The sequence below is a fragment of the Lytechinus variegatus genome, chromosome 15 (assembly GCF_018143015.1).
Source record: "Lytechinus variegatus isolate NC3 chromosome 15, Lvar_3.0, whole genome shotgun sequence".
Lineage (NCBI taxonomy): Eukaryota > Metazoa > Echinodermata > Echinoidea > Temnopleuroida > Toxopneustidae > Lytechinus > Lytechinus variegatus.
Window position 1 is genome coordinate 19,026,403 of NC_054754.1, and position 72,089 is coordinate 19,098,491.

General features: G+C 36.2%; 1 long non-coding RNA gene across 1 annotated transcript; it reads left to right on the top strand.

The window, feature by feature from the left end:
- The first annotated feature begins 25,414 nt into the window (after window positions 1-25,414).
- On the top strand, window positions 25,415-45,750 carry LOC121429157. The gene is made up of 3 exons (XR_005971875.1): window positions 25,415-25,533; window positions 34,172-34,704; window positions 45,587-45,750. It is a non-coding gene; the product is annotated as an uncharacterized LOC121429157 (long non-coding RNA).
- Window positions 45,751-72,089: the final 26,339 nt, after the last annotated feature.

Sequence of the window (72,089 nt, forward strand, 5' to 3'; positions counted from 1 at the left end):
ACAGACATGATCAGTGGTGTACTGTTCAGTGTTGAAAATATAAAGCCGATTATTTGTCGATCATCTTTAAATTTTATGCTTTCGTTAGCGCAGCTTTATTGTGTAGATTGACCATTCAAAAGAAAGGTCAGACCTTGCACCTGCTTGTGTACTGTACGCTTCCACTGCGAGAGCAAATAAAAAGATGTTTCAAAACTTACCTGTGTTCGATGTCACATTCACGATGCAAAAGGTCGTAAAATTTGAGCTGATTGCATTTCTATATCTTTTTTTGGTGTGTAAATATTCTTCTCAATCGCAATCTTAAAGGCGTTTACTTTTACGACCGGGAATGGGGAACATTGAACACACCCTTTGTTGTCTCACCCACCAGAGGTGAAGGCGAGACTTAGGGATCCAAATGTTGTCCGTCCGTTGTCCGTCACAAATCTAATGACACATAACTCCACAACCGTAAGGTGCTTTTCAACCAAACTTGGATAGTAGATGGACTTGGGGGACCTGCATGTTATGCTGCAGTTGGCGGTCGCATGGTAAGGTCAAAGGTCATTTTCAGGTCAACGTTAAAGTTTACATGACACCTAACTCCACAACCGTAGGTCACTTTTCAACCAAAATTGGATGGTAGATGGACTTAGGGGACCTGCATGATATGCTGCAATCGGAGGTCATATGGTAAGGTCAAAGGTCATTTTCAGGTCAACGTTAAAGTTTACATGCAAGACTCTCGTATGACACCTAACTCCGCAACCGTAAGTCGCTTTTTAACCAAACTTGGATGGTAAATGGACTTGAGGGCCCTGCATGTTTGGCTGCAGTCGGGGTCACATGGTTAGGTCAAAGGTCATTTTCGGGTCAATGTTAAAGTTTACATGTAAGACTCTTATGACACCTAACTCCGCAACCGTGAGACGCTTTTCAACCAAACTTGGATGGTAGATGGACTTGGGGGACCTGCATGTTATGCTGCAGTCAGAGGTCACATGATAAGGTCAAAGGTCATATTCAGGTCAACATTAAAGTTTACGTGCAAGGCTCTTAAGGCAAGTGTTATTCCATCCCGGTCATATTACAATGAAGTTTTGATACAATTCTGTTGCATGCCCTCGCGAATCATGATATTTCTGGTTATTTTTATACGTGGGTGAGACACAAAATTGCTTTTGCCTTGTTTCTCATATCCACGTTCAGAAATAGCGTTTTCAATCATGATTCATTTTGTTCATTTGAATATTAAAATTGACATTGAACACATCCCTATCCTCTGTAATGCTGCAGTGAAATTTTCCCTACAGCGGCCGTATGGCGATTCGAAAACCGCTCTTCATTTTTATTCAAATCACTGATATGTAGCTGGTACAAAAAATGTTTAATGGCTGTTTTCAACTCGCCGTATGGCCGCCGTAAGGGAAATGTGACTGCGCCATTATCAGTAGAATTATTGATACTCTACTAGTGTACACATTCCTGAATGCATCATTAAGCTTTTTTATACCAACATATTTTTGAAAGAAGTTGGTGAGCTATTTTCCCGAATGGGTGATTAATGCTATTGTGTATTTTGTAAAGGTTTTTAGCATCATTAGAATTGTGGGGACTTTTTTTTTGTTCACTTGGATGGAAATTCATCAGACAAAATATTCAATGTCTTTACTCTTAGTTAGATGATTAAAACTCATGGGAAATACTGATTAGAATATGAAGGCTCTGTCACATACCACCATCCAAACTACGTTGAAAAAAATGAGGTGCTAACACTACCATATCAAACTTGCACCTTTATCTAAACATTTATCCGTCCTATTTGAAACTTTTATAAGGTTCTGAACATTTATTTGAGCATTAAGTTGAAATGGATGTTTTCAAGAATTATTGTTGGCATGCTTGTTAAAGTGACCCATGCAGAGTTTGAGTATATCACTTTATTAAAGGGAAAGTTCACCCTGACAAAAAGTTTATTGTAAAAATAGCAGAAAAAATAATAGAAAATATTGCCGAAGGTTTGAGAAAAATTCATAAAGTAATTAAAAAGTTATTAGAATTTCAATTTTTTGATTTGTGACGTCATATGTGAGCAGCATTTATACATAGCGAATGGTAAAAAATCAAAGAAATGTCATTTTCTCAGAAAATTGAAAATAGTTTTCATTGTTCCTTTTGTGTATCAACAGACAAATCATTTCACAGTCAATCATGAATAGAAAACAAAATTAAGTCATTAGAAACCATTAAAAATTTGAAATTCATGCATTTTATATTACATAACACATGGGGCAGCTGCTCGTTTGTGACGTCACAAATCCAAAACTTTGAATTCTAATAACTTTCTTACTTTTTAACGGATTTTTCTCAAACCTTCACCAATATTTTTTTCTATTTTTTCTGCTATTTTTACAACAAAGTTTTCTTCAGGGTGAACTTCCCCTTTAACCCTCTGCATGCGTTTACTGGATATGGATTTTTTTTTCAAAGACAATTGTATTTGGTCGGGTTTGGTTTAGTGTGGAATGAGAAGAAATCTTTACAGAAGTAATTTACTCAATAATCCCAACCCTTATATTTTGTCATTATAATCTGTCTGTTTAACATCCTATTTAATATAAGACATTGTTCAAAACCACAATGGAATGCATCATAGAGCCAATGGAAAATGAATTACAAATTGAAATGGCTATTTTTAAGAATTATTGATGGCACATTGACTTACTGGTTAAGAACGTAGTCCATGCATAGTTGATTATATCACTCAACTCTCTGCATGCGTCTCCTGGAAATTGATTTTTTGTTTCAATTGTGAGTGTTTGGTCGGGTTTGTTTATAGTGTGGAATGAGAAGAAATCTTTACAGAAGTAATTTACTCAATAATCCCAACCCTTATACTTTGTCATAATCTGTCTGTTTAACATCATATTTAACATAAGACATTGTTTAAAACCACAATGGTGTGGATAATAGAGCCAATGGAAAATTACGTATGAGATTTGCAAAATAAAATGGGAAAGAGAATTGGGTTACACTTCGTAATTCCAAAACACGTATATTGCCTATACCTCGATGTTCATTAATCAGAAAACGTAAAAGGGTTCATTAATCCGAACATTTGTGGCGTTATCCCGAAGGTTCGGTAATCCAAAAACGAAATAAGGTTTGTTGTTCCGAAGGTTCGTTAGTCCGAAAACGAAATAAGGTTCGTTAATCATTACGTTTTCGGACTAACGAGCCTTTGGAATTACGAACCTCATTTCGTTTTCGGATTAACGAACCTCACTTTTATTTGGAATTACGAACCTTCGGAATATCCAAACCTTCTGAATTACGATGCTTTGGAATTACGAATGTATGCGAGAGAATTGCTATTCTTGAATTTAATGTGAAATGTGTTGAATTATGAAGAAACAGCCCAGTGTACACTCTAAAAACAATCCACTCAAATTCAAATAGATACCTTATTGTTATACAAGAGGGGCACAAAACAAATAACAATGACATGCCAATGGAAATAGAATAATAACTGTGGCATGTCTGGGTTCTGTTGCAGAAAAGTCACCATTATGATATTTTTTGCCATTCAGTGGTAACAGCATGGTAACATGGCTCAACAGCCAATCAGAATCAAGGATTCCATGAAGCATCCCATTGAAAGGCACATTTACTTTAAAAGTAACATTTATATGTCACTTAGATAGATCCTTGTGATTTGATTGGTTGCTTGTTATTGTTTATTCATCCCATTATGCAACGACGTCATCAACCGTGCAATTTTGGATCCATACGATTTTGTCCATTGCACTCGCGCGCTGAGCCTGCAGCTCATGCACAAGCAGCGCGCATGTTGTAATGACGTAACAATCAACAGACCGAATTCCCACTGCGTGAGCATGTTTTGCATCAAAATTTCATGAATTTCATATTGGAAAAAGAAAAATATTTTTTTAGGTGTCATATAAACTAAATAATGAATGTTTTTTCATTTGTGCAATCGACAGAATACTTAATTCAGTGAAAGATAAAATAAAGATCCATTCAACTCTGCTACACCTCGTTGAATGGATCATTTTATCTTTCACCTCATGAAGTATTCTGTCCATTGCACGAATGAAAAAACATTCATTATTTGCATATTATGCATAGGGGCCCAGGAGAAGGACTCTTTGGTGTTACTGTGGTAGGGCTCAAATTCATAATTCAAGGGGACAAGACCATTTTTGTTGTTGGTAAAGGGCACTTAAAGGAGAGTTATGGTAGTGCTCACTTTAAGGCATCCAAACCCAGGGTATCAATAGTAAACTGAAATTTTCAAAGGGACACATGCTCTGAGTTATCGCATGGCACCGAGGCTACATGCAAAAAGTGCATCTTATTTTGGAGATTTCAAGGTCAAGATTCGACAAGTCCACCCCAGAAGAAATGTTGATTGGAATAAAAAGAGAAAAATCAAACTAGCATAACGTTGAAAATTTCATCAAAATTGGATGTAAAATTAGAAAGTTATGACATTGTAAAGTTTTGCTTATTTTTCACAAAACAGAATTATGCATAACTCAGTGATATGCGTATGAGAGAGTTGATGATGTCCATCATTATTTCTTTTGTTTTTTATTGTTTGAATTATACAATATTTCAATTCTTACAGAATGGACAGAACTACATAATGTTAAAGAAAAGTGAATTCCACACGTTCAGGGAGGAATAAAACTTGATTTTACATGACAAGGGGGAGAAAATAAGTATATTTCATATAATAGAATGCCAAAGAAATAGTGAGTGGGTGATGTCATCAGTCACCTCATTTACCTACCGACCAGGATGTGCATATAATTTTTTTGTGAAATTAGGCGAAACTTGAAAATGTCATAACTTTCTTATTTTACATCCGATTTTGACAAAATTTTCAGTGTTATCCTTGTTGGATCTCTGTTCATTCCAATCAATTTTTTGTTGTGGTGGACTTGTCCTTTAAGTTGGAAGGGCATCAGAGGACGTGGATGGTGTTAAATTTATTCCAGCCCTGCTGGTGCCTACCTCTGGCTAATGAGAACAGGTCCATTGACAACTGACCGTCTTTGTTTGTCGTGTGAATGACACCTGGACTGAACGCACAGCTGCAATGCTAAAATTGTCGCATCTCAGTCAAAACTGAATTGGGTCACTTGCGCTGACAGCTTCAAGTTGTCCTCATTGTGATATACAGTGGGTCTATATATTCTTGTTGAATATATTAATGCAGACAAGCAGATTGAATTGTGCCCTACATGATTATTGTTATCATTATTATTATACATGTTCTGGCTCCCACTGAAGAACAGCGTTTTTTTAAACTAACAAAACTGAGCGGGTTTATCCAACCATTTCACTATAATTTTTGATTTACTCTGAGCTTGCATTGTTTTAATATTGTGATATGGAAAATAAATACCAATACCAATTAAGACCTATACATGGATATATTACATATGTATAGGTAGATTGACTGATTGATTGACAGATTGCTTGGATAGATAAACCAAACTTTTATTTATAAAAGTTTGTGTTAAAGTCAACATTTATATTAAAGCCACAGAGAGACTGATTGAAAGGGAGAGAGATAGAAGGAGAGAAATGAAGAGAGCAGTGCGAGGGGAAGGCAATTCTAAAGCATGCAGTGTAAAGATGGCATGGAGGAACTCAGTATCAACAAATTTATGAAAAAGAGATGGAAAATGATTAAACTAAACTAAAAACATAGTGATGTTGAATTAGTCAAATTATGGTATGAAATGAAAATTTATTAGCTCATACAGTGAAATGCTTACATAAAAGAGTTCATTGCTGGGTGGGACTCACATAATTCTGTGAATATTTGGTCTACTATACCACAGTCTATGTGATATAGTATTATGGTTTGAGATAATAATGAAAATAATACATTGCATTTATGTAGCGCTATTATACACGTGTTTCTAAGCACTTTGCATACTACATAAAATCATAACAAATTAGAGAACATATTCATTTCAGAATACAATGATACTGTTAGTCACTGGCGGATGGGGGGGGGGGTGGCACAGCCGGCCCGACTCCCCCCCCTCCCTTTTGAGAGGCACAATGAAAAATGCTGTTAAAAATAGAAATGTGCCCCTCCCCTTTCAAAAGTGAAGCCCTTTTTTTTTCACTTGTCAAATATTTTCTTGGACAAATCCCCTATTTTGGAGTTTAAGTCCTTTTTTTCGCTTGTCAAATTTTACCTTAGGGAAAATGTGGCCCCCCCTTGAAAAATCCTGGATTTGCCCCTGCTGGTAGTGTTATTGCATTCTATGTAGCAGAACCTAAAATCTGTTTCTCTCCATTTTTTAAGGAGAAATTCAAGCATTGAGTGGCTTAATTGAACAAGACATGTGATCCTAGTCGAATGTTTGCTTATCATATCTGCTCTTGTGTCATTCTGCCAAAAAAAATGTCAAATTTAAGAGGAGACCAAACAAAAATCAAGACTATCAGTGTCGGAAGTGTTATGTAAAATATATGAACCACGCTTTGTGGGAGTGACACCATAGTCCAGACCATGTGCGCTCCACGTGCTCATCTTTCGTCACATCAGACGTTTGTATTTCCTATCCTCTTTCATCCATCCGTTCCGTCCATTTCATCCGACGACAAGCCTTCCGCACTGCCGCGACATAATTTCTTAAAGTCTCTGTAGGACAAGAAGGTGTTAAGTAATTAAAAAACCACTCCCCGTAGAGCGAGAGTCCTTCTGCGACTTTACAGATTCAGTGCCTTTTCTACCGCTTTGTGTCGAGAAACCTCCGTCTCCTCTTGTTTGAGCACATCTGATGTCTTGTTCATTGTTTTCATCATTCACTTTAAAGGGGGAGGGTGTTTCATAAAAGCTGTTAATAAGTTATGAATGACTTTATGAGTAAGTGGTGAAACCTTCATTGGTGTATAATCTGTTTCTTATTCATTTATGTAGCGGGAGAAAGTATCACTAGTCAACCACATGTAGTCATGCATAAAGTCGTTCGCAACTTACAAATGTCTTTTTGAAACACCCACCAGAGCCCCGTTCCATAAAAGCTACTATTATGGTAACTTTGCCATCCGATGGTAACTTCCCTGAAATCCTTGATTCTGATTGACTGATTACCATTGGATTGCAAAGTTACTATGATAGTGACCTTTATGCAATGGGGCCCCAGGTGTATTGCTCCCTGTCTATGTAATCTCAGTGTGGGAAAAAAGGGGCTGCGCACCACCAACTGTCAGAAAACTCAAGAAACATTTACAACAGTGGGGAGGACTCTAAGAGCATTTCCTAGTCGTGAACAAACATTTTGGAGAAGGCAGCCAAATATTAGCTAGATGTCGGAATTCCACTTGGTCATGAAGTGAGAGAGCCCTCGTCACGGTTCCACCCATTTCCCATGTCCACCTTCAATCCCAGGGTTCCTTGCTTTCCATCAAGTTGAATGTAGAGGAATTAGTCTTAATGTTCAGACTTTTGTTTTCTTGCTTTCCATCAAACGAAAGATAGGGTAGTAGTCTATGCTCAGACTTGGGTAGGACATTTGAAAATTATAATTTTCTTGCATTTTCAATTTTTTATGTACAAATCAGTATTGATAAAAATACAAATCAAGGTCATAAATATCTCCTTTTTAATGAAAACTGATACAACTGCAAACAATACCAATTGTAAAAAAAAAAAACGATCCATACTAGATACCTTACGTACAATCGTTATGAAAAGAATCTTTTGAGGGTACTCAAGTTTCAATGTAAATGAAAATTGGGAATGGTATTTAGTTTGTAGCAATCCATTGCACATCTGACAATGAACCTATTTTCAGATACTAATGCATGAAACGACTCTCTCACGGGGGGGGGGGCTCAGTATATAATGCATAGTGGGTATGTGACGCGGAGGGGACCCCCATTTTTACACCCAAATTTCCGTTCCAAGGCATAGCATTTTTGTCTTATTGAGAAAAAACAAAGAAACCCGCTCCAAGGCATAGTAGCATTTTGTTCTTATCGAGAAAAAAGAAGAAAGAAATCTGCTCCAAAGCTTCGCATATTTTTCGTTACGCCGTTCCGGTCACATTGATCTGCTGCAATTTTGGTGAAAAGTGGCCGCCGAGTGCTGTCCGACCATCGTCTCTGCGTGAGTGCACCCGGTGGAGGCCGCTGGCGATCCGTTCCAAGGACCCCCGTTTTCACAACATTGTAGTTCCGAAACCCATTCCGAGGACCCTCCTTTTTACAATAAGCCCGCTCCAAGGCCCCCGTTTTTTGTCTTGCCCGCGGCACACCCCTACCACTTTTTTGGTTGAGTGCCCCCCCCCGGGCTCTCTCATTGACAAAGAGATGAACAGAATGTAAGAATATTCAAAATCAATATAGAATGGCATTTAAGCCATTGTTAATAACATGTTGCGGGAAACTTATATTTTGCATAAATGCATTACAGCATTACATGTATATTTGAAAGAGACAAATATGACACTCAACTTGCGTTTTGCATAAAATCATATGCATTACAGCATTATGTTTGAAAGAGACAAAGATATGACGCATGTGTTAATGTGTTATGATTAATAGCTTTTGTTAGCATAGTGTGACTATTGAAATTAGCCATAGTAGGTCTAACTTTGTGAAATTATGGGGCATTGCAAGAAACTTGCAATCAATTGCAAGTCTATTGTAATCAATTGTAACTTAGTGATTGATTGCTGAACTGCTCCTTGCAATAAGTAGTGTAATCTGACTTGCTACAGCGAAAATTCACTTAGGGTGTGTTTATGCTTCCATTGCGAGGACAGAATCAGCGATTTCAAACGTTAATTCAAAACACCGATCGTAAACGTGGTTCTGGGAGTGCCGTTTATGCTTAACTTTTCAGAGCAAATCATGATCTCCAGCTGGCTTCGCATCGTAAAGCGAGGTCGAATTGAGCGCGCCTTTTTTTTCCGATTGTTATTACGTGGAGATAACATGGAGCAATACGACTGTATTTGCCCGCGGATTTTCATCTCACCGGAAGCATGTACCAAATGACGTCATTTAAACACGTTTTGACGTCATGTAAACACGTTTACGATCGTAGTTCTGTTTATACTTCCCCAGAAAGCCTGATTCTGGTCAAACGACGTTTACAAACGCAACCTTTTTGTGAGTTTACGATCGGCGTTTTGAAACAGCGTTTAAATGAAAGTAAGCATGGACGCAACCATGTTTTGGACTAATCACGTTTGGAAGTGCTGATTCTGGCCTGAAAAGTGGAAGCATAAACACGGCCAAATTCATTGTAAAATTGCAACAGGATATTTGTGATTGATTGCAAATATTTTCTTGCAACACCCCATAAGTCAAGTTATCACATCTTGAGAAATTTTACTGTAGGGGAAGGCAGGGTAAGTTGAGCATAGGGGCAAGTTGAGCCACCACCCCCAGGCCAATAATGAATGAGTCAGACATTGTGGTAGTGTCATGTGCTATTGATGACCAATTGCATACAGGTCAATTTGCATAACCCTTAACCCCAACACTTTGTTTTCAAATTTGAAACAAAATTTTTTGAAATTACTTTTTAGAGGGAAAAATACAAACTTCAGCCAAAAAAGTAGGAAAAAAAGTGTGTAATAGATAAGTGTTTTTACACACACACATACACACGTCTTTAAATATAATAAAGACATAAGAACAACATTGTTAGCCCAGGTATGATGTTGGACGCATAAGAAATGTGTGGATGTAAAATTATCGCATTAAGTTCGGACTGGGGTAAGTTGTGCCAGCCAACATGGGACAAGTTGAGCCATGGTAATTCTTATGGTAATGTATTTTAAAAAAGAAACTTTAAAAAGCCATTGATATGCAGGCAGAAAGGAGCAAATTTAAATGACTGTTCTCTATTCCTTTTATGTTAGTATTTGTAGAGAATTAGCAAGTCAAAAGACTTTAGATAAGAAAAAATGACCTGCTAGGTCTACCCCCATACATTTTGTACATAGTTTTTGTAGCTCAACTTACCCCACAGATGGGGCAAGTTGAGGCATTTGACATCTCTTTTTTCACAGGTGACAATGACTTTCAGTGTGGGGGTAGAAAGTTATATGTAGGTGAAAAATATTTCAAAACTATCAAATTTTAAGGCAAGATACTTATTTCTAAAGGATTATTAATAAGATCAATTCTGACATGAAAAAAGCAAAAAGTGTAGCAACTTCTCTCACCATCCCCTATTTAATTAAATTTAAAGGACCCCCCTCCTTCAAATAATTAGAAACTGTAAGCTGTATTTTGAATAATTTATTGACAATTCAGGAAAATTTTCCAAGTTATATGATAAAAATCCCTTAATGAGAGAGAGAAACAAGCAATAACCTAATGCCATGCGGATCTGCAGCTGAGAGGTGTACATGCCTATGGGGATAGAAAGATTGTTCTAATCAATCAAATTTATTTTGATAAATCCCTAATTTGGAATTGTGGCGGCAATTATTGATCATACTCCCTGAGTGGGTTCATTTAGATCTAAATAAATGCCTCCAGGATTGATATATTGATATACTAAAGCATTGTTGCATGTTTGATTGAAAGCCAGTGAGTGGTAGAAGGTTGTTAAACTCTGTGTTGTATGAGAGTCGAGTCGGTATTGGCTTTATTAATCCCATATGTATTTATGTCTTTATGGATGGCATAATGTAAATGGCTAAAAAATAATATGGTATTGAATTAATTTAATCTCGATCTTCTCCTGAGTTAATATCATTTCAAGGGTTGATGGTGGGGAATTCGAATAATATGCTTGGTTTATTACATTCTTGTGCTGATCTAGTACAGAGAAAGAAAGAAAGAAAAGAAGGGAGGGAGGAAATGAATAAGTAAATAAATAAGTGAATAAATGAATGAATGAATGAATAAGTAAATAAATAAATGAATAAGTAAATAAATAAGTAAATAAAAAGGAAGGAATGAAGAATGAAAGCAAAATTAAGAGAAAGAAAGTAAGAAAGAAAGAAAGAAAAAGAAAGAGACAGACAGACGGACATAAAGGAAGGAGAAAGAATGGAAGAAAATGGAGGCATATGAATTCATTGGTTTTTTTTCTTGGGGGCCTTTCATCGTGAACTTTGACCTCCCCTAAAAAAACATGAATAAAAAATGGAAGTGTACCAAGACGTATAAGATATATAGTCATATACCAATACACCCTGAATGTATGATTGAAGTTTGTAGTTATGTTTGTAATAACTTATACAACCTGTTATTGTTTATTGATTTATTGGGATATGTGAAAAAGTAGGTTTTCAGCAGAAACTTAATTTGTCTGTCGCTACTTTTCTTCAAAAGGGCTAAGCATTGAACAATGCAATTAATGAATAATTCAATTTTCTCATGTAAACCAAATGTCAGATTCCATCGCTTTCTGCTCCATCCTCCCACGTACAGTGTGTGACCACATAGGGCTCTTTTTAATTACCGATGCTGAATGGTGGTCAATTAAATGGCTTTAAAATGTCATTAAACATTTGATTTTATCACTTCTTTTGTCTGACCAGACTATACCTGTGACCTTTAAGCTGAGATTGGAAACTCACAAAATTCTCTTGCTGTATAAATCAGATTGGTTGGTTTCCACTTGGTCTACTAGCAGATGGTCTAATCCTCAGATCCCCTTACACCATTATGGCTAAAGGCCCGGTCACACCGCCCGAGCGTTGTCGGAGCGGTCGTGGAGCGGAGATAAAAAAAATCATCACTGCTCGCTACCGTTCACCATTTTTTTATTTTGATTTTTTTTCCTCAATTTTTTCCCTAATTTTGTGAGCGAAATTCGATCCTCTCTCCCTACCGCGCCAACAACGCTCGGGTGGTGTGACCAGGCCTTAAATCTTATAACCGTTTGGTCCAACTTTCACTTGGTCTAACTGTCATTTAGTTTTGATAATAGTAATATGCAACATTTATATAGTGCTTAATACAACTGTACCTAAGCACTGCATACATTGTGGAAGTGTCATGGTGTAGCGATTCTGACTCTCGCCTTGTAATCAGAGAGTCGTGTGTTCGAATCCCATCATGGTCTAGTGTCATTTGTCAAGGTGTCAATCCACAATTTGCCACTCTCCACCCAAGTGTTAAATGGGTACGCGTAAGGATGTGAAAGCCTATGTAGTATGCCTAGCAGTTGAGTCTTGGAACTCATGTTGGAATGCTCCCCAGGGAGTGGAGAAGGTGCATACATTGTGGGAGTTCAAAATCACAACCTTGCAATTATGAGTCCAATGCTCTAACCGCTGGACCACATGACCCTTATTTCCCTTCTCCCTCTTTCAAATTTTTAGGTTTCTCTGACGTAAATTATCAGTTGATGAAACCCTGTGTACAGTTTTGTATGTTTTCATAAGTGACAGCTACATAACTGATATTGTAGCCTGCCCTCGCTGGAATATTTATCACACAAACATCGCCCAAGTCTAATCATCCGTTATCTATGGCTGCGTTGATGAGCTCTGGTTTAGCTGGAAAGTACCAGTGCTCTGCTGGAGAGCATTGCCCGCAAAACCCTTCCTGCATTCAGACCGTTATTGGAGGGGAGGGGAGCTATCCCCCCACAAATCTTTGGGAGCAGACTTATTTGTTTAGATGACTTTGAATCAGGCAGCAAATATGCATTTGATTTCAAAATATGTTAGTGTGTAAGCTTCAATATTAAACAGGAGAGAAAAGAAAATCTCCAAACCTAATGCAAGTCCATAGTGCATTTTGAACCCACTCCACTCATTTGTCGATGAAAGCGCATGGACGTGTGGAATGAATCTTTATAACCTCCGTTATAGCGCTATTCTCATACAGTCATTTTCACTGTATCATAAAAGGTTCAGAACGAAAAATTGAGGGAGGGGAAGGAACTTCCCTGCTCCTTGAAGCATCCTCTAATCCTGTAATCTGAGCAGATATTGAGAACCCTATTCTCTCCACTTTCAATGTAGGGATTAGGAGACAAAATTTGGAGAAGAAATCATTCTGAGGTGTGACATGAAAGGGTACAGCTGTTTTTATTGAAGCTTTGCATGGAGGGATGGCATGCTACTCACAGCTATTACAGTGTATCATGACACTTGTAAGATCCAAAGCACTTGGGTGTATCGTGGTCTACTCTAGTGGTTCTGACTATCACCTTTGAAACAGAGGGTCGTGGGTTCGAATCCTAGCCATGGCGTGTTTTCCTTCAGCAAGAAATTTATCCACACTATGCTGCACTCGACCCAGGTGAGGTGAATGGGTACCCGGCAGGAGTAATTCCTTGCATGCACTGAGCGCCGGTGATGGTAGCTCGAGCTAAAGCTGGGATAATAATAGCAGCGCTTTGTATCCTCAGGCAAAAAGCGCTATATAAATCCAGCTATTATTATTAGTAGTATTTTTATCATTATCAATATTATTATTTTTATTATGTACAGCCAAAGGCACGGGTGAACAGTTGGTTATGGAAAAAATGTAGGATTGCTTCCCTCCCCTTGAACAATAGTCTGAACACAGCATCTTATCAGCCTTACACTTCGAGAACACTGAACCGAAAGCTGATACGGAAAGAATGAATTTGAGAAGTTCATTGTTAGCCCTTTTGCTTGATAACCAATCTGATTTTCTCCCCTCTTTTTTCTCCAATCCATCCTCGTATTCGATCCATCTGTATCTTTACTTGAGCCTCTCCAGTTCTAGCGCTCTCATCCCCTCTTAACCAGGCAATTCTAAACCCCTATATTGCTTACACTTGAAGAGCACCCACACGCAAATGCACATATGGGACGACTTGTGCTATTGATAAACTTGTCCAGCTGGATGTTCTGGTATTTTAGCTCACTGCAAAAACTTTTTTATTCATTTTTTTACTGTTTCTTTATAGATATCATCTCTATAAATGAAGCAAATCAATACAATTCATAGTCCTCATTTCTAAAGACGATTCTAGAAGCTTTCAATCTTGTCTTAGTGTCCTCTGATAAAGTTAACTAGGTAATATCCAAGATCTTGTATAATTTTCTCTGTCCTCATCAATTTGCCTTGATAATGAAAGAATTACTTAAATGGGGATGCAAAGAAGAGAGAAAAACACAACTTATTCTCTTCATTTGCCACCAGGTTCAATTCTATCATAATATCCCTATTCAACTCTCTGTGCCTATCTTTCACCTCACTGGCATCCTCCTCGGCATTTCCTCTTGGCTATCACCACATCCATTCTTCATCAATTTCTACTTACGTTCACCTCCAGAGTGATAATAGCACTACCGTCCACTTCTCCAATTCTCATCACTTGATCTCTACTTCTTTATTTCCTCTTGCCCTTGACTCAGTGCTATCCTTAGATCGTTTTTGTGTCTTCCTCCTATTTTCATCATCGGAATTGAGATAAATTCCAAAAGGTCCTTTGTCAACATTTGATGAAACTGGGTTGTTGATAATAGTTGATTATCTGGAAGTAGGGATCTCACTTTAAAACTAGAATTAAATTTCAATTTTGAGAGCAATATTTGCTTGTCTAAAGTGACACATGAAATTTCGAGGATTTAGAATAAATCCAGATTGGCTGTAAATATTCAGCAGTGGCTACTATTCACAGGAATATATCCCAAATCCTTGAATTTTATTTAACCTAGAAACATGGTTTTCAAGCATGCTCATTCAAGTATGTAGTTGTGTTTGATCAATTATTCCTTGGTCATGTAAAGAAATACTAGTATCTTACAAAATTCAAACATGAAATACTGAAAATCATGTTATAAAGGATGATTTTGCAGAACCATGGACATTAAAAATCAACTGAATGCAATGTAAACTTCAATTTTGATTTGATTGCTTGTCTTCTACAACTTCAGAGATTTATTTTATTCATCCAAGGATGACCTTTACTTCCATTTTCAAACAAAGGTTGACCTTTACTTCCTGGGTCAAACAAAGGTTGACCTTTACTTCCTGGGTCAAAGGTTGACCTTTACTTCCTGGGTCAAACAAAGGTTGACCCTTACTTCCTGGGTCAAACAAAGCTGACATTCCTTGGTCAAAGAAAGGGTGAACTTTGCTTCCTGTGTCAAACAAATGTTGACCTTTACTTGTTCAAACAAAGGTTGACCTTTACTTCCTGGGTCAAACAAAAGTTGAACTTTCCTTCCTGGGTCAAACAAATGTGGGCATTTACTTCCAGGGTCACACAAAATGCACATTTACTTCCAGGGTCAAACAAAGGTTGACCTTTACTTCCTAGGTCAAACAAAGTCATTGATCAGTGATACATATTGGGTGGGTGTAATAAGAAAGGAAAATGTGAAAATGTACGGTTTTCCCAAATACAGGTAGCCATGTTGCTTTGTGCTTGCGTTTTCATTATTCTTGCTTGTGAATCTAGTCAACAAATTCAATGAATTCACCCTGAACTTTACCATAGCTCATTATGTAGTGTAATAAATCCAATTATTTGGAGGAAGCCAGATATTGCTAATGGGGCAAAATTTATAAGAAGCTGCGAGAGAGCAAAGCAGGTAAAAATTTAAACTTTTTATTACCAAACTCTAATCTTTGAAATAGATTTTGTTATATCCCCAAAATAGTTTCAAGTTTCACCATTTTTTTCCTTCCATTGTATTTTTTTCCAGTTTTATTAGTTGCCAGTGCTGTAGATATCATTTCTATATATGGTAAACAAATGCATCTTTATCCTGCAAAATGACAAAGATGGATTTAATACCTTTTGAAACCAAGGCATCCCAATACAGGTCAATTGGCAGTCAATCGGGCTTGTATGTGCCTCTTTATTAAGCCTCTAGAGTCGAGAAAAGGGCTGAATCTTTAGATTGGAATGTATTGAAAATTGTTTGAGGTGGAGGTGATTAATTCGGCAATGAAGGAATTTTTAGGATAAAACATGAAAGTAGTTTACCATTAGACGTATTCATATCTGTTTGGTCAGGAAATAACCTGAGAAATTACCGGAAATTCTCCAGGCCTCAAAATACCGGTCAACTTGTCATTGATTTTACAAACTATCTGAAACCCAAAGCATAAATTCTAGTCTTTGATAATATGCAAACATGTTGTGCCCATTTTTAATTCATTATTGCAATATTTGAAAAGGAAGGCAGGTTGGCATTTCAGAAACTGTTGCTTAATGTATTTTGAATGATAAAATAGGATGTGAAGTAAAGAATCCACAGCTCTGCACACATCAAAATTTTTCATAAATAATCTTCTTTCACAGTGCAGATATCCCCACTATCTTGGGATAAATACATATAAACTTTTGTGTAAGATTTCTAATATATATTCCAGGCAGAAAACTTGGTACTATGTTTTGCCATTTTCTGAATGATATGCATGTTTTGCTACAATTACAGGAAATAAAAGTCCGGTAATTGTTTTAAATTAAAAACAAAAAACATCTTCTTGAGGGCTTTTGGGATATGAAGTGATTGTGGTCGTGCCCAAAACAATTGAACTCATCTCCGAGTCTTTCAGAAGCAATTTACATAATCATGAACATCAGTGAATAGTCAAATATACAAAAGTCACCACAGAGGGCAGTATATAGAATTTGGTTTCTGTCTGAATGTTATTTGTATAGTGACTTCTGAATGAGCTTTTTTGAGCAATTGAAAAGATATGTGTAGTCCGTGGAATATCCCCTCCTAATGAGGAATTGCAAAGTGCAAGAGGTAAAAGGTCATTCCCATCCTGACATTAGTTCAAATTGATATAAAATTAGATATGAATGTTAAGATTTAGAATACCATTTATCCAATGTTGAGATGGGAAACTGACAATTTTCAGAAAAAAATTTTGGTGAGGTTTTTATTTTGGTGTTTGTATATTTATTCGTAAAAGGCATCTTTGAAAAAAAAAAGAATAAACAGGTCCATACCCTGGTTGTAGAAATAATTGAAATGGAGTACAAAAATATGGTATTTTTCAGATTTTCATACTTACATAAGCAGTGTTTGATGTGAAGTGTCTACATATGACTGTGCCTGTTTTATCTAGCTTACATTCTTTTATGTATTTTCTCTTGTATTCAATTTTCTGCTTTCAGATGATACATGCTTGTAGTTTTCATGAAATATTTATTACAAGAAATCGATTCCATATTTCATTCGAAGTAGGTCTTTTTGTCTGGCTATTCTGCTCTAACTTTTGAAAGATTTGTCTACTTCATTATTCATGATTCATTATTCTTTAATATTTCCTGGACTCCTGGATGGATTGGTGTTTGGATTAGCGTTGATGCTTTGTTGATGTTTGTTGAAGTTGATTACACAATGAATAATTGATGAATGATCTACATTCTGATTGCATTTCAACCAAGCTTTTTTTTCACATGACCAGAGTGCAACGAACTGCAGATATCTGACTGTGTTCAGATGGGGAACAATTGATACGTTTCCATATCATTGAAGTTCAGTTCATTTATTCATTTCTTCTTTAAAAAACGAGTACAATTTATTAATAAATCACACAAAAACAAGTTGATAGGCAATTGACATTTGAGTATAATTCAGCCTGTATAATAATATTACAAATGAAATAGGTTCCTGTATGTACTTTGCCTAACAATTGAGTCTTGGAACTCAATGCTCCCCAGGGAGTGGAAAAAGTGTGTACATTGTGTGCAGGCATACCAGGGTCAGATGACGTTAATAATAAGTACACTTTCATCGTTTAAAAAAATTAAGTATTAATTACTTTAAGGTAATTGCTATCAGGTAATGTTCACACAAATATTATGAGTATAAAAAATTTTGATCATGAAGCTATCTTATTTAGATGTGAACAGAGTGTATAAACTATTTGTATAAAATGGGATACTGTTCACACAATCATGTTAGCATTATGTGATCATGATACAATCTTGGGCATATGTGGTTGATTAGAGTGTGACATACCATATGTAGAGTGAAATGGGGTCATGTTCACACAATTAGAATTATGTGATGATGAAGCAAATCTTAGGCAGATGTGAACAGAGTTTGATAAACTGCAACAATAATATGGGGGTAATGTTCATGTGATCATGAAGGGGTATGAAGGGTTCTGTGGTCATGTAACAATCTTAGGCAGATGTGAACAGAGTTTGATAAACTGCAATAAGAATATTGGGGATGTTCACACGACCATGAAGGGGGTAGTTGATCTTGAAGCAATCTCAGGCAGATGTGAACAGACTGTAGTAATATCTGTGTGAAAAATGGGGTACTGTTTACATGATCATGTTAGAATTATTTTGGTAATGAAACATTCTGAGGCAGATATTAACAGAGTGTGATATACTGTAGAAAGAACTCAGAAATTGGATAATGTTCACGCAATAATGTAAGAAGTATGTGATTATGAAACTGTCTTAGGCAGATATGTGAACGAAAAATGTGATTAACTGTATGTGTATGTAATGGCATAATTTTCACATGATCATAAAACAATCTTATGCAGATGTGAACAGAGTGTGATAAACAGCATTGAAGAATGTGGAGTAATGTTCAGAAGATTATACTAGTATTATTTGACCATGAAACTGTCTTAGGCAGAATGTGAACGAACAGAGTGATAAAATGTATGTGTGAAGAAAATGAGGTTATGTTCTCATGATCATGAAGGGGATGTGATCATAAAACAATCTTAGAAAGATGTTAACAGAGTGCGGCTTGTGTGAACTGCATGTAGAAAGTAATGAATTTGTGTAATCATGTGGTTATTATGTGGTCATGAAACTGTCTTAGGTAGATGTGAACAGAGTGTGATACACTGCAATAAGAATACAGGGTGATGTTCACATGAATATCATCATGAATCTGTGTCAGGTAGATGTGAATGAATAGTGTGATTAGTTGTATTGTGTCAAAATGGGACATTATCACAAAGGGGTTGTGTAATCATGAAACAATCCTATCCAGATATGACTATAGTGTGATAATCTGTAGTAAGATCTAAAAAACGTAAACTGCTGTCTTCAGAGTGCAATGCACTGTATGTGGAAGAAAGTGGGAAAATGTTTACATGATCATGTATGAGGCAAATTTGAACAGATTGCGATAAACTATTATGAATTTGGGTAATGTTCACATGAATATGTCATCATGAAACTGTGTCAAGCGGATATGTGGATGAATAGTGTGATTGAATGTATGTTTAAAAGATGGGGTAATGTTCACACAGTGATTTTCTGGTTAAGTGATCATGAAACTGTCATTGACACATGGTAACAGAGTGTGATAAACTGAAATAAGAAATGGGTAACGTTCACATGAATATTTGAGGATTATTTGATCATGAAAGTATAAATAATGGGGTGTTGCAAGAAACTTGCGATCAATTGCAAGTTTATTTTCGTTCCCAAAATCAAGCATATGCCGTGCAATTAATTGCAAATTTGCGATTGATTGCTAATCTGCTCCATGAAACAAGGAGTGTAATCTGATTTGCTATAGTTAGAAGTGATTAATCAATTTTAAAATTGCAACAGAATAGTTGCGATTGATTTCAAATACTTTCTTGCAACACCCCCTATGTCAGATGTGAAGGAACAGAGTGTGATGAATTGTAAGTGTAAAGAAAAATGGGGTAATGTTCACATGGTCATCTAGTATTCCTGTGATGATGAAGCAATCTTAGGCAGATGTGAACAGAGTGATAAACTGCAATAAGAATATGGGGTAATGTTCACATGATTATGTTTGATCATGAAACTGTCTTAGGCAGATGTGAACAGAGTGTGATAAACAGTATTAAAGAAAACAAGGTAATGTTCACATGAATATGTTTGATCATGAAACTGTCTTAGGCAGATGTGAACAGAGTGTGTATGAACTGCAATAGGAATATGGGGGTAATGTTTGTGTCATTATGCATGGATAATGTCTTGATTGTTTCTTTCTGAAGTGATATCAAGGCCCCGTTTTACAAAGAGTTGCGATTGATCCAATCAATTGCAACTATGGAAAGCCAGCAAAGTCAACATACAAAATGCATGTTTGTTTAAAAGAAATTCTATACATGCATGTATATCCATAAATTCGTGGATTTCTCGACAAATTGGTGTGTTCTCCTTTGTTTACAAAGGATATTTTGCAAATTTTGTGTAGAAAAAATTATGACACTATTTGATTTCAATAGAGTTACAATTGATTGGATTAATCTTAACTCTTTGTGAGACGGGGCCCAGGTGAATGATCTTGATGATACAACCAGCATTGGACATGCAGTGTCCATAATTGAAAGAATTGTTAATATACAGTTCATTGAACTGAATCTAAGGAAAAAAGATTGTTATCTCACAGCGAGGGGGGGGGGTGTATTTAGCTGTGTGTCGAGTTTCTTATGACAATTTAAATTATCTAAATGCGTGGAAAGCCATGTGGGCTTCTTGCAGACCTGCCATTAGTATGTTTTTGCAACCAAGTAGGGCAGTATGTTTTCTCTTAAAAAAATGTTCTTGTGAAAAAAAATTTATTGAGAAAAAAATCATCGTTAAATATGTCTATTTCATAAAACTTACACTAATATGGTTATTAGATCAATGTAATTTCAGGTAACTTTTTTTCGAATCATTTTGTTAAAACCAGGGTGAGATATACAGATGTTTTTTTTTTATCTGCAAGAGCAGTGCACATTTTATCTTGCATGCAGCTTGAGCGCCGCGATGAGTGTGCCACGTATTTTATTATGAAATACACTTTTTGGGGACTCACAGAATACGCTGTCTAGTGGTTAATACCCTCTCGTCTTTCAACCTCAGGGATGTGGGTTTTCCTTCAGCAAGATAATTTAATCACATTGTGCTGCACTCAACCCAGGTGAGATGAATGGGTACTTGGTTAGAAGAAATTCCTTGAATGCTTGAGCACCTATACAGGCAGCACAGCTAAAGCAGGGGTAATAATAGCAGCGCTTTGTATCCTCGGGCAAAAAGCACTATATCCATCTATTAGTTGTTCTGAATGGCAGAATTAAACCTGATTTAGATGTGAATTGACATTTATGGTCTAAAATTCCCATTATTTTTAAGCTCTCACTGAATATCTTCTGCATTCAAATCAAGTGCTTGTGTGGAATATTATCCATCAGCTATTACCAGTTATATAATCATTTTAAAGCACATGATCTGCCATTCACTTATTGGCTTTGAGTTTGCAGGTCACATATGAAGAGCTTGATGCAAAAAGGGGCTAAATCCAGTTTTGACCGAAATTGATTTTTTGTTACAAATATATGTATCTTGGGCATACATTTGAAAAAAATAGGAAGATTAGTAAAAAAAAATGATTGCAAATGTGAATTTGATTCCAAAAGGAGATGAATTCACAACAGTTTTATTCCAAAAGGAGCTTTACCCAATACCTGATCATTTAAAAGTTGGTTAAATTTTACGACTTTACATATATTTTTGCATTCAAATTTTTAGGTACATGTTGTAGATACAAGTTCAAATTATCTGTGCAAATTTTGATGAAAAGCACATAATTTTACTATTTTGATGAATATTTTTTTGATTTAGCACCTTCAACATTGAAGAGTAACTGTCCATAGAAAATATGAAAAAAATATATTTTTTTCTTTTTTAGAATTTTCAATGGATAAACATTGAATATCATGTAAAATGTACTCTTATAGCAAATGTGTTTTGTGTTCAATTTAAAATATTAATCATACTTATAGGAAAATATGGATATAAGGTTTTATTCCAACAGGAGCTATATCGATAAAATGTACATTTTAAAAAAATATCAAAAATTGATATACACTGAATGCTAGATTTTTAAAAACATACTTTAATTAATCTGAGATGAAAGCACTATCATATCAAAATGAAACAGCTGTGGATAAAGAAAAGTGGCAAGTGGTGAATTGAAACACCTTGATTTACAGAAAAACACCATTTAGCTTTATTAGAATAAAACTCTACATATGAATGAATTGATATGAAATAACAAACTAATTAATTAAAGTGATAGACGAACAAGTTTCCCTACCACAAGTAGTGTCTTTTTACAGTGCTGATATGGTAGTGCAGAATCGTTTACCCCTCCTACCCCCCCCCCCCAGCGCAAAGATAATGGATAACACCTTTAAGTAGCAAGTGGAAATAAATGTCAGTACTGCCATTTCTTTGAAAAGAGAATAAAGTGATTAATGCACGTCTGATCAATGCAGCCAATCTTGGCCATTGAGAAAGAGAGGGATAGACCGAGGGCTTGAAGGCCCTGTAGACGAAAGCCATTATTACATTCGTATGACCTTTACTGCGGGTGCATTGGTGGAAAAAGGAATAATAAATATGAAGCCATTTTCTTTCTCTCTTATGAAGGTCCCTCTGCTCCCTCTGTTTTTTAGCATTTGATTATTTATATTTGATTAATATTTTTACTATCCTCATTTGTACTCTCTCATCGAGATGTCTATATTCCTGTCCCCTTTTTTCTTTCTCAGGGTTTCCAGCCCATCAGGGAATTTAGGGAAATATATTTCACTTTTTTTCAGTCAGGGAAAATCAGGGAATTTCATTATAAAATACCTCAAACCAGGGAATTTTGATCGGCCCAAAAGTCAAAAGCACGTTAGTCGGTGAGAATCTGGTATATCTCTGTCTCCGCTTCCGTCTCCTTTCTCCTTCTAAATTTGAATTTTGTTTCCTCAAATTTTCTTCTTTTAACCCATTGACTACTGCAACCGGATTATCCCTGTACAACGTCTAAGGGAATCAGAGAATTTAGTAGTCAATAGGTTAATCTGTTCGACCCTCCCTCCTCTCTCTTTTTCTCCCCCTTCGTCTATTCATCCCCCCTTTGAAATTCCCCCCAGTCTATGGCTCGTATTCTGAAGTAGGGTTTAACTTAAACTCAGGTTTAAAGTTGTGGTTTTAGTATGGAAAGCCAATTGTTGCATAAATCATTAATGGTAGAGATATCATATTTCAGCTCATCTAGCTCTCAAATCATTCATAATTGTCTAGGAAGTATAAATAGATGATTTTCTTCACCATCATTGAATCAGAGAAGAGCCCATCAAACATAAGAAGCATAAGCATACAACTTCAATAAAAATTTTGACACTTTTGGCTTCCCATAATTTTACCACAGAGTTAGACCATGGTTTAAGTTAAACCTGACTTCAGAATAGAATACAGGCTTATATCTCTTTTTATTTTATATCTTTTCCCAATCTTTCTTCCATCCTTAGTTCTTCTTCGTCTCCATCTCTTTATCTCCCACTTTCTACTTTTTTTTATCTAAGTCTTTTGATTTAAATCTCTTCCTCTTTTTTTTCTTTCCAGCTCACTTTCTCACTCTTTCTCTTTCCTTCTTCAATTTTGTCCCTATCCATCTTGTTTTTATCATGCAAGGTATTATTTATTTATTCATTTATTCATTTATTAATGTTTTTTATAACAAATGGTAAATTAAGGTGAAGGGTAGTTTGGTTCAGTTATAAAACTGCTTTACAAGGTAAAAAGAATTATATCCTTTATTAAACATGATAAGCAGTTGCTGATTAATAACTTCTACAAAGATTAATAACATATTATTTCATATTTCTCAACAATACAGTCGATTTCTTCACTATGTATTTTCAATTGCCCATGACGTGTATATATTCTCATCGCAGGAAACCGATCTGTTGGCACATGTGCAGAAATTCAAACGCTTCTCTCCTGTAAATTGGCCTTACACCTTGTTCCCCCCTTCGCTCCCTTCTGGGCGAACAATGGAATAATCAGTATATGAAGTGTCGTCTTTCATTATGTCTGCTGTAAGCTGTGCCGCGGCTGCCGAAGATCCCACGTATAAGTATGTAAATTAAAAAGCTGTTGCATCGTCCTGCGCCGCATTATCGCCCGCACATGTGCACACACTTGAAGCTGGTTGTCAGCACGTGTGTGTCTAGTAACATGCTCGGTTGAAGAGAGTGCCTGACAGAGATCGAGAGTGAAGGTTTAAGGAGTGGAATTGAAACTCGTAGAGGAAAAGATGAGAGAGAGAGAGGGCTGGAAAGACAGAAAGAAGGAAGGAAGGAAGGAGGGAGGGAGGGAGGGAGGGAAGGGAGGGAGGGAGGGAGGGAGGGAGGGAGGGAGGGAAGGGAGGGAGGGAGGGAAGGGAGGGAGGGAAGGAAGGAAGGAAGGAAGGAGGGAAAGAAAGAAAGAAAGAGGGAGGGAGAGGAAGTGGAGGTTACAAAGATGAGAGAAAAATTAATGTTTTATCACTTCACTTTCCACATAAACATACATTCTGAATAAATGAGAACATAATGATAAGAATTAGAAATTACACAAAATACAATGTGAAATATGAGAGCCTTTAGCTTGTGAAAAATTAAGAGGCATAGCTTGCTGTGAACATAATTCACTGTTTTTGATAGTGATAAGAGAGAGAATAAAAAAGGAATTAGGAATGTGAGAGTTAATGAGAGAGAATAAGTGATGAACAGGTGGAGGTGAAGGGAATTCTATGTTTAGAAGAGAGAGGGAGAGAGAAGAAGAAGGAGGGGCTGGAGAATCAGGGAGGCGATTTTTAGATGCTAACAAATCAGGAAGAAGATAGAGTGCATCAGGAGTTCTTTCATGATTGATCAAAAAATGAATAATAGCTAAGAATTATATTATTGTTTGACATGAATTAATAAAGATATCTGTGGAAAGATTAGTGAAGGAATTGCAATCGAAATAAAGAAATGAAAGGGTAATACCGGCCTGGAGTTAATCCTTTTGGGGGAAATTTTTAATTCATGTAATTAATATTCATTATATCATTTACAGGGAAAGAAATCTCCTTTTTTGTCCAGATATTATTTACAGTCCTCCATTGGAAATATGCTGTTACTTCTATTTTTTATATGAATCACTCCTATTTTGTGTGCTTACAGGTTGGTAGGCCTTGTAATACATGTAGTATGCTAGCGCTTAGAAACATTGTATTGAGCGCTATATAATGTTGGATGATATTATTACAGTATTACAGAAAATTGAAAAGAAATACACCATGAATACATCATTCAGTAAAATGGTAAGGGAAATAGAAGTAGATGTGTGGGCCACAGTAGACGGCTCAGAAGAGAGGGAGAGAGACAGAATAAGAAGAGGCAAAGGAGACTTGTAGAGAGAGAGAGTAAGAAGAATAGACATGGAATGCAAAGGGCTATCTATTATCATACAAGACTGCATCTTTTCATGTCGGATTTGAAGTATGTGTCTTCACGAAATCTCCTTCTCCCTCTCTCTCCTTCTCTCCCTTCCTCCCTCCCACTCTCCCTAACCCGTTGGCTTTTGATCTACTCCCACCAACCATTTATTCCACACGATATTCCTCCTAAGGATCCAGTGGAATTGCAGTGTAGTCGTGCTCACACTCATTAGCCACCCTATTTCAGGCCATATTTGGACGGGATAATATCGCCGGCAGGAATCTTCTTTCTTTTCTTGCCTTTTACCTCCCCATTTTCACCCCTATCTCCCTGGATTATATATATAGTCGCCGCCTGGCATGTGTTTGCATCTAACGCAGAAGAAAGGTGAGTAAGAACCTTAGCTTGTGGCAAGCATGCTTTCTATTACTGCTCGATCATAGCACAGTGTACCTGTGCACGAGAAAGGCAGAGAAATACATCTTTTTTCTACACCTTTTAGTAAACTTTTGCTATTTTTGAACTCGTTAGTATCTCTCATCATTCACTGGAAATTAATGGTGGCCTTGAGGGGTGCATGCAAAATGGAGCCATTCTGCTGTGATTGGTAGAATTTGGGTTTATATGCTGTCGGCCACCTGTTGCATCACACATTGCCATGCGAGGGACAGAGGTATAGTACAGGAAAGGATGTCCTGATGGAATGTTGTGTTGCAGTTAATCAGAATGGATTGTTTTCCTCCAAACCAATGAAAATACCTAATAATCATGCAACTTGTAAATTTATAAAACGCTTGACATTTTCATTAGAGTTTCTCATTACATCCCTCATCGCACTGCAAGAAGGGGGCGTGTTCCTTGCGTGCTGGTAATCTGGTCATTCATCAGTGAAAAATATTTGTTAGCCTTTTTAAATATACAGTAGTGCCTTTTCCCTGCATAAAATATGATGCTGGATAGATGGTTAAAACTGCTTATCGCTGGGGGCTTGAAATGTGTTAATTCTGTTAAACAGAAATCATTTTAAAAGATCTTTCTAATCAAATTACCACATTAAATTCACATATGCATTTTTCAACAGATCTTTTCCAGAAATATGTGTGACAGATACAATATTGATGATAGGTGGATAATTCTTTGGTGTTCATCCAAACCGTCGTATCAGTCAATTTGGGATAAAAAACAATGAAAGCACAAGTCCTATTCTATATATAAAGGAATTTATATGCAGCAATTTATTTTAGTTTTTGAGATATGAGGGTATTTTCATGGCGATGCCATACAAGTTTTTAGTAAAATGCGCAAATCCCATAAGGAACGTGTACTTGTAACAGAGCGATACAACGTTTTGACTGCCAAACTGTCGTATCGGCCCTGGGCACTGCATTGACTTTGCACGTGAAAAGCGATACAACGTTTTGACTGACCGCGATTCCAATGCGCGCGATCAGTCAAAACATATCGCTTTTTCCCTATGGCGTTTTTGTACAGGGAAAATTTAAGCTGATCAAACCGAATGTCTCTTTTGCCATATATTCTCTGATCCTTAGTTTTGTGTAAAGATAAGGATACCAATGTCAAGCAATTGTCTTGGTCTTTCCAACCTTGTAGTTTTCTTGCAATTAATATGTTTTAAGGCTGGAGAACTAAGCGTGAAAATCATAGTAAACTTTGAAGTCGATTTTCTCTTAAATGGGTTTACACCATCGTATGTGTGATACGACGGTTCGGATGACCGCCGACGAATTAAGTAAGGGATGTTATATGAATATCAAAAGTATTTTTTGGCCTTTCTCGTGCTCTAGTTCATTGTGACACTGAATTTCATTATACCTTTATTGAACTTTTGTTACATGTATTTGTATATCTTGCATCGATGTTCTGTAATTGTTCAACAAGGACAACCTATACGATAATCAGATTTAAAAAAATTCCATGCATTCAACTTTTGAATAGGTTTACCTACATTCTTTTTTTCTTTCTTGCCTGATTTTATTTTTACAATTGATGCACCTCTATGGGGGCCAGGGCCAGCTTCAGAAAGATTAGTGATTGATCAAAGATCTGATTGTAACGAGTGATTACATTCATCTCTATGTACAAATCAGTCATGCAAATCAACAGTAAGATCGATTGTTAATCTTTGTGTTACAAAGCCCTGGAAATCCCTATATCCTAATTTGATTGTGATATTTCAGGAATCAAGGTGTGAATTAAAGATATTTAGCACTTGTCAGTAATCGCCTAAGATGCATTTATGCTCATTTTCTTTATTGCAAGGACCAGTGATTTTAACCATACAAAGTACAGGTTCATCCTTGCTTATTATACATTGTAAAAATGCTGCCTAATACTTTAAGCACATTGTTTAAAGCCCATCACTAACAATAACTGTTCAAAATATAAAACAATTGCTTAGATTTGAAACAACTTTCTTTTAAAGTTTAAACAACTTGTTTAAACAATAGTAGCTAGAGTGACAGGCTTAAGCAACATGCTTAAAATTGTAAACAGCATTTTTACATTGTGTTAACACCAATTTAGACTACTACTTTCTTCACCTATGGGAATCCACTTTCACAACACATGATGTGCCTTCTATGTTATAGAAACATGAATGTCGCTTATACATGCATGTGTTGTATTTTGGCTCTCTCCAGCAAGAAAAAGTTGATTGTAAATGTGTATTTGAACACCATTTACAATTTGAAAGACTATTCAAGTCAAATTGCCCAATCTTCCCTTGAAGAGCATAGACGCATCTTATGACCTCATGAACCTAGTGAAACTTCTCTCTCTTAATCAAGCGCTCTACTTTACGGATTGGTCATATATCAAATAAATGACTGGCTTATGAAAGCAAGCCGAGAATGTATTCCATTTATAATTGTTATTAATTGCGCTTTTAAAAATAATTCTTCCAAGTACTTTTGATTTCTCGGTATATTTATATTATTTTAAAGCAAGCAAGTATGAAGTTGTCAAAATTTCATATCATGAAAGAGAAGGAGACATACAGAGTTTCCTGATAGATATTCACAATTTGCTTTTAATATTTCCTTTTACTCTTTGGATAATTTATTTATTTATTCATTTATTTAATTATTACTGAAAATATGGGTGGCTCATCATCACCAATAATGATGGTATTTCTTGTCATCTCTAAAGGAATCTTTAGGTACAGATTAACAAACAACTATCTGTTGTGGTTGTTTTTGTTTTGAATATACATGTTAACTTTCAGAATACCTTGTCATAGTGAGGTATGAAATTTGAATTCATTGACACAAACAAACAAATTTCTAAGGATATTGTATTTGAAAGGTAATTGGGGCAATTTTGTGTTTTTGGGGGAAGTTGTCATATAATAGATTTGTTCCATTAAAAAACATTTTAGGTAATATTCTGTTTCATATTATTTTTTAATGAGGAAGTTGAAAAGAAAATCATTGTTGGGGAGTAGTCCAAAGATGTCATCAATATTTCTTTTGAGCTGCATTTTTACTATTCTCATTTTTACCTATCTTCACTACAGGTAATATCCATTTTATTGAATGATAATATCAGTATCATGATGCAACATATTCTATCAATTACATCTCGACTAAATGTTTAGTAGGGTTTCAATGATGAAAATTATATTGGAGTAGGCTCCAATTTTTCAAAAGTGTTATATGACTTAATATTTATATTTTGTAATTAAATTCAGTTATTTATTTTAACCATCATCAATTACAATAAATCGCACAGATACATGAGAATCAATTAATGATCATCAAACAAATTACACATAATTATAAAAAAATACAACAAATTTTGCAAATAAAGAAGCAAAAAAACAAGGTTTGGTAAACTGTTGAGAAAGCATAGCTTTTAAAATGGGGCCACCAACTTAAACTATGCACTGAATAGATAATGATACATCAACAACACAAATTTGTTGATTTTTTTAATAAAAAATTTTTATCTTTTAAAATATATTCAGTGCTCTCTCTTTTGTACAAAAGAGGTCATTTGAAGACATCCTACAAATATAGCGATTGCATATAAGTGTAGCATGTTTAACACAATGTAAGTCAGAAAAAAGGAAAAACTAGAATTTGACCAAATAAAATGACATTATTGAAAGAAAAGTTAAGCTTCTTTCTGGTTAATAATTAATGACTTAATTTTACTCTGTATATGACTCCTATTACAATAAATGCTAAAGATATATGATGTGACATGTCTTAGTTGCCCCTTTAATACAACACAAGTACATCATTTTTAGTCGATGATTCCCTTATGTACTATTTCAATAAATGAGGAAACAATAATTTTAATAAACATGTAATTGATCTTCCCCTTTAATACACAGTAAGCTCTTCACCTTTGTAGATGAATTCCGTCAATATTCTTGCACCATGATATTGATCTCAACTAAATACGAATATAAAATTTGTTTTAGAAATACTTGCATAGTTACCCCAGTATTGATGTGAACAGTCGTTTCATGAAACCTTGAACCAAATATATTATTAATTGAATTTGCGAAAGAATGTCGGATAATTTGAGTCATTCGTTAGGTAATTACCCTATTTTTAGACACCTTTTCCCGCTTCTGAAGATGGAAAAAGTTAAATTCACTCTTCACTAAATGATGAAATCATGTTAAATAAGCGTTTCAAAATTCTTTTAACAATCTGTGGGTTTATTTCTATTATTGATTTATTTATTCATTTGTTTATTTATTTGATTTATTTTTCATTAATTAATTCATTCTACTTTGTAGAAATATTTCAGACATTCACAATTGTTGAAAAAGACTGGACAAGTTTTCAATTAGTATTTTTCTTTTTAGTGTCAGAGATATATTTGAATAATAATAACAAAATATAGAAAAACACCTATATTTATCTATAGTACAAAATTGAAAGAAAAGATATATATATCTACAAAGCAAAAGTAATGATATTACTGCATAGAGGACAGGGTTAAATGTAGGTCATTATATAATTTCTGTCATTGTAGCTCAATTTATTTCATTTATTTGATATCTGATCATTTAATTAGATGAAACAACTTAACACAAAATTGACAAGTATTGTTATTTGTAAGAGTTAGTATAGCAGATGCAGATACAGAAGAGAATTTGAAGTTAAACACTTTAACATTTTGAAATATTTAAATACCCCATGAGAAAAAAGAAGTAGTTCAGCATGTATGTAAAATTTGCATGTGAGACTTCCTTACAATGCTTCCCCCTAGGGCTGGGACTAAAACCTGGGTACCCGGGTCCCGCCCGGAAGCGTCAGGTACCCAGGTAGAAAAATCAATACCCGGTACCCGAAAATTGCTCACCAGTATAACGTACATTTGATTTGTATTGTGTAGTGAAAGACATGATTGTAAACTCATCACAAAAGTACACAAGTCTCATTTTGAATCTCACCAATTAACCTCGAAATATCCTTCAATATACTAGTTTTTCAAGTGATGATGATGTGACTGAGATCGTTCAATCGTCGCCATGTTTCTTTTGCAGCGCAGTGACGTCATCCAGCCACTGCGACGCAAGCCAATTTATGAATGAAAATATAGTAAGCATGCGCATTGCAAGCCTCAGCCCCACGCAGTATTCCGTTAAAACAAGTCTGCAATACTCTGTCACCTCGTACCAAAATCTACCTAGAATTCCACTTTCCTTTATTTCTTATAAATTATGAAAGGTATTCTCAGAGGATCTGTTTTCTCACCGATACCACGCAAGTAAGGAATTTTATTACTTCTTGCTTTTCCGTCAAAATCTTACGAAGTAGCGTCAATGTTGCATCGTGTTTGTGAGTTTGTAGAATCTATCGCTACGTGAACAAAGTCAACTGATTTCCGGGTTTCGGAGCATACGAGGCGCCAGCCAGTCACGTTCTTGATACCTTTTTCAGTTCATCATAAACCGAAAATGGTAACACGATCGTGATTGGCTGGCGCATTTGACGCTCCTGCCGAAACCCGGAAATCAATTGACTTTGTTCACGTAGCGATAGATTCTACAAACTCACGAACACAATGTAATATCGACGCTACTTCGTAAGATTTTAACGGAAAAGCAAGAAGTAATAAAAATTTGCTTACCAGTGCGGTATCGGTGGGAAAACAGATCCTCTGAGAATACCTTTTATAATTCATATAAAATATAGAAAAGTGGATTTCTAGGTCGATTTTGGTACAAGGTGACAGAGTATTGCATACTTGTTTTGACGGAATACTGCGTGGGGCTGAGGCTTGCAATGCGCATGCTTACTATATTTTCATTCATAAATTGGCTTGCATCGCATTGGCTTGATGATGACGTCACCTATGGGGTTTTTCCACCAGTCATATTTTGAGCGACATGATTTTCGGGTACCCGCCCGAAAACATGGGTACCCGAAAAGAAAAAAACCCGAAAGTCCCAGGCCTACTTCCCCCCCCCCACCCTAACTGAAATATGTAATCTGTTTTGAATGGGCTTTGAGCCGAAATTAAGAAACAAGTTCCAGATTATTAACCATGAGTCTGATATTAATATCCATATGCTTATAGTGAATGTGCTATTTGATGGAAATGATTGATCAAGCGTGATCGTCACAAATGGTCGAGCAACAGACTCCCTCTATCTGACAGATGCACTGCCTCTTCTTAAAGGGGTACTCCATTGATGAACATAAGATCATTTATTTATTTATTTATTTTGTTTTATTTATTTAATACTGCAGGGTAGGCCTGTTCAGTTCTTAAAACTGCTTTACAAAGGCGCCCTGCAGTCTAAAATACATGTCAAGATAACTATAAAATATATCATAAAAAAACAACATCAAAAATACAAAATACAAACTATTCCCGGGGGGGGGGCCACTTACATTGACGAGTGGATACCATGCACGACCAAAAAAACACGTAAAAAGGATGTCTTTTTCACGATAGGGCACGTTACGTACGTAACGTGATAAGGGTGTCAAAACACAAAAATAATGAAAAAAGGGTATCTATTTCGCTAGGAAAATTACGTGTTTAGGGTCGAATTTGCGGGGATGATAAAACAAAATTAAAATATTTTATTAAGGATGTCCTTTTTGCCCCAACACTTCGTGTGTAGAGTCCGATTTGGGCGAGGTGTAGAAGCTGGGGTCGTACTAAACCAAATATGGTAAAGCCGACGACCGAAGGACCCGTAACAATAAAACATTATTGTACTTATTTAGGGGTTCATTTCAGGGAATATTTGCCAAGAGTATCGTTTTGTTTCAAATACTTGTTAAGGGTAGGGTTTCACACGCCAATACTTGTTAAGGGGTGCATTTTCAGAATATGGAAATTACGTGTTTAGGGTGCTTTTCGAGACCCTATGGTCGCGCATGGTATCCACTCGTGAATGGAAGTGGCCCCCCCGGGAAACTATTTAACATCAGAAACAATTAACACCAAAAAATATAGAGTGGGAAGTGACAATTTAAAGAGAAATGCCAGTAGTTGCAGTAAACACTGATTTCATGAGAAAGTCTGTAAAACCAGGCTTAATTGTCAGTATATCATCGAGGATCTAGATCTGGTACAGTAACATAAACTGAACTTTGTGAAATCTTGAAATCTACGCTGAAAAATATTCACACTGAAGATCATTAACACAGATAAGCGCACGTGGGTCAGTTTATTATTATTGCTTTGAATGTCGTGCCCGACGCTTGACCCGAAACCTGTGCTTATTTGCTAATTTCTCAGCAATTACACAATTTCTTACACAATCCTTTGGCACATATTCTTTCTTTATACAAACAGACACTTTGGTGGTCATTTCACTGGATTCTGTACGAACTCATTCTGATATCGTTACCAAAACTGGCATTTACCTTTAAACATACAAGTACATAGCATTGTAAATCAATGGAATATTATTTCGCTCTTTATCAATTTGTATGAAAGACTTTGCATAATTTTTTATTTGAATAGATAAAGTAAAATCAGACAAACAGGATTCTGAAAATGTCATCAAAATTGGATAGGGAATTTCAAAGTACTGAAGTACTGAAACGGTTCTGTGCATGTCTTCATGGATATGCAATGGCCATATGTGATTTCCCATTCTGATGTTTCCACAGGTCCGAAAGTATCGATTTAAACATGGAAATATGGAATTATTCTAATTTCTCTTTCAGATTCAGCTTTTTCTTTTCACTTTTGTTTTTATTTGAATGTTATTTTCTTCCAAATATGCAATCATTTTATTTCTTTCTTCGTGGCGATTTTCAATATTAAAGTGATTGGTTAACATTGGTTTGACTTTTAAAAAATCTGAGCTAGAAGGTCAAACTTGTCACCCGTGTCTGTGATATGTTACAAAAATGAAGCCCAGAAAAATTGCGTTCGAAAAATAATTATTTAGTGCTTCAAAAATTGAAATATAAAGTGACTGGAAACACCATCTTAATTTCATCCTATACACTTATGGGTACTATTTAGGCGTCTACAAGACGCCTATTTACAAAATCGGGGTTTGCCTTGTAGTTTTAGCTTTTCATTCTCAATAATGGTTGTTTTCAGGGTTTATTAGTTCTAATACATGCACTTGTACACATGTTTCATCTTGGTTTGAGAATTTTTTAAATCGGCTGCTCACAAAGTAAAACAATACCTTTAAGCAGCCTCGCCAATGCTTTGTATTACGATCCCGACCAAAATGACTTTACTACAAACAGAATTATCTATCAATGCAATATCCTCACCATCCATTTGATAGAAGAATAATTGATAACATTATCAAATTAAACAAATAAAAAAGGGAATAGATGGACACTTGAGCACTTAGCGTCGTGGTTGAATGTCAAGGTTGTTTGAAAAAAAGAAAGAGACAATTTATTCCTCTTGAGGTAAATACCCTGTCTTTGATAGATAGTGTACACCTTTCTGAGACCTGATTGCTTGAGAGAAGTTTGACTAGGATGAGCTATGGTTGTTTTTGAGATAACCGCTATCCCTATACTCACCATCACATTCTTTCTCTTTTCTTAAGCTGTCTTCCTCAAGCACCCTGTCGGTCACTCCTTCATCTCCGCTTTACACTTCTAAACTAGCTGTCAGCCCTCCGGCAGCTTGTTTGGAATAGAGGGATCGCCCCCGTTCCCAAGGAGGATATTCACGTCTGATGCGCGATGCCGATAGAGAGATCGGGGGCCTGGACTCAAGAGCGACAAGCGTTTGCCCCTGCTCTAATCGCAGCCTCTCCGTCTGCCATCCATCCCTTTTGTCCGGAATCCTTCCCCCCTCTTCTTCGCCCCCTATCCATCCCCTCTTGCTTACCCCCTAGACACAACACTCAACCTCCCCTCCGTCGTCACTGTCGACGATCTTGTATATATTCTTGGACCTGCCTGGCTCTTGTTCGGCTGTTGTCGAGCGCCTGTCGGGATGGTCGTCGTGACGACAACCTTTTCTGTTGTTGCAACCATCATCATCTTTTCCATCGTTCTATCCATCTTGATCTTTTCGTTCATCCTCCTTTCCGGTCATCATGCGAGGGAGGCCCTCAACATCAACTCTTTCAAGGTAGATGGATATTGAAGAGTTTGGGAGAGATGAAATGAGAGAGGGAAAGGCATTGTGGGTAGGAAATGGATGGAGAGTGAGAGAAAGAGAAAGGGAGACAGCAAGAGAGGGAGGGCGAAAGAAAGAAACAGATTAAGAGAGAAAATGTAATGGAAATGAAAGAAATGTGCAAGAGAAAGAGAGAGCAGAAAATGGAGATATGGAGATATCCAAATTTGAATTTTTGGTCAAGGGGAGAAGATGAGACATGAGGAGTATCGTGCAGTATCATCGGAAAGAATCAGAGGCAATAGAATAATAATTAGATAAAGAGTATGTGGAATGATCGGTTACACTTTGTAATTCCGAAGGTTCGTATTTCCGAAACACGTAAATTGCCTATACCTCAATGTTTGTTATTCCGAAAATGTAAAAGGGTTTGTTAATCCAAACATTTGTGGCATTATTCCGAAGGTTCGTTAATCCGAAAACGAAATGAGGTTCGATGTTCGGAATTACGAACCTTCGGAACATCTGAAACTTCGGAATGACGAAGCTCTGGAATTACGAATGTATCCGGAATGATCAAGTTGTACAACAATGCAAGTAGTCTACAGAGGGCAAATGTAGAAAATGAAGTCTGTTCAACATTACATAAGAGTAGGACATAATTTTTATTTTGTTAATTGTTCCACTTTCTTAATCATATGAATTTATGATTGAATTGAACCTTTTGATAAGTACTTGTTTTATTTACTGTCCTATGATTTTTGTTTTTCGTAACAAATATATATTGCTGAACAGATGCTTCAAATCATCTTTTTCTTCCTCATCCTCAGCATAGTATCATGCATCTCATCGTTATCACTGTGCCAGAGAAAAATGAATACTTTGGTTAAGAGGCAATGGCGACACAACATTTGCTCTTGCGACAACTACTCCGGGCTTTATTTCATTGAAGATGTAGGGTTAGGGTTGCAATGGGGTTTTGTTTTAGGTTTAGGATAGGGTTTAGTGTTAAATCCAGGGTTAAAGTTGGCCATTTAATTAGTGTGTGGAATTCACAGAGGAGCAATTGTCGTCAGAGCAAATGTCATGGAACCGTGGCAATCCCTGGGCTTAAGCAGGGGATAATAATATCCAAGTTCTTCAGATGTGCGGGAGGGGGCGTAAGGTGCTTGTCAATTTTTTTTCGGAAGACAAAATGGCCGCCATGTTTTTTTCTTGGGGGAGGGACTTGTTGAGACAAAATGTACACCCTTTGGAAAAATCATTGAGCTACGCTTGATGCACCCTACTGATTTGCTGTGATGGACTCCCAATTTCTTTTACAATGTAAAAAGGGGCCTTGTCCTCATGATAATAAAAATCAAAGCTTGGAAGTGTTATGATAATCAATGTTGTTTTTAGGAGAAAAAAATCCTAAAATAAAAGTATAAAGAGCACAGTACAACTGTTGTTTAAAATATGTGTACAATGCTGTTTAATATATGAACCTTACATTAGTTCCTTAAATGGTTTTAACTAGTCTTTAAAATCTTAAACAACAAAGTTTAATTTCTGATACCTAATTCTCAATAAATGTTTTCTTTGTATGGTTGTCATTACTTCTCTTTGTAAATAACCCTCTTAGTAGGCATTTATTTTGCAAGAGAAAATCATACCCAGCTCTAGAATACAACATTCACAAATTTGTGTCAACATGATGACATGACAGTGAAAACTGCCAGAACAAATACCAATCTCTACTAACCTCGTGGCAGAGTTTGCCTGAATTCCATCAAATTACGTTTTCGTCTTCGGAGCCGTGTTTGCAATATTTACCCCCGAAAGGTTGCGTTGCCGCCCCCGAGACTTGGAGGTAGGCAGGAAAGTACATGGACACCAATCTGTAAAGCCTCTGCTATGCCTACTGGTCCCCCTCCTCATCATATTCATTAGGTGTTTTCACACCTAACTGATGGCAGAAAAGGTGACACGACATTTGCTCCTGCGACAATTGCTACGGGATTAGTTTTGTCCAAGATGTACAGTTAGGGATAGGGTTTTATATCAGGTTTAGTGTTAGGTTTGGGGTAGGTTATAGTGTTAAACCCATGATTGAAGTGGGTCATTCGATTAGTGTGTGGAATTTAGAGCGGAGTAATTGTCACCGGAGCAAATGTCATGGAACTATCAGAAAATGTGTTTGGTAAATTGGAAGCATTTTTATTATTATTGTTTTTATTATGAAGTCTTGTTTATCCAGGATAGCCTTGTCAGTGATGTACATGTACACTGTTTTCCTAGAGGGCCATGCTACATTTACACAATACAAAAGAAAAAAAAGCAAAGGGCAACAAAGTTAGAACGATACAAAAAGAATAAAGTTTAGTGAGTTGCATCTTATAACCTGGGTTAAGATCTCTGGTTTCTCCAATAGGATAGAATAAATGATTGCAAGGTTGCAGCCCTTCTTACTGCAGATGGAATATCATTCCACATCCTGGTGTAGCAGTTCTGACTCTCACCTGGTAAACAGAAGTTTGTGTGTTTGAATCCCGCCATGACCTAGCATCCTTTGGCAAGGTGTCAAACCACACTTTGCTACTCTCCACCCAGGTGTTAAATGGGTACCCAGTAGGATGCTATGTAATATGAATAACAGTTGAGTTTTGGAATTCATATTGTATTGCTCCCCATGGAGTGGAAAAAGTGCAAGTCATTGTGTGATCACATACCAAGATAAAATGAACTGGGTAATAATACATAAGTGTTGAGAAACGCAAAGTGTTAAGTGCTATATTAATGTATATATTTTTATTTTATTTTGTGATCTGGGTAAAATATAATACTTATTTAAAAATTGAACTATCAATCTAAAGTACTTGTAATATCCCCAAAGAGAACACCTACAAATTAGTTGGTACTTTAAAAAAAAAAGATATGTGAATTTCATAGGGATTCCTCCAATGTCCCAGGAATCTTTGCAGTGTGAAAGCAAATCAAGAGAATTTCATAAGGACTTCTCCACGGTCGTAGGGGTCTTTGCAGTGTGAAAGCAAATTATGAGCACTTAATAGGATTTCTCCAAAGTCAAAGGAATCTGTTCAGTGTGTAGGCAAACTCAAGATGTAAGGCAAAAATAATGTAAAATATGAATGTAAGAGTATTTCTGCAGGCCTCATAACTATGAAGACTTAATCTGGTTCTAACAAGTGTGAATGCAGGCAATAATTCATTGGTATTTTGCCACTCTTCACCCAGGTACCCGGTAGGACAGAATCCCTTGAATGCTCAAGCTCCCAATCAGGAAAGCTGTCCTGAAGCTTGGATAATAGTACATACATATTTTGCACTTAGAAACATTGTATTAATTGATACATAAACTTTGCAAATTGTTATCATTTTGAACCCAGAAAAAAAATCATGCAATTTAGAGGTACTTTTGTAATTTGACAGGTGTAAAACTACCTATTATTTCAACTATTATTACCTGTAAGGTGGAGATGGTATTCAGCCAAATCTTGTTCGGAGGCCAAGTATTGCCAATTTGCAAGCTCAATATGGTTACAGATCTTAATCATCATTGTAATTTAGTTAATATAAGGTTGCCAATTTGAATGATGGCATAACATTCAATAATTTTTTTTAAGGTTGAAATTTGCCTGATATCTGTATAGTGGTTTTCATCCGCTATGTTATGAAAGCCAAGTGTTGCCAATTTGCGAGATTGATATATTAGGAGGCAGTCTCTGGGCTTTTCTTCAGTATTTTTCTTTATGAATTCAGGTGTTGCCAGTTTGCAGGTTCAATTTCCTTTGAGACAGGTTGAGGCGTATTTATTCATTTATAATCCAATCATTTTACAAAACTCATTTCATTAATGTACACAGTAAAACGCTGTTTAAATTTTTTATACAATGCTGTTTACTATATGAACCTCACAATAATGGTTTAAAAATTTTGAACAAGTGTTTAAATCTTAAACAAAAAGTTTAATTTTCAATATATAACCTTCAAGAAACTGGAAACTGTTAAAAAACTACTGTAAGGTTCATATAGTAAACAGAGTTGTATACAATCTTAAACAGCGTTTTTACTGTGTAATACTGTGGTTTTGATTGTTTGACAGAGGCGCTGCGTCATTGACATTTTGTAAAATATAGATAATTTACAATCCTAAAAAACAGAATATGACCACCCCCCAAATATTTTCTAGATAGGACGTCCATTCATACATAGGGACAGTGATTTTCCGTTTCTAAAAATTGCCTTTTCCGTTTCAGAAAATATTCCGTTTCAGCATGTCTGAAAACGGAAATTCCGTTTCCCCATAGACTTTGTGTACAAGAAAAATTGACAATTCCGTTTACATAGAAAACCAATACGCAACGAGTAGCGATGTCAAAATGCTAGCGCTGCTCAAAACTTGCATCTACCAATGTACTAACATCGCTTTAAAATCCATATTAATCAAAGAGATTCGAGCTCATAAAATATTTAGGGAAACATAATCAACATGAATATATTCTCACCTTTCATATTATTAGCATTATTTTATTGTTAATTGGGATTTTATCGCTGATTTCGGGACTTTCTGGACATCGTTTTGAGCAGTCGACGACTTCCGAATATCCGCCATTTTGGATTTGATGAATCACCGTGATCATTATATTATGACCGAACGTAGAGGGCAGCAACACACGGCCGGATTCTGCCTTCTATGCGGACGTAAGTGTAAACTAATTTGGATACGATCGAGTGATGGAGAGGCTCGAGTGTAGTTACGATGTGTTGATTGTCATGATTGTTGTTGCAAAGTGAGATTTTTTTTTTTTTTTAGTTGATATTCATATTTTGTTGAGGATTTGGGATTAATTTCTGTTGCTTTTTTGTGCATTTTGAGAAAAAGCATGTTTTCCGTGATTTTCCGTTTGAAAAGCCACTTTCCGTTTCAAACAGCCGATTCCATGAATTCCGTCCGTTTTCCGCGATCGCGGAAAATCACTGTCCCTACATTCATCTATCATTTTCTTGAAAAATTCAGTTTGCTTCTCTTTGTTCACAAAGGACATTGTGCAAATTTCCTGTAGAAAAAAATTATGACATTGATGGATTTCCATGAGGTTGATATAATCAATCGTAACTCTTTGTAAGACAGGCCCCATATCTCGTTATGAATTGGTTGCTAGCCGTGTCGTCCTTCCAAAGAATATTTTATTCGTTCTGATCATTTTTCAATTCACTTTATTTCCACTTTAAAAGCAACAATATATACAAATCAATACAATGTTCAATACATATTAGTATTGTGGGGGATCATAAAAAGCACAAATGATAGCTCATTAAAAATGACCCCTTACAGTACAAGTAAACAAAATAAAATAACACAAATGACGACAGTGTATAATACAAAATAAAGGAGGGAATGAGTTTCTGAAGCAGTTGGTGAATTGTAATGAGAATTAGCATGGGAAATGTGTGCTTTTATTAGATCATCATTCAAGCTTGTTGAGGGCCAGGGTGGGAGAACTGTGATAGAATTGAAGTGAATATGCGGCAATACACAGAAATACTGTTTTACTCTCCAGTGTTTGCTGTAGAATTTGCGTGAACTAGAAAAGGAACAAAAAAAATCAGTTGTATGAATTTTATATTTGGAAATGATTTAGTGTGAATTTAGGTGAAGACATCCTTTTGCATCAGCCATGCAGTTTCTATTAAAGTCAAATTAGATAAAACTGACATCTAATGGTCAGTTGTGTGCAACTGTATTTTAAAAATTATTAGACTATTGTTCTAGTCATATTTCAGTGGAACAAAGTCATTCCTGACCAAAACTATGAAAAAAAATGTGACTAGACAATACTGGCCTTCCAGTAGATATGGGGCTACCCTGTGGAAAAAAAGACCAAATTTAATATGAATTTGAATTTAGATTTGAAAAAATATAAACATCTAGCTGACTACTGATTTAGTAATTTTGACTCAGTGGGTTTTTGTAATGTAGAAGTCAAGTGTGAAGGAATGGGGAAAATGCATTTATTTCTGTATTCTTCTGTAGTTTTAATAATGTGCGATAGGCAATTTTCCCATTCCTGTACACTACCCCAACAAAAAATGGCAAAATTAGTTCAATTTGTAAATCACACAAACTTAACTTCAGCCAGCTGGGGATTGACGTAGATATAAGCAAACTAGCCAAAGAGAGCAATTTAGTAGCAAAGATGTATTAGTATTTTACTTTAGCAGAATAATGAGAAAAGTGTTAAATTGAATACCAGCCAAGTTCATGAATGTCAGTTGTCTATATAACCAAGAAGAAAAGAAGCATCCTTCGTGGATTAGTGATGATAATGCATACTGTTTTAGATCACCCACGATGTCTGTTTGTAAACAGACCTGCGCAAGGAATTAGGTCAGGATAGGAATTCGCCAAAATATATTAGCTACGGGAGCGTCCCAGCCGTCTCTCCCTCTTTATACCCCGTCTGCTAAATACAAATATTGATTTATCATGGCTGCTCTTTTCCTTTCTCGGTTAGTTCCGATTAGAGGTGCCATCAGATTCTCGTTCGGGGGAATCCCGTAGAGGATACGCCCCCGTTCTCAATTAACTTCCATGTCTGTAATTATTGCATAGGATTTAGCTTTGAATGGGGGAGTAATTGCAACGAATTATGTACAGCTAACACATTGAATTTCTAATCAAATTTGGTTAAATACTGGTTATATATTTAACACAATGCCTCCTGGAACCAAGTGGTCCCTGTACAAAGTCTATGGGATTTCAAGAATTCAGAAGTCAACAGATTAAAAATCAAAGTATATCGACTACAAATGAAAAGACCATTGTGGATATTGTTTGTTTTTTCATTCTCTGTAGAGTTCTTTTGTCTCATGCATGTTTCATGCAGACTGTTTGTTTGTTCCCTCTTAATTTCAAGGATTTAAAGTAAATCCAAATCGGCTATGAATAATGACCAGCCGAATATTGGATTTATCATTTACCAGTATATTGAAATTGACTTTTTAATCTCAAAAGATATAAGTTCAAATCTTTTACCTTGATATTGAAATCCATGTAAGGTTTAAGCATAAATCTAATATTCAGCTGGCCTTTATTTGCATCCAACAAGGATTTATTTCAAATCCTCGTAATTAAGAGTGTACCGAATACACATTGAAAGATGGATGTGATGAAATTATTTACATAAAAGAGCAGATCTTTTATTGGTAACAAATATTTTTGAAAGGATATTTTCTAGATCTACGCAGAAATCCAGGAATTTTTAGTTTGGGATGGATTGATCTGATGCAAATTGGCGACCTTTTCAGTGATTTCATTGTAAAAATGTTGTTTTAAAATGGTAAGCATGTTGTTTAAGCTATTAAACTATTGTTTAAAGTTGTAAACAAATTGTTTTAGAAATTTTTTAAACAATATTAGAAAACAATTGTTCAAAATCTTTAATAATTTATTAGAGTGATGGACTCAAACATCATGCACATAATTTTAAACAGCATTTTTATAGTTTTGAGCTATTATTATTCCCTCTCATGTTCAGCCGTGAGTGTGTTGCATCTTCTCATTCTGTCTCTTTTAAAATGTCAGTATCATCTGCATCAGTTGTGTTCTTCTTTCGTCAGATTTTTTTTTAATAGCGTCTCATGATTTTTTTCATAAAAACTCATTTATTATGAAGAAGTAATCCTATTTGAAATTTTCATGGTGATAAAAATACATTCTAATCTTTCTCACATGGAAAATATTTGGAAATACAATCATATTTCCTTCACATGTACCATCACTGGTACTATTAAAATACTGGATGACATTTTTGTTAAAGTTTGATGATATTATTAACACATGTCAGCTAATATTTCCGCATTATGCATTTGTGATGTTTGGAGAATTTCAAAGGAAAGGGCTTTGGCCAACATCAGGAATAGTGTTGCAGTATATCATTATGATATTAAAGTTTTCATATGGAATTCGAGTATTCATTTTAATTAGTAAAAACTTGTTGTTTATTTCACATAATTTGCCAATGTCATATTACATTAGATCACGAAATGCTAAATTCATTTGAATTTGTAATACTCAGTATATCACTTAAAAAGCTTCATAAAGCACAAATATGCATTAAAAGTATTACACCATAGTATTAAGTAGTATACAGTAATGAAGTAGTACAATATACTAGACACTACTAGCGGCATTTTAATATTAATAAAGAATATGATATTTTGACGTGTGTGTTGATTTGATTTGATTTGACTTTATTTTACATATTTCACAAGTACAAACAAAATTATGAAAACAATATAAAAAAACTTGTGAGAATACAAATCAGACAAGGCATAACAATTGATTCAAATTAAAGAGAAAAGCGATTTGGAATTAAAGACAAACTAAAGGAGTGAAATATGAGGGAACCTGCATAAAAAAAGCAAGGCTTGTTAAGTCTGCAGGATCCAGAAAAAAATTCAGTCTTAATGAGGAGAGGACAGGTAAGAAATTCATTATAACAAAGTAATGCCAAATTATGACGATTGTGTAAGAAATACAAAAAAGTAATAAAATAAATAAATAAACACAGTCCGCCACTTGATCATATGCAACTGATAATTGTTGATTGACCGATAGATAAAAAAATTTCATGAATATGCAGGAGAGGGAACTAATAGGAAGAAAAAAATATGATTGATCTTTCTAGATAAATATAGCCAGGCAACCATCAGGTAATGGTGTTTAGAATAAGGAGACGGAGGGAAATTTGGGGTGAAAAAGGTGTGTTTTTTTTCAAAAACAAATGAACACTTTAATATGGATTTCGAATTGGGATCCTGTTCTGAAATTTAAGTGAATATTGCCTCTTTCTCTAAGTGTATGAGATTAGCCTAGTTTGATGGAAGGTCATGGTCTGAATATTTATAGTTTGACATTATGAAATGGACTTATTCAGTGGGTTTATAATTGCCTGCATGAAATGGTTATGCCAGAGCTGCCAAGTAGTACTGATTTTCAGTATTAAGTACTGAAAATGAGAAGAAAACTGATGGTTTCGGTGCAAAATACTGATTTGAAGTTTCAGTCTTTTGCTATGGTATTTCTTTGAAAATATTGATCTCCTCACCAAAATGCTGATTTTCAGCTGTAGAAATATTGAAATGTTCTTGTTCAGGTTGGCAGCTCTGTATGAGATTAGCCTAGTTTGATGGAAGGTCATGGTCTGAATATTTATAATTTGATATAATGGAATGGGACTTATTCAGTGGGTTTATAATTGCCTGCATGAAGTGGTTATGCCTTGAATAGTGTCTCCTTTTGCTTCCTTACTACTATTTACTTCATCACTGTCATCATGTACAGAATTCTAATGGCGATGCTGGTGGTGGTATTGGTGGTGGAAGTGGTGGTGATGATGATGGTCTGATAAATTATAATGATGGAGATAGCAATGATGCTGATGGAGATGATAATAGGTGGTTTCAGACCGCCTCGAAGTTCGCCAGTTCCAGGTATTCTCTGATCGGGAAATTTACCCCGATCAGAAAATACCAGGTATTTTGGTAATGTGAAAGCAAACTACGCGTAATTTCCCCGAAAGAAAATACCCGCTAAATAGTAGGTACTTGGCGAAATTACGAGAACTTTCGTGGGGATTTTTCCAAGGTCGCAGGTATTTTGGCGATGTGAAAGCAAATTACGGGAACTTTTAGCCCAGCGTGTCGTTAGGCGCGGCGGCGTGGGTGGCTGCTGGGCTAGTGATTTTGAATCTCCCGCCTTGCCTGCTTATCAGACCACACTGCGCATGCTCGTAACTACGGGAACTTATCCCGAAGGATGTGTTTCGGGGCGGTGTGAATGCAGGAATAATTAACGGGTATTTTTTAGCCTTAAAAAGTTCTCGTAATTTAACGGGGATTCTTGTGATCGAGGCGGTTTGAAACCGCCTAAAGATGGTTATGATGATGATGATGATGATGGTTATGATGATGATGATGATGGTTATGATGATGATGATGATTGTGATGATGATGGTAATGATGATGATGGTGATGGTGATGATAATGGTGATGATGATGATGATGATAATGATAATTATTAAAACGTTGATTAGGAGGAGAAGGAGAACAAATGTGGTGCTGATGAAACTTGTGGTGGCAGTGATGTTGATGAAGCCGACTACAGTGTTGGTGACGTGATGATGTTATCATAACAAAATTGTTGTTATAATGCTGTAAATCATAGATAGCTCACACATATGAGAGATGCAGATTATGAAAAGTGAACGAACTGAAATAGTATATATTATGGGTAGTTTTAATACAGGATATAATTGCGATCAAATTTTGTGATAAGAAATATGAAACTGAGATTTTATGTTCCTTCCTGCTGTAATATTCACAGATAAGGATCATAGTGATATACCCAATGGAATTAATATATGAATTTTTTATCTTTAACATTATTAACCCATTAAACCTTTTCCACCCAAGATCTCTTGCTAGGTCCTATATAAATGTGTAATACATCAAAATCAAACCATCTGCAATTGGTACTCCATCCTCAATTTCTAATGAGGAAGCGAGCAGATATCATTCCATCTGATTATGCTAATTTTAATCAAGAAACAATACCAAGTCATTGCTATAGTTTGTCAGTAAACAAGTAAATTGATATCTCTGTAAAAGATGGAAGCATTATCCATAAAAAAAACCATACTGATGAATGCAAGGTTTACAAACAAGGATATCTTTGTTCTTCATGTAGCAAGCATTTATTTCCCTTCTTATAATCTTAATTCTGTGCAGAAGGCAAACTGAATGAGATTTCCTTTTTTTTCTATTGCCTCTTGTCCTTCCTTGGAAAACCTCAGTTGACATATTCTTTGACATTTTCTCCTCGCCACAGCTTCGGTCCTCCTCGGTGCAAGATAACGGTGAAAATCAGCCGTCAACGAGCGGTTTCCATGGAAACAACATAGCTTCCCCTCCCAATCCAAAGGTGAGCGTATTTAAGACATTTCCACTATCAAGATATTTGCCCAATCAAGCGTTATTGGCTACATAGCATCGATAATTGTCTTCGGAAGTATTTCAAGAATTTAGTTGCAAACAATTGCAAATTTCTGTTGGGATTTTGAAATGGGTTGATCAATTTTAGCTTTAGAAAATCAATTTATGGTTCTTGTTGAAAGAAGCAAGTGAGGTTAGCAATTAATTGCAAATTTGCCACTAATTGCAATTAATATTACTGATAATGAGTCCTGGGCCCTGTCCTAGTACGTTTGACTATTAATCCGATCAACCTCAACTATATGGAAATCCATCATCATCATAATTATTTCCACAGGAAATTTTCCCATCGTCCTTTGTAATCAAAGGGGAGTACACTGAATTGTCAAAACAACAATCTAAAAAAAAACATTTTGAAACAAACATGCATTTTAGCTAATAACATGTAGTTTTTGTATAGCGCTTTTCCCATATACAGCTCAAAGCTCTTCCATCATTTTATATTAGATAGATGTTATAGATATTATTAACATAGATGTTGACGTTACTGGCTTGCCATAGTTGTGATTGATTGGATCAATCACTACTCTTTGTAAGACAGGGCCCTGGTAGATGGTGCATCATATGGGTGACCTTACAAATGACTGGTGATCCTTTCAAAGGCGCTAAATCAAAATAAATGAAAATTTGGTGTACATCATCTACCACAAGAAAGGATCACCAATTGATCTTAAATTCGCTCGTAACTTACAAACAGCCTTATAAAACACCCCCCGGAAATTAATTTGCAATAGCTTGTAAGTTACTTGTGTACTAATATGTGTAGTAGTAAATTTCTGTGGACTCTGATCTGATAATGATATGTGTCCACTGTTGAAGTCATGGCATCACTACACTCTGAAAACTGTTGAATATAATCTTACCAAATATTGGTTAAAAGGGAAAAATATATTTGTATGGTGAAATATTAAGTAAAAGAGGAACATACATTTGTTATTGAGAATGTTGGGTAAACAGGTAACTATTTATTGGGTTGAAATATAAGGGTAAAGGAAGCTGCAATGGTAGATTTTCATACAATATTGTGTATGCCTTACACAACATGTGGTTTTATCATCTATTTAGAGTGTTTTAGCCATACAATTAAAACACATATTTTGGTCTGCATCAATTGCCTGTGCAGTATCAGAGCGTATCCCTAGAATAACCAAAATCTGAAGATTAGCCCGTAGGCTCCTGTACAAAATTTGCTATTGAATATGAGAGCATATTTAAAAGTAAAGTGCGCATGCGCGAATGCCTGAAATATACTGCGCGTACAATAATGAAAGCAATGTGATGCACAGCATAAGAGCACAACGACACTCAATGATGTCATAATGAACTACTTGCAAGTCGTTTGTCAACGACCAAGTTTGATCTTATGAAGTGATGATGCCATTATGTGATAAGTGAACCCACTTGTTTAATCAAATTTCTCCCTCTTTTTGATTGCTAGGGGTGAGATAGATGATAATAATTGTATTAGATCCATCTGTCTTTCATGGAATACCAGAAATATTCCACTCGTTAGGGCCAATATTCCATGAATCGCAGATGAGTGGAATATTTCCCCAAACTCTTGGAATATTTGTGGTATTCCATTCTGAGCCATCCAATATAATACAAATATTCATTCAACCAATGTGCATATTGCGTCTTTACAAAATATGTGTGGATAAACCCTTTGGAAGTACTCATGGAATTGAATGGAGCAGTTATTTGAGTTTGCTGAAAATAAAGGAGTTGATTAATCTCCTGTGACTTGTGTGGTGGCCATGTTGGGAAATATTTTGAATCTCTTATGATCTATTAGACGTTCACATGGGGAACGTTGCATAGAAATAGGTTCATGCTAATTTTACATTCATTACATGTTTTGATTTTGTTTTTTGCTATTGATTGTATTCATATTTATCATTGATACATGTTTAGTATTTTCCAAAACTTGATGATATACAAATCGAGACCTTAGATGAAGGGGTGACAGTAAATTTTGTCATTATGTTCATTTTCATGTATTGTTTATTCCTTTTCAATGTTTATACATATACCATTATTTTTCTTTTTTAAGAAATGGTGTCACTAAAGTGAATGTGAATTTAGGATCTATAGAAGGTTGAAGAGAAGGAATAATGAGAGATAAGACAGATCTTCATTGAAATCGATGAAAGAGAAAGAAAGGGAGAGGTGATGGTGATGGCATGAAAAGTAGATGACAAGAGAGTGTCATATGAAGTAGAAAGTCCTATATCAATCAACTTCAGTCAACAAAGAAAATATGTTTTACAAAAAATATTTAAATATTCACATTTTTATATGCATATACAGCTCAGTTACTATGTGCATATATATATGCACATAGTAGCTGAGCTGTATATGCATATATATACTTAACTGCGCTTTGATGCTTAGTATCATATTATTACCCCGGCTGTAGCTGAGCCACCATATTAATAGGCGCGTTAAAGGAATAAATCCTACCAGGTACCCATTCACCTCACCTGGGTCGAGTGCAGCACAGTGTAGATAAATTTCTTGCCAAAGGAATTTACGCCATTCATCCGGGGGGGGGGGTCACTCGACCAAAAAAGTAGTGGGTATGTGCCACGGGCGAGACAAAAACGGGGGCCTTGAAGCAGACTTCTTGTAAAAAGGAGGGTCCTTGGAACGGGCTTCTAAACTACAAATGTTTGTGAAAACGGGGGTCCTTGGAACGGGTCGCCTGTGTGAGTGCGTATTTATCCCTATGGAACAGGCATACGTGCATGCAGCTAGCCCGGCAGCACGGGGCGCTGGGTGCGCTTAGGCAGCTGCGATGGACAGACAGCGCTCTGCGGCCGCTTTTCACCAAAATTGCAGCTCATTGTAGCAGATCAATACAGCTGGAATGGCGTAACAGAAAATATGCAAAGCTTTAGAGCGAATTTCTTTCTTTTTTCTTGATAAGAAGAAAAATGCTATGCTTTGGAACGGCTTTCTTTGTTCTTTTTCTCAATAAGACAAAAATGCTATGCCTTGGAACGGAAATTTGAGTGTAAAAAATTTGGTTCCCCTCCGCTGCACATACCCACTATTCATTATACACTGAGTGCCCCCCCCCCCGGGGGGATAATCCACAAATATAAATTAATAATTATCATTTTTAATGGATTATGACAGACTACCTTTGAAATCTCTATTAACCTTATGACTACTGACGTCTATCATACTCAAGCTTTGTATGAGGGCTAAACTGGTTTGAGGAGTTTATGGGTTAAGCATTGTGATGTAATTTTAAACAGTTTTGAACAGCTGTCACAGCACTTAGATGTTGGAGAATAAAGTATCTATCGTATTTAAGATTATTTTGTCAAGGACGAGTTAATGGATTTCTGTCATCTTGAGCCCAAGAAGGAGGCCAAGATCACGTTTCTCCAAAACGTACAGCTAAAATACCTCTTTTCTTTTGCCTAGACCTGATCTAAAAGTCAAATGAATTCATTGGATATGCAGTCTCTTTCTTAAGTTACAGAGGGTGTGCTTAAAGAGAAATTCCAGTAGTTGCAGTAAACACTGATTTCATGAGAAAGTCTGTAAAAGAAGGCTTAATTGTCAGTATATCATCGAGGATCTAGATCTGGTACAGTTACATTAACTGAACTTTGTGAATCTTGAAATCTACACTGAAAAATGTTCACACCGAAGATCCCCAACACAGATTAGCACACGTGGGACAATGTATAATTATTGCTTAGAGCGTCGGGCCTGACATTCTACCCAAATCCTGTGCTTATTTGCTGATTTTTCACCAACTACACAATTTCTTCCAGAATCCTTTGGCACATGCGTTTTATTTATACAAACAGACACTTTGGTGGTCATTTCATTGGATTCTGTACGAACTCATTTTGATATCGTTACCAAAACTAGCATTTACCTTTAAACCCCGGTTTGGCTGCAAATAGGCTGATTTCATTGGCGCTATCGCTTAAGAGTGGGATAAACGTTGATATGAGGGAATTGCCTGTGAGTCTCCATTCGTTCTGGTTGTTTTACATCTTAATCCGATTACATTATAAAAGTAAAGTTGTGTTCAGACGTGGTGTTTGATGTGTAGTTTGCCTGCAAATCAGGGGATTTGATTTGGGCTATCAATGAAGAGTGGGATGAACAATTATTTGAGGGATATGCCTGCATGTCTGTTTTCATTCTGTCGTTTTACATCTTAGTCTGATTTATACATTAATTATAAAAGTTAAGTTCTGTTCAGACGTGGTGCTTAATCCATAGATTGCCTGCAAATGGGGTGATTTTATTGGCGCTATCGCTCAAGAGTGGGATAGAAATTTATATGAGGGATATTAAATATGTCAGTGACTCTGTTTCTTCTGGTTGTTTTACATCTTAATCTAATTACATCATTTTAAGAGTAAAGTTGTGTTCATATGAGATGCCACAAAGCTTATGATGTACATGTAAATTCTATGTTTAGAAGGTCATTGGCAGATGATGACCAAGCATGACCTTGACTGTCAAGCCAAGCTGAAAGGGCTTGCACCGATAAGTTCTGTAGCGTTGTGTTGTGTTAACAGGAACCTCACCCTCCGCCAAATGGGTGCATTTGTGCCGGGTCGGATCTTATGGACCAGATAGGATATAAATTCCTTTTTTTTTAAATATGCCATTCTGATTAGTTACACCAAGTTTTGAATTTATTTTCAACCTTCAAACAACCATTTCAAAGAGGCTTATCATCTGGATTAGGCTATAAATACTTGGTTTACAGCCAGTTGGTCCAATAGACGATTGGTCTCACATAATTTGGTCGAATAATCAGTCGGTCTAGTCATCATTTTGTCCAATTACTATTTGATGTAATTGTTGTTTGCATTAGTTACATTGTTGGTTATAGTCTATTTTGTCTTATAGCCATTAGGTCTATTACTATGTGGTCTCTGGCCATTCCGATCTGACCTCAAGGATTGCAAATATGATTCAATAGCTACAATTAAAGGCAGGATTGTTGGAGAGCTATCATCAATTAAAAAAAGTATTTTGAATAATATCCCTTGGCAAGACCTAATTCACACAATTTGCTACTCACGACCCAAGGATGTAAATGAACACTTGACACATATATGCTTATGCATTGTTTAAAGGTAGAAGATAGTAGTTGCAGCAAACAATTATTTCATGAGGAAGTCTTTTAAATCAAGGTTAATGAAATATTACCATACATCTAAATCTGGTAAATGAAGCCAAACTTATCTTTGTAAAATCAAGAAATCTTAGTTAGAAATTGATAAGCCTGATGATAACTAACACAGAAAAACATTTGTGGGACATTGTATTAATATTGCTTTGAAAAATACCTGACATTTGATGGAATTCCATGCTGACTTTGCTTATTTCTCAGCAAATACGCACATATGTTTTTCATTTATACACACAAACACTATGGTGGTAATTTCATTGGAATCTGTTCGAACTCGTTTTCAGATTTTTACCACAACTGGTATTTATCTTAAAAGCTTTGCTGGGCTAAGGTCAGGATGATAATATCCAAAATCTTTTGAAAGCACAGATTGACGTTAAATAATAACATGCTATGCACTATGACATATAGACCAGAATGTTAATATTACTGTTACATAGCCTTGGGACGTAGGAATATGTTTTGGGTGGTCCATTTTCTCATTTAGAAAGTGCTATTAAGGTTTTTTTGGTTTAATGTAGAAGATTATGAATATATCGGAAAGTAAATGTGCATCAAAGATAAATCTATGGAATGGGAAAAAAATCAATTTATTGTCCAAACTGAACATTACCGAGAAAGCAGGTATATTTTGGGTCATCCATTTCCTAAATTTCTGAAAACCAAAAAGGTTATTTATTGCACAATATAGAGGATTGTTGAATATTTTGAAGTATAAAAAGCAAATCTATGGAATTTCAGAAATATACTTAATAATGAAACCTGTCAAGTGTAAGACAATTCCCTTTTCTCATTATCTTGCTTGATTTGCAGATAAAGGAAGGCTTGCCACGGTTATATAGAATGAAGAATATTGACATACTATATAAATCAGAGGAAATCTTTTGAATTCATTCCTTAAGATTTTCATTAGTATCTAATAGCCATAGGGATTCAGCTTCTTGTAATGCTGTCAGCTACTCACATAGTCTGTTCACACTGTCGTTAGAGGGGAGGAAACGGTCTCCACGAATCTTATATTTTTGACGATTGACCGTTCACACCTGTCAGCTCCACTTGGAGTCTGCGCAAGTTGTATGTATTGGCAATGGCATGCCATCCCCTCAACCCATTCCATGCATGCACACTCTCGATGAAAACAGCTGTGCCCCATCAGTTTGCATCCCGTGTTGCTCTCTCCTCCAAAAATTGCTCTTTTAACCCCAAAACTGAGTGGGAAGAGGGGAAAAATTATTCAGGGACTGTTTGATGGCAAGATTGGATTCTCTGGTGACACCACAACATTTGCTCCTGCGACAGTTCCTCTGGGTTAATTTTGTCTAAGATGTAGGGATAGGGATGCAATATGGTTTTATGTTATTTAAGTCTAGGGTTAGATTTAAGGTAGGGAATAGTGTTAAACCCAGGGTTGAAGTTGGCCATTAGATTATTGTGGAATTCACAGCAGAGCAATTGATGCCGGAGCAAGCATCATGGAACCGATTCTCCTACCGGCAGAGAAAAGTATAAATGCACGATATACTGCTTGACTTTTATCTAATAGATTGTAATTGCACCGGTAAGCTGAAATGGAGCTAGAGCATGGCTTTGAAATTGAGGATAATTACCAACGACTATAAGATCTGTACCATCCAATCCCCTTGCAGGCAAATATCCCGTGTAAAGATTCAAAGTCGGTTTGACAAACAACTATAAAAATTGTTCACTATCAGCCCACATTCTTTTTCTCAAGTGCTCCAAGAAGGTTTTAGTATTTTTGAAGTGGATTCGGGTAGATTTATGGCAGATACCATACATCGCAAAATTATATGTTTACAATATTTCACCATTGGAAATAAAACATTGCTTTCCATATTCCACTTTTTCATAAAGTCTTTCATAACTTTTTGTTTATAAAAAGTTGTTTTTTTTACAATCAGCTCTATACCCCTGAGCATTCTGTTTTAAGGCTAAATATTGTCCAGTATCTTAATCTATAAAACATTTTGGATTTAGTTGCCCATTTTCTAATTTTCATATAGATTCTTGTAACAGTCTGTTGTCCGATCAGGGTAGGAAAAGATTTTTATTTTTTATGGGCTTTTTTCCACATTAAGGCGATCACAGAATTTTGGGGGCATTTTTTTTAAAATCAATGTAAGGGCTACTTTTCAGGGGGAACAGGCGATTGTGCAGTATATACAAGCAAATAACATTGTTCCACATAGAATATTAACTTTCTAGATATTTTTGAATATTGTTTGTAACAGATTTTAGGGCGACTCTAGAAAGGGGGGTGGGGGGAATTTTAGGGACAATTTTAGGCTGTCTTAAGGGCAAAATCATGTGTTTTTTATGCCCGATTCATGAAGGCCTTGGTGCCTCATAATGATAGTAACTACCATGGTAACAAGGATCAACAGTCTTTCAATATCAAGGCTTCCATGATGTAATTTTAAGTTTGAATTTTAAGGGACCTTGTACATTTGTGTTGCTTTTATCGTCATGGCATCCATTTTCCTATCTATTAGACATTCATTAGTATCCATGAATTCCATTTTAATTGTTCCTATGCGCTGGGAAACGGGTAAGGTAGATGTCTCAACATGCCTGTAAGGACCTCAAGGATGGAAGAAACATGAGGTTGCCAATTGACCGTGGCTTCTCTTGACCTTCCCCCAATATTGGGGAGAGCTGCACGAGGGACCGCCTGAAACCAAAGTACGCCGTGCTACATCCGATATCAAATTGGCAACTCCGTGAGTGGGCCCTCCAACTTGCTCACATCCTTCAGATGTAAATTAGATGTGCTCTTAGCCGGTTGCGTGTATGCCATACGTATGTCCACCTTGGTCAGTCTCTCTCTCCCTCTCTCGTACTTCTTTTTTTTTCTTAATTTCCCTGATTTCTTAGTACAGTCCTCCCCCTGTCTCTTGCTTTTCTTTTTTGCAATAACACAAATCCATTGTTACCTATAAACCTGTGGAACTCTTAACCTCCCTTCTTTCCTTCTCTCTCTCTCTCTCTCTCTATCTTTTTCCTCTGTCTCTGTACATTGTTCTCTCACTGTCTGCCTGTCTGTAATATCATCTATTTCTTAATCTCTTCCAGTCCTATCCCCCTAGTCCTATCCCCCTCTCTCTCTCTACACTCTGAATTTGAAGTATCTTAAACAAATCCAGATCGGATATGATAAGTGACCAGCAGAACATGGGATGTATTTTTAATTTTAAAGGACAAGTCCACCCAAACAAAAAGATGATTTGAATAAAAAGAGAAAAAATCCAACAAACACATCACTGAAAGTTTTGGTCAAAATCGGATGTAAAATAAGAAAGTTATGACATTTTTAACTTTTGCTCAATTTCACAAAACAGTTATGTGCACATCCTGGTCGGTATGCAAATAAGGGAACTGATGACATCACTCTTTATTTCTTTACTATTTTATTACATGAAATATTCAAATTTTCTCCTCATTGTCCTGTGAAATAAAGTTTGATTTCTCCCTGAACTTGTGGAATTACCATTGTTTAAAATTTTATGGTTCAGTCAAGTTGGTCCTTATTGTCAAATAGTGAGTGATGGACATCATCGATTCTTTTATATGCATGTAACTAAATTGTGCATATAACTATTTTGTGAAAAAAAGGGAAACTTTAAAATGCCATAACTTTCTTATTTTACATCCGATTTTAATGATATTTTCAGCATTATGCTTGTTGGATTTTTCTCTATGGATCCATGTCAAGGACTTGCCCTTTTAGGATTTACTTTTTAATCTCAAAAAATTTAAAGGCCTGGTCCCACAGGCCAGTGGACACAAAACATATTCATAAATGACACAGCGGACAAGCAAAATTTCGCAGGTGGCTCCATCCATTTTCATCTGCTCCAGAAATGGACAAAGTTTGGAAGTTTAACGGATGATAACGGACATGAAACATTTGTTGCTCATGTATGTTGCGGATTTACATTGTACCGGGGAAAAGTTCATCCGTTCTATAAGTTTTGCACAAGTGAAGTTGCAAGTGGACGGATGCTCAATGGATAGTGCGTATGTAACATGTATGCAATGAGTACACAACAGATGCATAGCATTTTCCAACGGATGGCAAGATTTTTTTATGTTTTACATCCTTGGAATTTAGAGTGGATCCGTCTATCTCCCTCTCTCCTCCTCTCTTCCTCACTCTCTCTTTCTCACTCATCCCTCTCATTACTTTCTGCTCACCTTCACAAACATTACACCCCCCATTCAGGCCCTCGACCTCTATCACTTCCTCTTTTATCTAGACCAAGCATCCTTTTGAAGGGCATGCTTGAATGGTGAAACTAGTATAGGTTTCCTCAAAATGTCTGCGTCTGGGTTTATTCATCAATAATGTTGTCATTGCATATGCATTATTCATCAATCATTGGGACATTCTGAATTGAATTGAATTTATTGATAAATCTCACTGCCAAGTACATTTAATGTACATGATACAGTAGGGTGTACATCTAACATGGAAAAAACTTTGTAATTTCAGGTAATATAATAGCAAAATGCTAATCTCACTTTGACCAAAATAATGTCATTATGGTTTATGATAATTTAAACTCGAATCTTAATATTTTTACATCGAAATCAGTATTAATCATGCTTTATACCGATTCAGATAATTTGCAGTTATATTGACCATTTACAGGAAAAAATATCGTCATTATGTAACAAATCTCTATAACAAAATTATTTTTAGGCAGTATGCACAAATATATAGTTATTTATCTTCTGCTGGCAGCATTCTATTTACCAATTAGGGGTGTTCTCAAACACTTAGCAAATGATCTCATACAGTATAAGATAGTATACAAATGATGCATGCAGGGGCAAATAATGAACGATGTGCAAGAAGAGCCAATGGATATACCGCACCGAGGTCTGCAGGACCGAGTGCAGTATGTCCATTTGGCGAGTCGAGCAGAGTTCATTATTTAGGTCCTCTATGCACAAGAATCTGTGCATTGTTTGTTTTATACACCCCCCTCCCCCATATGTTACTGAGTTGCCCCGAATGCTATATTTGATCTAAATTCTAGATAATTCATGACCTCGCACTATCCTGCACTCTGACGTCAGAGTGCAGGATAGTAGTTTTGGTACGACGTCAGAGTGCAGGATAGTGTATTTTGATTGCAATATTAGTGCAATTCAATGAATATCATGTGATCCGGTTTGGACCAATCAGATTACAAAACATTCTTGGGAGTTGTATAATATAGACTTCATAACTCTTAGATATTGGCTCTGTGTTACATATAGTTGTGATAAATCAGGTGGTGCACAAACTACAAAAAGGTATGATACTCTCATAATTTTTAGATTTCTGATGGATTTAAACATCAAAATTAAAGGGGAATGAAACCTTTGGAACAAATAGAATTGTGTAGAAACAGAAAAATCAAAGAATAGAAATAAAGAAAGTTTGAGAAAAGTCGGACAAATGATGAGAAAGTTATGAGCATTTGAATATTGCAATCACTAATGCTATGGAGATCCTCCCATTAGCAATGCGACAAGGATGTGTGATGTCACTGATGAACAACTTTCCCTTTGGTGGACTATAAAATACCCTCAAAATGTCTCTTTTTGCTTTTTCTAATGATACAAACTCTTTATCCATGATGTATTCTTAAAAAATATGTAATACATGCCCTCATGTAGAAAGAACACATGATCTATGGATAGATGTGAGAAAAGAGGCAATTCAAGTGAAATATATACTAAAGTAATGGGGAGAGTTGTTCACAAGTGACATCACACATCTTTGTCGCATTGCCAGTTTGCTATCTCCATAGCATTAGTGATCGCAATATTCAAATACTCATAACTTTCTAATTATTTGTCCAATTTTCTCTAACTTTTGTTGATCTGTTTCTTTGATATTTCTGTTTTCATACAAGCTATCTTGTTCCAGTGGTTTCATTCTCCTTTAAGTAAACGATATCTGTGATCAGTATGTGACCCGAGTCCCTTGACACCAAGGTTAGCGATTAATCGAACACTTGATTTTTACGATTGATTGTACATTGCTGCCTAGAATTACGGTTCAGATGACCACCAACAAATTGTAGAAAATTTTTCTACGATCATTGCTAAGCTTTGTGTTACGGGCTCCTGATAACCTTGAGTTGGTATTCATTTGGGGACATTTACAAACATGATTCCAACAAACTGAATAATCACATTTGACAGTTGATCACAGCTAATGCGAAATCTTCAAAACGTGTTTTTTTTTCCATCAAATGTATATTCCGATCAGCCTTGACAGACTGGATATGAAGGTCTCGTCTTTAACCCGAAGGCTTTCTTGATAAACAAATAAGCTTCTTCACAATCAGGTACTAAATTGAAGGGGAAGGTTGCATTCATTATCCTGATCAAATCTGGCATGGGGGGTAAATTGTCGAATGGGGCGTCTGATTTGCCTCGGTGACAGTTTCACATCTAAAGAAGATGAGTTGATCAGTGCTCTCTTCAAATTTGTGATCAATAACATGGTGTTAAGGTATAAGGGTGTTAAATCTACACCAGTCAATGCTGTGAGAGGACCACAAATCCAGCATTGGTGGGTAAATTGTCGATTGGGGCATCTGATTGGCCTCGGTGACAGTTTCACATCTAAAGAAGATGAGTTGATCAGTGGTCCCTTTCCTCAAAATTGTGATCTATTAATAACATGGTGTGAAGATAGAAGGATGTTAAATCTACACCGGTCAATGGTGTGAGAGGACCACAAATCCGGCATTGGTGGGTAAATTGTCGATTGGGGCATCTGATTTGCCTCAGTGACAGTTTCACATCTAAAGAAGATGAGTTGATCAGTGGTCCCTTTCTTCAAATTTGTGATCAATAACAGGGTGTAAAGATGTAAGGGTGTTAAATCTACACTGGTCAATGTTGTGAGAGGACCACAAATCTGGCATTTGGGGGTAAATTGTCGATTGGGGCATCTGATTTGCCTCAGTGACAGTTTCACATCTAAAGAAGATGAGTTGATCAGTGCTCCCTTTCTTCAAAATTGTTATCAATAACATGGTATGAGATCTAAAGGTGTTAAATCTACACCGGTCAGTGTTGTGATAGGACCACAAATCTTGGATTTTGGGGGTAAATTGTCGATTGGGGCGTCTTGATCTGCCTTGTTGACAGTTTCACATCTAAAGAAGATGAGTTGATCAGCTCTCCTTCAAATTTGTGATCAATAACATGGTGTAAGGATATAAGGGTGTTAAATTTACAATGGTCAGTGTTTAATGAGGACTACAAATCCGGCATTGGGGGGTAAATTGTCGAATGTGGTGTAAGTTGTCTCTTGAAACATTATTGCATGCACTGATATCATGAAGCATTCCACAGCTCAATTTTTTTGTGAACCTACACACACTTACCCAATCCCTTTAAAATATCAACTTCTACAGTGTCCAATCAACACCAATAACTGCTAGGCCATAATTTTGGTCAATCGCCAATTCGTTTACTGCCAACTCGTCTACTCACCACGTAGTCTACTTTCATTTAGTCTAATGCCATTCCGTCCAACTTTTTGTCTCACAACCATTCGGTCCAATCATCACTTTGTCTAAAATCATTTCGTCTATGACCATTTCGTCTCATAACCAGTTGGTCTAATATCCATTCTATTTTGCACCATTAACGCTTAGTCCAATTACACCAAATGGATGGAATATAGATGAAATGGTGAGTGGACAATCGGCAGACCATGTGGATAGTGGACAAATTGATGGTAGACCAAATGATAGTAGACAAGTTAGCATTAGACATATTGGAAATAAACCATTATTTTGTCTTCTGTTGACACCATCATGGTGAAGTTTCAATGCATGTAGGTTTAGTCTGATATTAAAGCTTGGTGGTCTTAAATTTGACACCCATGGTGTAAAATCTAACGCCAATCTTTTTTGCATTGTAGAATTTGTTGACAAATCTGCTCTCAACCAATGGAGTGGCTCCTTACCAGTACCAGAAGATAGAAGCTTGTCATTACCCAAGAGATGTTTGGGTTCTAAACTATCCAGAGCTTTTCATTATTCATGACATTGCAGATGTTTGAGGTGATTTTAGTCAAACTTGCCCCACGCCCAGCTGCTTTTCTGATTGTCTGTTGTTCGTTTTAAGAACAGCTTTCCCCTTGAGTATAACGCTGGTTTGAATTTGTATACAATGCCGTTTACTCTATGAACTTTACAGTACATAACACCTAATAAAAGAAGCATTGAAATTTATTAAATGACCGAGTTTGATTATGGATATATAATCTTCAATATTCTAATAATGGATGCCTAAAATAGAGTTCATATAGTAAACAACATTTTTTGTACTGTGTACTAAGCTGTGCTATGTCTTGCCTGCATCACGCTGCTGGCTTTGTGAAATCCAATTGATAATTGGAAATATCAAAAGCCTCTTTATTATTGATGTAAGTCGGTATTTGCAAGATCACGTTCTTCAATTATTCAGCTCCTTACATTAGCCTCATTCAGTTTGCCCTTTAGTCGCTAGTGGTGTAAGACGGATTTGTCAAGGAGTATTCTAGGGTGCGTTCGCTGTGTTCAGTCACCACTTTTTTTTACTATAGGATCATGATTCGAAACACGGTTTGACAATCAGGAATGCATGTATTCACAAGTAAATGTAAACGTGTTTCAAAACACTAACATGAAAAGCAGATAAAGGGGCGTTTTGATATCACTTTAGAAAATGGTTGATTAATCATAACAATGATTTGAATCATGATTCTTTGACATCATTTTGTCCGCCTACTTGATGATGGAAAAGGTACTAAGAATCATTTATTCATATCTTTAAACAGGATAACATGTTCAGATATGTTTTTTTATCATGGTGATGTTAACATAAAAACAACAACATAGAATGCGTACACATACAAATTCAACAATTTAAATCCGTTAAAGCTGAATAATCAGTAATAGAGGTATCATTGAACGCAATGTATTGAACAAATTCTCAGAATTTTAGTAGCAAATTCACCAAATGTGAATTACTAAGCATAAAATATGATTAAACTGCAGTTATGAAATTTACCTATTGACTGAAGCCAGTGCATTGTGTGTAAACGTCTCTCTCATGTTTCATAGATGCAGGCTATGTTACAATGGAAAACACTCCGTCCCTCAGATAGGACGTTAAATGGAGGCCCTGTGTAGAGGAGAGTCAACACCTTTGCACGTTAAGAACCCACTGCACTATTCGTATAAGAGTAGGGGGAAACCCCGGTGTAGTGGTCCACCTGCATTCCCCCCAATCAGTTATATCGGGAGGAGAGACCTGCGGGTCATAGTGATTCAGTTCGCTTTTCGCCTCCCAGGCACAGGTGATGCCAAACAAATAATAATAATAATAAAAAAAAACCTATTGTGCACTTTCAAATGTCATGTTATCGCTTCTTGTATTTTTGCAATAGATTAGCAGTATTAGATCTCAAAATATATGGTAAAATAAACACATAATTTTGTTGAAATGTGCACTTTAACAGTATATTGGGAGGAGTGCTTTACTGCCATTTATAGCTCTATAGACCTTCTTGCAGGTAGTAAAGAATAGCAGAATTCAAAATGTGGAGCAGATTAAGCACATTTTCTTTTAATTGGAGTTTTGCTGTCGTTAATATCACTGAGGATCTTCTTGCTACAAGTCAAAAATATCAGGACTCAGAATATGGAGTCAAATTAGCGCTTGAAGGGTGAATTGGAAGGTCATAACTGCCATCGATATCGCTAAGTACTTTTTCCCCCTTACAAGTCAAATTATGGTTCCATGACATTTGCTCTGGCGACAATTGCTCTGCTGTAAATTCCACTCGCTAATGGAATGACCAACTTCAACCCTGGATTTAACACGATACATATATATATCTTATAATAAACCAAGGGTGTATAGGCTGGGGTAGTGCACTATATCTTATAATAAACCAAGGGTGTATAGGCTGGGGTAGTGCACTATATCTTATAATAAACCAAGGGTGTATAGGCTGGGGTAGTGCACTATATCTTATAATAAACCAAGGGTGTATAGGCTGGGGTAGTGCACTATATCTTATAATAAACCAAGGGTGTATAGGCTGGGGTAGTGCACTATATCTTATAATAAACCAAGGGTGTATAGGCTGGGGTAGTGCACTATATCTTATAATAAACCAAGGGTGTATAGGCTGGGGTAGTGCACTATATCTTATAATAAACCAAAGGTGTATAGGCTGGGGTAGTGCACTATATCTTATGATAAACCAAGGGTCTATAGGCTGAGGTAGTGCACTATATCTTATAATAAACCAAGGGTGTATAGGCTGGGGTAGTGCACTATATCTTATAATAAACCAAGGGTGTATAGGCTGGGTTAGTGCACTATATCTTATAATAAACCAAGGGTGTATAGGCTGGGGTAGTGCACTATATCTTATAATAAACCAAGGGTGTATAGGCTGGGGTAGTGCACTATATCTTATAATAAACCAAGGGTGTATAGGCTGGGGTAGTGCACTATATCTTATAAACCAAGGGTGTATAGGCTGGGGTAGTGCACTATATCTTATAATAAACCAAGGGTGTATAGGCTGGGGTAGTGCACTATATCTTATAATAAACCAAGGGTGTATAGGCTGGGGTAGTGCACTATATCTTATAATAAACCAAGGGTGTATAGGCTGGGGTAGTGCACTATATCTTATAATAAACCAAGGGTGTTTAGGATGGGGTAGTGCACTATATCTTATAATAAACCAAGGGTGTATAGGCTGGGGTAGTGCACTATATCTTATAATAAACCAAGGGTGTATAGGCTGGGGTAGTGCACTATATCTTATAATAAACCAAGGGTGTATAGGCTGGGGTAGTGCACTATATCTTATAATAAACCAAGGGTGTATAGGCTGGGGTAGTGCACTATATCTTATAATAAACCAAGGGTGTATAGGCTGGGGTAGTGCACTATATCTTATAATAAACCAAGGGTGTATAGGATGGGGTAGTGCACTATATCTTATAATAAACCAAGGGTGTATAGGCTGGGGTAGTGCACTTTATCTTATAATAAACCAAGGGTGTATAGGCTGGGGTAGTGCACTATATCTAATGATAAACCAAGGGTGTATAGGATGGGGTAGTGCACTATATCTTATAATAAACCAAGGGTGTATAGGCTGGGGTAGTGCACTATATCTTATAATAAACCAAGGGTGTATAGGCTGGGGTAGTGCACTATATCTTATAATAAACCAAGGGTGTATAGGCTGGGGGTGCACTGGATGCACGTGCACCCTCCTGCCGAGGCAGAAGAGTTCCAACACTGGCAAGCAAAAGAAAATTTCTACCCCTTCTGCTTTCAACAGCTGAATTTTCCAAACTTTAGTTTCATCTCCTCAAGACTCAAAACGTAACCCCCCCCCCATACTACTTTAGTTCCACCTCTCCAGGATGTGCACCACCCCATGTTCAAACCAGCCCACACCCTTTTAAGCAGAACATAAAACCCTATTGCAACCCTAACCCTATATCTTAGACGCAATAGAGCCTGGAGCAATTGTCGCCGGAGGGAATTTCATTGTCACCCAGTACTATAGCAGAACTTAGATTATGGAGTTAAATAAGCACTAATGAGAAAATCGAGGAGAAATCAGTCGTGAGTGATTTTCATCCTTCAGCTCATTTTCAAAGTACCTTATTGTCTTCCTATTCCACCGGGTAGGTGCCAAATCTTTCAATTATTATCCTTTCTTCCGCTTGCATTCATAATTGAAAAAAAGATAAACAAGAGCATAGACAAAGACTGGATTGCTGACAGGATGGCCCAGGTTGTGTTGAGCCATAATTTTTAAAGCAGGATGAGCATTTTGGAGCGGCATGATGAAGGAATAAACTTGCAGTAAAATCAGGATCACTTGCCATCGCTTCATGGTAGAGAATAATAATAAATGATATGTAACATTCATATACAGCCTAATACAAATGTTTCTAAGCACTGCATCTATTACCCCGGCCTTAGCATGGCTGTCCTGATCAGACACTCGAACATTCAAGGGACTCCTTCCTAGTCGGTACCCATTTACTACACTTGGGTGGGGAGTGGCAAATGTATATAAATGCCTTGCCAAAGGACATGGATGCAGCGGTGGGGTTTGAACCCCAGACCTTGTGGTTCAAAGTCTGAAAACCTATTCACTGAGCCACAACCCCTCTAAATGTGGTACAGTAACATTAATTGAACTATCTGAAATCATGAAATTTACGCTGAAAATTGACCACTCTGGAGAACACCAACACATATAAGTCATAGGTGGGGCAGTGTATTATAATTGGTTTGTAAAAGACTTTCAGGTGGAATGCATGCTTGTTTTGTCAATTTTTCAGCGCTTGCAGATTATCTACTATAATCATTAGGCACATATTTTTTTCATTCATATATATTTAAAAGAGTTTGGTGGTCATTTCATTGAATGCTGTGAGAACTGGCATTCATGTTCAAAGTAAATGAAATAGATATTATGTACATCTTTTTCATTTGTTAATCATTAGTGTTTGAATGATCTAGGTAGATAGATTGAATTGGTTAATTCTAAAGATACATCAAACAAGAAGCTCGCAGGCTGAAAATGTTCAATTAACAAACAAAATATAAAACAACAATCATAAAAGAGCAAATACATATGATATCATGAACCAAGTAAATAGCAATTTCATGTTACATTGCGATATTGGTAAAAATTAAAAATCACCAGAAAAACAACTTATGAAGGAACTTGACAGCAGAGTACTTGTAAAAGAGTAAATTGAGTGAAAAAAATTGGACATGTGAATGGTTCATTAGATAAAAGCTGTTATGAGGGTATGTAACAATGAAGAAAAATTACTTTGATTGGTGAGAAATATATGTTAGTGATTTTTAAAGTAAGGAATCAAATGGTGTTAAGTCTCGAATGAATGAAAATTAGGGAAGACCCACTACATTCTTAACTAAACATATTTTTTTTTTAGTGCCTATTCTAGATTTACTTCTTTAAAAGTACAACTTGCATCATTTGATTTTAAAATTGGGTTGTGCTAGTTTGGTGATAGAGATGAGAAGTGAAAATGGGAGACGGGTTGTAAGGCTAGCTAGCAAATGTACGATGAAAGGAACGTGAGGAGGGATGTTCATCATTTATCTATCATTGCGTGCAGCAGTGGCTTCATAATGAATCTTCTCCCAAGCGTCTGTAATTCCTTGCTGAGGGCGATGGCGGGGGCGGGAGAGGGGAGATGGATAGAGCAAGGGGTGGAGGAGGAGGAGGAGAAGAAGGAGAATAGGAGGGGGTGAAGAACAGGGTGAAGAAGAGGAAGGAATAAAAGAAGAAGGAATAAAAGAAGAGGAAGATGGATCAATGGGTAGAGGAGGGAAATGAGGAGGAGAAGGAAAGGAATGTATGGAAAGGAAACTGCAAAATACTTTGTATACGTCATTTTATGTTAGTTTGATCGATTTTAGTGGAAAGGATGGCAATGGACTTAATTTGGCAGAAACAAGAGGATAAAGAAATGTTAACAAATGTTACCACCATGGTAACAGAGAAGAGGAATCTTTGTGAGTTTGATTTAATTATTTGGAACATCATTGGCATTTTCCATTATTCTGTTCGGAACAAAAATACAATATTGATACAAAAACTTACAAATTATATTTACAATTTGACGAACATTAGAGGAAAAACAAAATTGAAAGACAAATAAATTATGATATTTCATTTACATAATCATATCATTCAATTATTCCTCTTCATTTTTATACCTAATATGAGACAAACTCTTCTTGTATTATTGAGTGAGACAAGTTTGAAATTTTAATGTCAAAACTAGATTTTGCAAAAAAATTGGACAAGAGTGGTTTGTGATACGACCACCGTTGATATTTGGCTCATGAGCATTCCTTTTTATTCTTGCTTCTCTCACTGATCCCCAAAATGAGATTCGATTCGGATTCACTTGTATGTTTCTGTGCAAATCATTTCTGATATGCCTCAATATCTATTGTTTTTAATCTGGCATGCGTGAACGACTTGCTAAGCTGTTGGTTTCAAATGAGAGATGAGATTCCACTCTTGCCATGAGTATCAAATTTATAATCAAAACCTATTTAATAATTGTGAAATCTGTCTCTGATAATGGGTTTCCTTTTTGGGGGGACACACTGTACAGAAGTGTACAAATAAATATGATACTGACATTTGTGTACAGATTAAGGATGAATTCATTATCTAGTACTTGAAACAAATGTAAAAAAAATATGATTCTGTGCTTATATTCACATCATTTTAGAAGAAGATTGAATCCAAAAGTATAGGCCTATATGTAAAATAGAAACTGAAAAGTATTTGATCCTTACAGCAGAGTAGTGAGATTTGATAACATCCTTGACATGACCTCTATTGCGGAGAATGATATTGAAGATGATAATAGAATGGTTGGTTTCCATGGTGATGAATACCTTGAAATTATAATCTAGTGGAGATGGAAGGAGATGTAGTCAAGAACCTTTTCATGATTGCATCTTAGAATAAAGAAAAATTGTTAACATTGCTAACGATGTTTGCTGAAAGGTAATTATTGTGCTGAAAAAAATGAACTCGGGTGGATTGTTTTTAGATATACTAAAATCTATTGAAGTATCTCCCAAGGACGCATATGACATTATGTGAACAACATCAGATCCTCAGACTGCATTGTTCTCTATACTGAAGCCATTTAAAACACCATGTTCAACGAGACGAGTCTGAAAATTTGTGACTACGATATATTAAATTACTTTCCAAATTTTCTCTTTTCTCCTTTTAAAGGACAAGTCAACCCCAACAAAAAGTTGATTTGAATAAAAAGGGGAAAATCCAGCAAGCATAACACTGAAAATTTCATCAAAATCGGATGTAATATAAGAAAGTTATGACATTTTAAACTTTCGCTTAATTTCACAAAAGTTATATGCACATCATGGTTGGTATGCAAATGAGGAGACTGATGACGTTATCCACTCACTATTTCTTTTGTATTTTATTATATGTTAAATGAAATATTTGAATTTTCTCCCCATTGTCAAGTGAAACAACAATTAATTCCTCCCTGAACATGTGGAATTATCATTGTGTAATACTAAATGGTTTAATCAAGTTGGTCCTTATTGTCAAATTTGTAAAAAATGAAATATTGCATCATTCAAACTATAAAAAACGAAAGAAATAGTGAGTGATGGACATCACCGACTGACTCATTTGCATGTCACTGAGTTGTGCATATCACTGTTTTGTGAAAAATATGTGAAACTTTCAAATGCCATAACTTTCTTATTTTACATCCGATTTTCATGAAATTTTCAGCGTTATGCTAGTTTGATTTTTCTCTATTTATTCAAATGAACATTTTTCTGGTGTGGACTTGACCTTTAAACAGCATTTTTACCCCATAATGGGTCTTGTTAAAACATGTTATTCTTGTTGATTTTATTTTTGTTTCATTCTTGAAAAAAAAAAACAATTTTTTATGCACTAATTCTACGCTGCCAGCTTCATGGAGTGAAAGAGAACTGATTTTTATATGCGAGCAATGAACCAGACATTTTACCAATGGCACAACCACGTGGGTTTTTATGGTAAATGAGGCTGCTTTATGGCAGACGATTACGGGGGGTTGCGTTACATCGGGAGGGATTTATATGACACGAGGAAGCGGTTTATAGCTGAAGCAAAAGGAGATGGTTTCCATGGTGATGAGAAAAAAGGAAAGATATAAGTAGCTTAGTTATTGAAATTAATGAGAAGGTATTACATTTTATGGTTTCTTTCAATATTATGGGAAATTGTAATTTTCAAAATATTTTCTGTAGACAAAAATGAATAAACATAATAAAGCTCTCTCTTTCTCTCTCTGTCTTTTTCTCTTTTACACTGCAAAAACTCCTGTGTTGATTTAACACCAGCCCGGAATCTGTATGTGTCCACACCAGAGAAGTATTGAAATAACACCAGTTTGGAATCAAACCGATGCTGTTTTAATACTAATTGGTGTTGTATTAAGACATATCTGGTGTTAGACCAAAACCAAACTGGTGTTGTTTAACACTTCTCTGCTGTGGACATAAATAGATTCCGGGCTGGTGTTAAATCAACACCAGAGTTTTTTCAGTGTAGTCATCATTTTCTGTCTCTCTCAGTTGCAATTCCTAGCCACATCTGCCCCCTATTTCCTCTCCTTCCATTTCTTGTCTTTTTCTCTCTCTTTCTCTCCCTCTGGCCAATCCTCATCACTTCATCCCTTTCTCTCCCTCTCTGTCTCTTTCTTTCTCACTCTCTTCAGGTTCTGTCAGTTCCTCATTTCTCCTGTGCTATTCAATTGTCTGTCTGTCTTTGATTTCATATTCTTATATTTTTTTCTTATTCCCTTAAGAGCTTATTGGAGCTCAATATGCTCTGCCTATCTTTCTATCGCCGCCTCTTTCATTTCCTCCCTTGCTCTTTGTCTCAGTCGTTCTGAGTTGGTTTGTGTGGGTGTTGCTGCCCCCTTTTCTCTTCCTTTCCTTTCCCTGTCTCTCCTCTCCCTCCGTCTCTACTGTTCCCCATTCATGTTTAATCAAATCTTCACCATATTCTCAGGCGGATATCCTATAAACATAAATTCTCAATGAAATCAGAACCGCTAGAATACTACTTCTCCGTGCCTCCCACCATATCTTGAAGCAGGGGCGGTTCCAGGGTTTTTCAAAGATGGTGGGGCATTTTGCTCAGTTAAGTTTTGAAAACCTATAAAAAAAAGGTCTTCAATACCAATCGATGTCATTTTGTGAGATAAACAATTTGAAAACCAAAAGAGGAAGGTCCTCACTTGCCTAAGCTTGATATAGTCCTCTAAAAAAATGTTTTTGTGTTTCTCCAAAAAAGGGAGGGGGGGGGCACATCTGGCCTGCGCCCCCCCCCCCTTCCCCTTTCTGAGAGATCCGCCACTGTGTTGAAGGTGCTTTCTGGAAGACGGGAAGAAGAAGATACGGAGGTTTGAGCTAACTTATGTGAATGTGGAAATTGATGCATGTTTTCATGCAGTCTGCGATCCATCACCGGCATCGCATGCATTAGCTTCTGATTCCAATTTTCATGTGGTTTTGATCTTTTGATTGGCCGTCCGAATGTTCAGAATTAATTCAGAGACGGTTAGGGGGGATAATTATTTGAAACGGCGGGAGATGGGTAAATGATGGCGGTGAAATTGACTTCTGATGTGGGTTAACCGGTTGAGGCCATTGGGCAACTGGAACTGGATTGACATTGTACAAGACCTACGGTACTTATAGAATTTGGAAGTCATCAGGTTAAGGCCATTGTTCAGTTGTGATTAAAATATATCATGAGCTGTTAAATACCTTGTCAGGATGGGATTTTTTATCATTTTTTATGTAATCCTATTGCCTGCAGTACTGAAACAGAGTGATCGCTGTACAAAGTATATGGGAATTAAAGGATTCAGATGACAATATGTCCACTGCATTCATGTTAAATGAAATATTTGAAATATTTGCAAAAATCAATCGGTACATAGTGGAGATGTTGATAACAAAGTGGTTTAAATTATCACGATAAAATGGAATTATGGGAACTCATTCGTAAAGGTCTGATGTCCCACTGGCTGATCGACGGACACAAAACCGTATTCTTTAATAGTCAGGTCCAGATTTTAAAAAATGTGCTTAGAAAAAGTGCTTTAGGCATTTTGTGTTAATGCTCATTTATCAATTGTTTTAAGGTAATTCAGGGGTGCTGAACCCAAAAATGCTGTTTGCCAAACTTGATTCCGACGTTTTCATCCTCAAATCGGCAAAAAACAAAATGGCGGCATTTTTAATGCAGTTTCCCATATTAAACGATTTTTATGGGTGATTATATTTAAAAAAATTGGGATCTATGCGTTATTTTTTATACCCAGGGTTGCAAACATAATGTGTCCGATTGATTCGTCAGCCATCTTAAATTCCAAGATGGCTGCCATGATTCACAGCTGCTGATTTGATAAATAATATGGCAAAATGTTTGATAATTTGGGGGCGATGCTGGCATATTCACATTGGATATCTTTAACGTGTCCGCCATTTTTTCCTCGCCTGCATAGCAGAAGCAAGACATGGACGTCGCTTTTCCGACGGCGGCGGCGAAGTCAACATCAAATCTTAACCGAGGTTAAGTTTTTGAAATTTCATAACTTTTAGGGTTTAGATGTCTATTTCATGAAACTTAGGCATGTTAGGATTAAACAAAGTCTATTGACACAGGTTATAGTTACAAAACGTTGTCAAGGTTACCTGGAAATCCAATATAGCGTCCACAACGGCAGTCGTTGTACCATCACCTCTAAAAATAAAGTAAATCCTCAAAATAAAAAATCATCAAAGAGCTTTCAAGGCAGATAATGAATCAGGACATGTTTTCAAGATAGTGAGTGTGTCAGAGAATCCAAGATTACCTTCCAAAATGGCGTCTATAAAGGACGTTGTAACTTTGAAATGGTCCAAATTCATATAATATCCACCTGATAGAAATAATTTTGGGGTCTACCGAGAATAAAATAAAACATATAAAAAATCATGATTCCAAAGGGAAAAATTACATTGGAAAAATTTCAAGGTTTATCAGTGGTGCAGTTTCCCCCCCCCCAAAAAAAAAACATGCTGACTTTAAAAATAGTTGCTATTTCTTAAAAATCTGGCTGCAAAGTTCATATACTATCTACCTACAATGTAAGAACATTTGTGTGCCTTTCTCATGATTTCAAGGGTCATATGATATAGGTGAAGACAGATTACAGGGAACCACTGTTGTCCATTTTGTCAAAAAATTGAAGAATGCTCCAAAAATTACATTCAAATTGGCCACCATTGTTCCAAAAATAACAATACTTCATATCCCATCTAGTGCCACTATTTTTGTGTCTCTGTTTCTAAGACTCATGAAAATATGCTTTACAAGTATTAGTGACATAATTAGGTGGTGGTGCACCAATAAGTAAACATCCAAAAACAAACTTTAAAAAATAAGGTACACTTTCACCTAAAAATTTCCATAATTCACTGATAAGTATTTCAAGACACGTCATTTTTGTGCTCAGGACTATCCTATGGTTTCATGATGAGGGGACAGCAGTCATTTTCACGCAATTTTAGAAGTCGCTTTGGACTTTTTACGACGAAAAGGAAACTGACCATCTTTTTTTATTTGTTCCGATTTAATATTTAAGCCTTCAAACCACAATACATGTAGTGTAGATTTTGTTCACCTAATTATGACTATGTTTAGCTGATGGAAGTCTTTTAAGACTCACTTTGAAGGCCAACTTTAAATAATAGGCAAAATTGACCGCTTCATACCATTATAACTAATCCAAAAGTATTATTCAACCCTTGAAACCATAGTGTAGACACCAACATCATATTTCCCAAATGGATTTTAAATAGATTATGTCAATTTTGGAGTATCAGCAACCATTTTAGACTCCTTAATTGGAAGCCATCTTGGATTTTTAGACATACAGGACCATTGATTGCCCTTGTAACTTATCCTAATGTATTACTTGACCATTTAAACCAAGGGTTAGACAACATAATCATATACCCCAGGCGGATATTAAACAAACTATGACAGTTTTTAGGTAACAATAGCCATTTTAGACCCCCAATTTTTGGAAGCCTTTTTGGATTCTTGGACATGCTGGACCTCTAACTGTCCTTGTAACTTGTCCTAATTTATTACTTGACCCTTTAAACCATGGGTTAAACACCAAAATCATATACCCCGGACTGATACTAAACAAACTATGTCAGTTTTTCAGTGAAAACGGCCTATATAGACTCCATTTTTGGAAGCCATTATGGATTTTTGGACATAATGGAACCACTAACTGTCCTTGTAACTTGTCCCAATATAATACTTGACCTTTTAAACCATGCGTTATACTAAAAAATCATATTCTCCAGGCGGTTATTAAACAAACTGTGTCGGTTTGTAATTAACGACAGACATTTTATACTCCATTTTTGCAAACCATCCTGGATTTCTGGACACGGAGGACCATAGACTGTCTTTTTACTTGTCCCAACGTATTTCTTGACCCATTAAACCATGTGTTAGACACCAACATCATATGCCCAAGGCAGGTAATAAACAAACTATGTCAGCTATTTTAGACTCCAATTTTGAAAGCCATCTTGGATTTTTGGACATAGTGGACTGTTGACTGTCCTTGTAACTTGTCCCGGTTTACTTCTTGACCCTTGAAATCACCAATTAATACAACCCAAATCAAAGACACTGAAATACGTAAAAGATGAATTATGAATTTTTAGGCCATGGCAGCCATTTTTACGCAATCTTGGATTTTCAGGTACCCTAGAGTGCTTATGTTCACTCTTTCCCTTTTCGCCTTCCACCATTGAATACATGTATGCACCGGAAAAGGTGTCTAGGGTAGATAAAGTGCCGGTTATTTTAATTTTCAGTTAATGGCGGCCATCTTAGACGCCATCTTGAAAATAACCACTTTCCCAGATACGGATTTTGGTGGATTTTTAGTATGTTATTTTTGAGATCAAATAGTACCAAAAACCGTTGACAAACATTTTTGTTACAAGTTTTGGGGGTCAGAATAGAGTAAAAATGGGTGTAGAATGGCGGCCATTTTGTTTTTGCCAATTTGAGGATTTTAACATCAAAATCAAGGTTGGCAAACAGCAAATTTGGACTCAGCGCCCTCAAAATATGTTAAAGCACTTCTCAATTCAGCATTAACACGATTTGCCTAAGGCAGTCTACTTTTCTCAAATCTGGACCTGACTATAATGGATACAGCAAACAAGCAAAATTTGGGGGTGGCTCCGTCCGTTTTCATCCGCCCCAGACAATGGACAGAATGGTCGAACAATGAAATCACAGTGGACGGATGCTCGATGGATATAGAGCATATGAAACACATATGCAAAGATTACGCAATGGATACATCACGTTTTCCAACGGATGGCAAAAATTCTTTTCCATTTTACATCCTCTCTGCATCTCTTAGTACAGTGGGACCAAGCCTTTATCTGATAAGGGGAACAAAGTGATCAA